General features: G+C 48.7%; 5 protein-coding genes across 7 annotated transcripts in view; 3 read left to right on the top strand and 2 right to left on the bottom strand.

Moving 5' to 3' along the window:
* EBF4 (early B cell factor 4) overlaps positions 1-10709 on the top strand; it is a 52696-nt gene extending 41987 nt beyond the window's left edge. The window contains exons 9-17 of one of the 2 annotated variants that reach the window (XR_002772921.1): positions 1-17; positions 108-234; positions 2295-2383; positions 2511-2576; positions 2678-2855; positions 2939-3127; positions 6407-6488; positions 9563-9638; positions 9882-10709. The exon at positions 1-17 is cut by the window's left edge and continues 117 nt beyond it. Coding sequence is in view for 1 of the 2 variants with exons in the window: in XM_003788067.1 (XP_003788115.1) it covers positions 1-17; positions 108-234; positions 2295-2383; positions 2511-2576; positions 2678-2855; positions 2939-3127; positions 6291-6488; positions 9563-9633 (935 nt within the window). In the remaining variant the exon portion in view is untranslated. Of the gene's footprint in view, positions 18-107; positions 235-2294; positions 2384-2510; positions 2577-2677; positions 2856-2938; positions 3128-6290; positions 6489-9562; positions 9639-9881 lie in introns of both variants that reach the window. The other variant, XM_003788067.1, reaches the window with a different exon arrangement.
* An 18868-nt stretch (positions 10710-29577) lies between these two features.
* Positions 29578-36270, bottom strand: CPXM1 (carboxypeptidase X, M14 family member 1). Its single transcript, XM_003788065.1, has 14 exons — positions 36030-36270; positions 34261-34422; positions 33964-34073; positions 33687-33826; positions 33491-33581; positions 32773-32923; positions 32585-32676; positions 32151-32274; positions 31871-32067; positions 31601-31780; positions 31223-31520; positions 30904-31043; positions 30040-30142; positions 29578-29956 (listed from the first exon to the last, which is right to left on the bottom strand). The coding sequence occupies exons 1-14, from the start codon at positions 36199-36201 to the stop codon at positions 29715-29717; spliced, it is 2202 nt and encodes a 733-aa protein (XP_003788113.1). The 5' UTR covers positions 36202-36270; the 3' UTR covers positions 29578-29714.
* A 9742-nt stretch (positions 36271-46012) lies between these two features.
* On the top strand, positions 46013-46609 carry CUNH20orf141 (chromosome unknown C20orf141 homolog). The gene is made up of 2 exons (XM_003788064.1): positions 46013-46278; positions 46372-46609. The coding sequence occupies exons 1-2, from the start codon at positions 46013-46015 to the stop codon at positions 46607-46609; spliced, it is 504 nt and encodes a 167-aa protein (XP_003788112.1).
* A 548-nt stretch (positions 46610-47157) lies between these two features.
* Positions 47158-47858, top strand: TMEM239 (transmembrane protein 239). Its single transcript, XM_003788063.2, has 2 exons — positions 47158-47243; positions 47376-47858. The coding sequence occupies exon 2, from the start codon at positions 47387-47389 to the stop codon at positions 47843-47845; it is 459 nt and encodes a 152-aa protein (XP_003788111.1). The 5' UTR covers positions 47158-47243; positions 47376-47386; the 3' UTR covers positions 47846-47858.
* A 16430-nt stretch (positions 47859-64288) lies between these two features.
* The window catches only part of PCED1A (PC-esterase domain containing 1A), a 5432-nt gene continuing 820 nt past the window's right edge, over positions 64289-68900 (bottom strand). For both annotated transcript variants that reach the window (XM_003788062.3, XM_023512176.1), the window contains exons 2-8: positions 68798-68900; positions 68208-68287; positions 67862-68100; positions 67633-67783; positions 67277-67523; positions 65028-65297; positions 64289-64682 (exon numbers count right to left, since the gene is read on the bottom strand). The exon at positions 68798-68900 is cut by the window's right edge. In XM_003788062.3, the coding sequence (XP_003788110.1) occupies positions 64435-64682; positions 65028-65297; positions 67277-67523; positions 67633-67783; positions 67862-68100; positions 68208-68287; positions 68798-68900 (1338 nt within the window). In that variant the 3' untranslated portion in view covers positions 64289-64434. The remainder of the gene's footprint in view (positions 64683-65027; positions 65298-67276; positions 67524-67632; positions 67784-67861; positions 68101-68207; positions 68288-68797) is intronic.

Below are 68900 nucleotides of genomic sequence, written 5' to 3'. Positions count from 1 at the left end.
TGCTTGTGTGGAGTGAGGTGGGCCAGCACCCCGCCAGTCTCCCTCGGGTTCTCGGGGCCCTCCCCTCGCCCGGATGGGACCTGCAGGCCTCCCCTCTCCCCTCGCAGTTAATCACGCCCCACGCCATCCGGGTGCAGACGCCCCCACGGCACATCCCCGGGGTGGTGGAAGTGACCCTCTCCTACAAGTCCAAGCAATTTTGCAAAGGAGCCCCCGGCCGCTTTGTCTACACAGGTAAGCAGTCACGTGGGGGAGGGGAGGTCTAAACTCCTCCTAGGAAGCCCCGCCCAACGCAGCAATTTGGGTTTTCGGAGTTAGCAGGTCTGCGGTGTGGCCACGCCCCCAGGCGGTCGTTCTGCACGCCAGACATGTGACTGGCCTTAGATTTCCCTCTCTGGCCTCTGTCTGCTCAGTCCCTTTCTGGGCTCCGAGTCCCCACCCTCCCCAACATTCCCTCTCTGCCTCGGACTTTCTGACCAAAGTGTCTCCCTTCCCCTGGTCTAGAACCTCTCCAAGGGAAAGTTTACATCAATGATGCTTCCAAATGGGCTGGCTCCTCCCCAGATCTTTCCTGATCTCTTGTTCCCCCAAGCCACCCCAGGCTTCCCTCCCAGGCACACGCACATACACACACACACACAGTGCACCAGGGAGAGCGATTAACACAACACAAGTGGAGAGGCAGCATGGAATCCCCCGTCCCGGCTCTACACGACCACTGGTGGGAGAGTCTTCACGTCTATCCTCCTGCCCCGGCCCCACTCACTTCTCCTCACCCACTCCCCACCCCTATCAGGCCCTTCTCTGGACACTCGATAGAGACCCTACTTATCCCCAGGGGCGCCCAGTCTAATGGGGAAAGGCTGAGCAGAGACTGTGGGGTGGGTGCAGTCGCAAGGTGGAGAGGTTGACTGTCAACCAAAACCTCGAGTAGGGAGTGTTGGCTGAACTGGGCTAAACTGAAACCGGAGGGAGGAATAGGGAGGTAGACACGGAGAAGGAAAGGCAGTCGCAGGAGAAGGACAAGTGCAAAGACCCAGAAGTGCTTTTTGCTTTGCGGCTGGGGTGGGGACGGGACTGGGGTGGGATGGGGTGGGGTAGAGTAACCAAGGGACATTCACTAAGTCAAAAAATTAGAGGGGTGGGCATGGTGGCTCACGCCTGTAATCCCTTTCTTTGGGAGGCTGAGGTGGGTGGATTGCCTGAGCTCCAAGTTCTAGGCTCAGAGTTTGAGACCAGCCTGAGACAGAGGGAGACCCCTGTCTCTTAATAAAAACAAACAAAAAAAAGGCGTTGTGGTGAGCGCTACTAGGGAGGCTGAGGTCAAAGGATCTCTTGAGCTCAAGAGTTTGAGGTTTCTGTGAGCTGTGACTCCACAGCACTCCACCCAGGGTCACAAAGTGAGAGTCTGTCTCAAAAAAGGAAAAAAAAAAAAAAGGCTTGGTGCCTGTAGCTCAATGACTAGGGCGCAAACTACATATACTGGTGCTAGTGGGTTCGAACCTAGCCCAGGCCTGCCAAACAACAATGGCAACTACAACTAAAAAATAGCCTGGCGTTGTGACAGGCGCCTGTAATCCCAGCTACTTGGGAGGCTGAAACAAGAGAATTGCGTAAGCCCAAAAGTTTGAGGTTGCTGTGACCTGTGATGCTACAGCACTCCAGAGGGCAACATAGTGAGACTCTGTCTCCAAAAAAAAAAAAAGAGAGAAGTGACGAAGGTAGGACTTTGAGATCGGTGATTTAGGTCGAGGGAGGAGGAGGACAGCTGGGGGATGAAGGAGGGCATAGGAAGCCGGGTGAGAAGACTGCTGGAGAGCGCCTAGAGAGCCCGGGTTGTGGGCCAGGCCCTTCCCTGCAGTGCATTCACACCTTCAACCGTCAGACGCTTCTAAGTCCACCTGGGATGTGTTTCTTTTTTATAATAAACTCCTGATATGACCCAACTGCAAACAGAAAACTCTCCCGCGAGTCTGGTCCCTAGGAATGTAGAAACTGGGATGTGCATAGTATTTCCCTTTTTTCTAATCACAAATGAGATCGTACAGAGCATGAGTTAATGCCAAGAGTCTGGCACAGAGCCTGGCTCAGTAAATATTTGTCGAACGAACTAAGGAGCTGAGGAAAATTCCCCAACCTCGCTGACCCGTGTGCCCGGACTTTTCCGGGGCACTTGGCTGGGCTTGGTGGAGAGGGTCTGCAGGGAGACTCCTGGACTTGCCGTTTGACTCCTTTTTGCGCCCTGTATCCCTCTCTGGGAGGGGACGTCCTCCAAACGCTTTCCCTTTCCCCAGCCCTGAACGAGCCCACCATTGACTACGGGTTCCAGAGACTACAGAAAGTCATTCCCAGACACCCTGGAGACCCCGAGAGGCTGCCCAAGGTACTCAGAGGGGTGGGGCGGGGACGAGGTGTCCTGTGGGCCAGGGAGTGAGGAGGGGCTTCCTAGGGCTCCTTGGCCACCCCCAGGGGCTGCCCCTCCGTCCCGCTGTCTCTTCCCCTGCCCCCAGGAAGTGCTGCTGAAGCGGGCGGCCGACTTGGCGGAGGCGCTGTACGGAGTGCCCAGCAGTAACCAGGTATGGCGCCTCGGCTCGCCTCCTAGCGCCGCCGGGCCAGGGGCTCTCCCCCACCCGGTGCCTGCGGCTGCCCCGGCCGTGCCCTGCTCTTGTCTTCGCAGGAGCTCCTCCTGAAACGCGCGGCGGACGTGGCCGAGGCTCTGTACAGCGCCCCCCGCGCGCCCGCGCCGCTCGGACCCCTGGCCCCGAGCCATCCGCACCCGGCCGTCGTGGGCATCAACGCCTTCAGCAGTCCGCTGGCCATCGCCGTCGGGGACGCCACACCAGGACCCGAGCCGGGTGCGTCCGCCGCCCCTCCCTGCAGGCCCCTAGACTGCCCCTTCCCTTCCAGCGCTGCTCCCCTGACGGCCGCTCTCTCTCAGGCTACGCGCGCAGCTGCAGCAGCGCGTCTCCCCGCGGGTTCGCGCCCAGCCCCGGCTCGCAGCAGAGCAGCTACGGCAGTGGCCTCGGAGCTGGCATTGGCGGCTACGGCGCGCCAGGCGTGGCCGGCCTTGGTGTGCCTGGGTCCCCTAGCTTCCTCAATGGTTCCACGGCCACCTCGCCTTTCGCCAGTGAGTGTCTCCCGCCAGCGAGGGGAGGGACTGGGACCCGGGGAGCAGAACAGGGCTCAGCCCTACCCCCTTAGCCCATCCTGGGGGTACAGCGCCAGTCCCATAGGGGTCTGCAGTGGATTAACCCTCGGGAGTAAGTCTGGCCCTCTGTGTGTGGCCTCTTCTTGACCCTGCACCTCGACCCTACCCCTCGGTGGCACATTCCGGGGTCCTGCGGCCAGAGTACTTCTAGTACTTTAGCTCTCCTTGTTGACGCCAGCTGTACACATTGCTCCTAGCTGTCCAGTCCTCCTGTAATGGGGTTGCTGGGGGGATGTCTGGTGGTAACCTGGTAGACCTTTCCACCTTATTCCGGGACTTCGGGAGGAGGCTGGCGCCCCCTGCCGGAAATCTGAGGAAACTCAGGGCTCCTGAGAAGCCGGCTTCCAGTGGGCCCCACTCCCTCACCAAGACTAAGAGGCCAGGTGGGTGGTGGGAGGGTGTGACTGCCTGCGACAATATCTCGCACAACAAGTGAATTCCATGTGGTTAGACAAAGCTAGATTCAGAGTTTGAGTGTCCAAATCAGAAGCTGCCTGACATTCAGCAAGTTACTTCTTCCAACTTCAGCTTCTCAGTAAGATAGGATCAATTCCACTCCCTGCCTAAGATTGTTCTAGATCTGAATGTGCCTCTATGCATAAAGAGCCAGAAAGAATTAGGAAAGAGTGCATGATTTCGCAGTCCTAGCTCTGAATGTGGGTTCCAACCTTTCATCTGGCGTTTTGGGGTAGAGCAGCTCAGAGCTAGGTGGGCAATGTCTGGGTGTCATGGGTGAGTGACACAGAACTGTTTTATGTGTGACCAGTTTACACTATCCTCAAATCTCTTCCAGCACAAAGCCTCAGATCAGCATGTTTATGACTCTTTTTAGCCTAGCATTTCTTAGACATTTATAAAACACCTATTGAGTGCAAAGCTCCGAGCTTGGTAGATAACTCCGCCTCCACTCACCTGCAAGAACTTTGACCTCAGTCAGAGAGAGGGTGTCCCTAAATTCCCTGGGGACTGGCTCGGCGCCTGTGGCTCAAGCGGCTAAGGCGCCAGCCACATACACCTAAGGTGGCAGGTTCGAATCCCCAGTCCGGGCCCACCAAACAACAATGACGGCTGCAACCAAAAAAAAAATGGCCGGGCATTGTGGCGGGCGCCTGTGGTCCCAGCTACTTGGGAGGCTGAGGCAGGAGACTCGCCTGAGCCTAGGAGTTGGAGGTTGCTATGAGCTGTGATGCCATAGCACTCTACCCAGGGGGACAGCTTGAGGCTCTGTCTCAAAAAAAAAAAAAAATTCCCCGGGGACTCTGCTGAGCTGGAGAAAGGGTGAAGGTTGCAGAGAAGGAACTGGCAGTGGCTTTGCCTGCAGTTCCCTCACCTCCCCTCTGCCCTGTGTTCACCATTACTGAAGTCTACACTATCTGGCCACCTGTCTAGCTTTCCTTGCCAGGAACCTGTGTCTTGGATGCTGTTCTTTGTGGCTACAGGCTTGAGCCTAGCACTCTCATCTTGGCCTGGGCTCAACTTCTGGGACAGAGGCCCCATAAGCCAGAGTCTACATAGGCCATGGCCCTCTGGTGTCCTTCTGAAGGCCTCTCTCTCTCCTGGCTGTTTACTCAGGCGAGTCTTCACCTGCTCCTCTTTCCCCCTCAGTTCTGAGATGGCACACTCACAACATCTCTTTGGGTGCTGCTTGCATTTGAAACTTTTCCCCTAGGCCAGCACTAGTGGGGACTGGAACATCAGCCCCTCTCCCCACCACACACATAGTGCAGTCATCAGTGGAGGAACACTGCCCCAGTGTGCAGAAGCCAGCCCACCTGGGGTCTCCCTATTCTGCAAGAATATCAAGATTTCCAGAGCTTCTTAAATCCTACTTCCAGAGTCAGCTGGGGACACCTTGGACTTCCCCCAGGGTCAGTCCTATGTAATGTGGCTATGAGCCCTGGCTCTGAGAGATATGGTAGTCTTCTGACATTAGTCTCAAGCCCTCCGTGGGGTGCCCCATCTAGCAGTAAGCATTTAAAGGAAACTTTTGGAAGAGGGACAGCTATTGACGTCATCATTGTATCAAAGAGGGGTGCTGTTATGTGAGAGCCAGTCATCTCAAGATGTCACTTTCTTCTATGAAGCCCCAGCCCAACCCTATTACCTGCTGCTTAGACAACACTCAAATCATAGCCTTGCTGGGCCTTCCAATAGTTAAGCAGGAACTGGGTTCAGATGAAGTAGAAAGGCAGGATCTAGAGATGCCTGGGCAGGAGCGGGGGCTGCAAGAAGAAGGGGCAGGTAAAGCCTGCGTACAGGAAAACTTGCTATTCCCAAGAGAGTATGCCACACCTCTGGGTGGCTGCAGAGTTAGAGAACAGGAAGATTTGAGGATGTAGATATCTGTACATTTCTTTAAAATTGACCAACCAGAAAAAGGAGATATAGGAATTCTCCAGGCCCAGGCTGGAGATGACAAGGAAGCTGGAAGGAAGCAGTGCCCGGGATGGAGGTGGGGGTGGCAGGGACCTGACTGAACATTGAGGATGTTGCTAAGGAGAGCACGTTTGTGAGGAAGGTAGGACGCTTGCATGAGCTGTGGTCCTGGACAGACAGGCCTTAATACTGAAGCCTGTTTAAGTCCCTGGAGTTCATCCCTGACTACTTGCCTCAGCTCTTCTGTGACCACTGCACTTTGACACTTTTGGCACCCCAGTACCCCAATCTTTGATACCTTGGCACCCCAGAGCCCTTAAACCCTTCTTAGCGTCTCACAGTCCTGGGGGGTTTCAACAGGAATCCTAACCTATTATAACTCTTACTCATCTCATCTTTGGGGGCACCTCCACTGTCTGGTTTCTTTGAATGTTCTGGTTTTGTTTGCATTTTTACCTAGTGTGGCCCTGGAGATGTCCAGCCCTAAGAAAAGGGTCTCCAAAACCCTCCAGAAACCCCCTAGGAAGCCAGGCGGGCCCAGGACCCTCACAATTCCCAGTGAGGTCTAAGCCTGGGGCAGCAGCCCATGTGGGGCCCACTGCCCATGCTGGGGCCCCAGCCAAGATGCTCACTCTGGTGCTGTCTCCCTGTTGTGTCTCCCATCACCTTCCCTACTGCCCCTGCCCCTCCCTGCCCCGCCCCGGAGTCATGCCCTCTAGTCCCCCGCTGGCGGCTGCCTCCTCCATGTCCCTTCCCGCCGCTGCCCCCACCACCAGCGTCTTCTCCTTCTCGCCTGTCAACATGATCTCTGCCGTCAAACAGAGGAGCGCCTTCGCCCCCGTGCTGCGCCCACCCAGCTCCCCGCCCCAGGCCTGCCCCAGAGCCCATGCGGAGGGGCTTCCAGGTGAGAAATCCACCCTGCCTTGCTGTGGCCCTGGGAAGGGCCTTGGCAAAGCAGCTGGGCTAGAGAGGCCTGCTCCTCCCCAACTCCCTAGTGACCAGCTCTTCCTGGAGGGAGGCAAGCAGGAAGTTCTGCCTAAGTCCAGGGAGGCCCATCTGGATCCCCCACTTCCCTGGGCCTCATAGCCTGGGGTGGTCACCACCCTGGATATTCTCAGATGACCACCTAGCAAAGGGGAAGAGACTCAAATCCCATTGGGGGAAGGGCTGGACACCACCCAATGTCCCCACACATCTAGTTAAGCCCAGAGCAAAGACCCAACTCTTAGAGCGAGAGGAAGCCAAGCCTATGGGGGCCACATGCCTGTGCCCTATGTCTCCCTGTGTCCACCAGAGGGTAGCACACACCACCATGAGAGACTGTGACACTCACTGAATAGAAGAGGACTGACAGATAAGCCTTAGCCCAGCCTCCCTGTCCCCATTTTACAGATCAGGAATTGAGACCAAGTCACCCCTCTGGCATCTCATTAATGAAATGGATGTTCTCTCACTTTATGGCAGGACCTTTAGCCAGCAGAATTTTTCATATCCAAGAGCTCATTAGAAGCTCACAAGCAGACAGTGGGAGCACTAATTGTGGGGAAGCAGGAGGCCACAGGATGTGGGCAGGTCAGGTCTCAACTGACGTGTGGTTGGGGCAGGGCTGAAAAAGGGTGTCTTTCCCAAGAAGCTGACAGGTGTTTCTGTGCCTGGCTAGGGTGATGTCTCTATAGGAACCCCTAGGACTCAATACAGAGTTTAGCACCTAGCTCAGTGCCTGACACTTAGTAGGTCAGGACACTTAATAACAGAATTATTGTGTGAATAAATGGGTCAGAAGGGCACCCTTCAAACCCAGTGGCAGAGGCTGCAGTGCAGCTGACTGGGTGCCGGGCTGAAAGACACTGGTTAGAGCCAGGTTAGAGCATGTCTTACAGGGCATTGTCCAGGATAGTAATGGGTCATTGGGAAAGAATCAGTGTTCAAATTAGGTAAGTGGTCTGGAGAATTTATCAGAGCCTTTAATGTACTAGAGTGCACTGTCAATTTTCTAGGCAACAGAAAATGCAAATTTATTTAGCACAAAATATATTTTGCAGTGTGTATTAAGATTTGCTTCTGGGGAATGCCCTCGAGGTGGCGTAAGAGACACTCTCATAGTGTCCTCAGCCTGCTGTGGAGGTGGGAGGTGGCAGGCCTTGACGCTAGCCTTAGCGCTCCAGAGTCCCTAAACACTTCTTAGCATCTCACAATCCTAGGGGTTTTCAACAGGAATCCTAACCTAACTGGGCACTGGGTTGAAAGAGGCTGGTTAGAGCCAGGTGCCCAGTGCCCAGTGCTGTGGGGGCTGGTCTGGCTGAGGTGCCTGTCACAAGAGCAAGGCCAGTGATTTGAGCCCCAGAGTCATCTCTAGATCCAAGGCAGGACAGGTGGGATGGCCTCCATGCTGAGGCAGGGAACGGGCTGTGAACAGTGCCTTGTAGGGCCTCTGTGCTCCAGAGTCCCTATATGAGAGAGTCCCTGGACAATGGAAGAAGAGTAGGGAAGCACTGGGGCTGGGGGGACAAATAAGGGTGACAAATGTACACAGTAGCCAGACAGCCTGGGAGAATTGCCCCTACTGGGTGTAGACAGAGGAATCTGACACAGTCCAGTGATTCCTTAGCACTATGCTTGTGCCCTGCTCTGAAGATAGAAGTGGCCCTGTCCCACTGGGATCTGCTGCTCTGGATAGCACCAGCATGCCCATGATGAGGGTTCAAGTAAACAAATTTTGTGCCAGGGAAGGTGGGCAGATAAGAGGCTGGTCGGTGAACCATCCTGAGGGTGGGCCATCATCGGAGAGCTTGCCCAAACAGGGATTGAAGAATAAGTAGAGCTTTGTAGTGGGGAAGAAAAGCTCTAGATAGGGACCTTGGGATGAAGGTGTGTGGGTAGGGACGGGAGGAATGTTAGAGCCCATATTCAAAATGCTCAAAACAGCTCATACAAATATACATCAAAGGTTTATTTGAGTTGTTATTAGGGAGCTAACAGGATGACAGCCGCGTAAAGGAGAATGTGACAGGCTGAAATAATATCACTCAATGTAAACTACATCTAAGGGCAGTAAATCTGCAGCCTCCCTTTGGGGATTATCTTTTCTACCAATTGGAAGTCGTCTGTCATGTATCAACCTCCAAGTTAACATCCAATTTAACAAAGCCTGGGCCCTAACCAACAAGTCAAACAAGTCACGTCCCCCGAATATCATGACTCCTAATATAGTGGACTTATTAGATAATGTTCTAGGGCAGTATTTTTCAAACTTTTTTTATCTCACAGCACACTTGAACCTATAGTTAAACTTCCACAGCACACTTAAATTATGTTGATAAAAAAAAAAAGAATATACTTAACTGTGCTTTGAATGTCTTTTGAAAATTATTTAATTAATGATATTTAAAATTTTTCAAGGCATATCAGTTGAAAATTACTGCTCTAGGGTGACTTTGAAAGGATTCAGGGTCCTTTTTTGCCTGATTTCCAAATTTTGGGTAGTTTTTCTTAAGTGTATCTGGAGCTTGGAGTGTGAAGGGGATGGGGAGCACGGGGGCCACTGGTTTCCCCTGCCAGCAAAGGGAACTGTGGGAGGGGGTCAGGCAGGGGCAGGAGTGGTGAAGTGATGAATTTTGTAGATGTGGGTGGCAGGCTGCTACAGCTATTACAAATCAGTGCTCCTGGTGACTGGCCGCCTTCCTTCCCTGCCCGGATTCTTGGCCATCTGCTTCCTCAACCTGAGACAGGCCCTCCAAAAGCCACAGGCCCAGGGAAGAGGAACCCAAAGTCATCTCTCTGAGGAAAGCTAGGGAATAAAGGCTTGGGCTGTACTTACCCCTTATTAGAGTGCTCCCCCCAGGCCAGGGCTAGAGGTGACTGACTGCCTTCAGGCAGTGCTAGATGCCCTGCCTGCTGTCCCCAGACCAGAGAGGGACAGGCAGGTAAGGTCCCCAGGCAACACATGGCTTATGGCTCCCTTCTCCTTAACTACCACAGACCAGCCTTTTGAGGATTCTGACAAGTTCCACTCTCCAGCCCGGGGGCTCCAGGGCCTGGCATACTCCTAATTACGGTAGGTGTCTGGCTGGGTCTTGCCTCTTCCTCCTGGCCCTAAAAGGAGCCCTCTCTCTAGAAGGCCTCAGTAGGGATAAGGAACTGGGGTCTGGGTCTCCCTCCCCAGAGCCTGTCTAGACAGCTGTCAGAGGCACATAGCTCACCCTCATGGCCTCAGCTGACCAGGTAGAGAAAAGTGGATTCCTGCCCTCTTGCAGCCAGCCTTCCTCCAGGACCTTCTTTCCCTCTCTCTCCCTACCAGGTCTGTGGGTATTGTCCCCACAGAGCCTGGACTGGAGGTGCCTCTGGGATTCACAACCACGCCCTGGATGGCAGCACAGACAGATGCAGGGCCAGGGCTACGGGCAGACCTCAATCCCCAGGCTGCATGGGGAGAGGCCTTCATCCTCCTGCTCAAGCCTCCTGGACCAACTCCACAGGCTCCTCTTGCCTCCCTTCCTTTGGGCTGCTTGGAAGCCCCAGCACTGTGCAAATGCTCTTGGTAGGGGGCGTCCCAGGGAGGTGCTGGGATGCCGTGCCTCACTTGCTGGGTCTTAGTCCCTCTGAAAGAGATGGATCTTGTGCAGACCGGGGATGTCCAGTGAGGGGAGCATGGGATGGGGACCGTGGGAAAGAAGACAGCTCAGGGAGAAGTGACCTGGAAAGGTCCTGTTTGCATCTGACCCATCTCAGCTGGCCCAGCATCCCATCTTCTCTCCAGCAGAAAGGGCGGTGCCGGAAGTCTCAGGAGCCCTACCCAGGCTCCCATTGAGCCCCCAACAGCCAACTGGACCCTGTGGCTGTCCCCGCTTCCTTTGAGAACTGCACACTCATGCTTGCAACATCATGCCTCTCTGTGGGGGCTTTGGGCATGGGAGGCAGAACAGGGGATACCAGGTTCCCAGAATTTGGGGTCTATCCCTAACAGATGTCTCATGGACTCTGGCCCCAGACACGTACTAACTCTGGCTGGTCCCATGGAATGGCCCAACTGCTTCCCAGGTGGCCTCACACTCTGCTCTGCTAAGTTTGGAGAAAACAATAAACCAGATGCAGGTGGCTACCTGGCCTCTCTTGCCTCCTTGATGTGGGTTTGCTTTATTCAGCGGTTCAGCAGCTATCCTGGGGCCCTTGGAAACCAGGCCCTTGGACAGCCTTCTTGTACCTTGGGCTTTTTTAACAGCCCCATAGTCCAACTAAGTAAGTGTTCCCTGCTCTATGGCTGCTCGTGGGTACATGGAGGAGAGGAGCAGACTAGCAGGCCTGAGGACCCAAAACGTGGGCTCTGGGTCAGGGGCACAGGCCACGGAGGATGCAGATTCCCAGCTGTCAGGTCAGGGCCAAAGTGGGGATTGTCAGGACATTGCTGGGAGCCAGGGCAGAGCAAACCAAATGCCACCAGATACATAGAAGCTCAAAGTGAGGATCAGTCCATAACAGAGGCTGCAGGGCTGCCTGTCTGAGCCACATCCCAACCCCACCCATCACCCATAGGCTCAGGCTCCTACTTTCCCACAGGCCTGAGATTGAGAGGAGGAGTGGTAAAGAAGCAAGACCCCTAGGCCCCTTCTCTCATCTACCCACCCTGCTAGGATGAATCCCATTGTTCCCCTGAGACATGTCTCCTAGACAAAGGTCTAGCTGTCTGACCCTGAAACCACCATTCAGACCCACTATACAGTGAGCCCCATGTGCAGCCCCAAGCCTCAGCCTTTCCTCTTTCTCCCCCTTGCCTCTGGATACCCTGCCCTTCCCAGCCCATGCACCCATGCCCTGAAGCCTTTAGACAAGCACACTGGCCAAGGTACAGGGCCTGATCCTGTCTTTCAGAGGCCTCCACTTCTTTCCCTGGTGTCTTTGGCCAGTCCCTGGGATTTATATCACCTGGGGCTTACAGGTCATCCTGCCTTACTCTTAGGTACACCTGGCCTCCCCTTAGTTCCTGCTTGCAGTTCATGTTATAGAGCACCAAGCCTGCCTGTTGTGCTCTGAGGAGCTGTACTGCCCAGGCCTTCCCAAGCCAAGTCCCTGCAGAGCTATAATCTGCACTGGACATGGGCAGTCACTGGGCAGTGGTTACACTCTAGCTCCTTGGCTGGGTCAAGTGCCATGGTCAATATAAGTGAGACATGCCATCTGATCCCAACGATCCCACACCTCTGCTCAACAACTGCCCTCTCCCTCTTCTATAGCAGACATTCCTAATAAATTAGTGTTTGCTAAATACTGATTGTATCTAAATTGTGTCTCCCCAAATTCATATGTTGAAACCCTAACATCCCATGTGACTGTGTTGGAGATAAGGCCTTGAAAGAGGTGATTAAGTTTGAATGAGGTGATCCAGTAGAAGCTGATCTACTAGAACTGGTGTATAACAACAGTAAAAGCCAGATATGATGGTACCCGCCTGTAGTCCCAGCTACTTGGGAGGGCAAAGCAAGAGGATCACTTGAGCCCTGGAGTTTGAGACTAGCCTGGGCAACATAGCGAGACTCCGTGTCTAAAAATAAATAAATAGATAAGTGAAAGTTTCAAAAAGAAGAGAGACACCAGATCTCTTTCCTCACTGTGTAAGAAGAACATAGCAAGAAGGCAGCTGTCTGCAAGCCAGGAAGAGAGCCCTCACCAGGAAGCAAATCAACTGGCACCTTGACCTAGGACTTCCAGCCTCCAGGACTGTGAAAAAATAAATTTCTGTGATTTAAGCTACCCAGTCTATGGGATTTTGTTATGGTAGCCCAAGATGACTAGTACAATATTCTTTCCTACATGTCTTAGTTTTAAGTCACTCAGAAGTAGAACCCGAGATAGGTTGGTTTCTTGCCAGAGGGACAGTGCCAAACACATCTCAGAGTTTTCCCACCCAGGGGGCAAAGGATGTAGGACATTGATCCTCCAGTCTTCATCTATCACTGGCTGAGGGCTGCTTCCAACCCTCTGGTACTTCTGGCCTGTCCCTCCTACCTGCAAAAAGACAAAACCCCCCAACTTGACTTTTGTTATAGAATATTGTAAGCAAATACTGAAATGTTAAATCCAAGGGGATATGGATAGGGCACCAACAGCTTCTGTTATGCTACAGAACCACCAGGATTACAGATTTTCAAGCCACTAGTCAGAGTTGTCATTTGAGAAAAACTATTAACCAAGTCTGGTAAATTTCACAACAGGCCTTTTTGTAGCCAGTATATCAGTGAGGAGTGAGTGTCACAGGTCAATACGAGACCTGCCTGCTGGTAAACTTGGGTCTGTAGCACCTCTAACAAAGCAAGTGGGGTATGTTCTGGGTTTCCTAGAAAGAACTCCTCTCTAGACTTCTTGCATTATTTAGCCAAAAGAGGTTCCAATCTCAATAACTCCAGCAATCCTGAGTTGAGGGTAACATTTAGCCAAGTGGCAGGTGCTTGGTCTTGATCTTACATAAATCTGTAGTGGAGGCCCACTGCCCTATAAATGCTATCAGATAACTAGGTCAGAGTTGAGTTACAGTCCTGAGGCCTTGTACGCAAGACAGAATTGATTGTTTTGGGCACTGATCCTGCGGGTGCTGTGCATCTTAACCTTAGTAATGGAAATCCTAATCTTGGCTCTAATGCCTATGTGAATGTGGTTAGGGTGGCATCATTCACCTGCAATGGAAGCTGGTTTAGTTTGGGTTCCCCCAGGAGACCTTGAGACAGGAGTTGATTTCAAATGGTTTATTTAGGAGGCAATCCCAGGCATTGGCTGGAATCAGGAAAGGGAGGCAGGAGGGGAAAGGAAGCCCAAAACGGATCTCCTGGTGTTTTGTTTTGTTTTCTTTTGTTTTGTTGAGATAGTCTTAGTCACCCTTAGTAGAGTGCTATGGCGTCATAGTTCACAGCAACCTCAAACTCTTGGGTTCAAGTAATCCTCTTGCCTCAGACTCCTGGGTAGCTGGGACTACAGATTCCTGCCACAAAGCCCAGCTGCTTTTTCCATTTGTAGTAGAGACAGGGGGGTCTTGCTTTTGCTCAGGCTGGTCTCAAACTCCTCAGCTCAAACAATCTACCCACCGTGGCCTCCCAGAGTGCTAGGATAACAGACATGAGCCACAATGCCCAGCCCAGAGCACTATTGAGCAAGTTATAACTGTAGATTTTCTGGGGCTTAATTCCAGCCATGAAACCTGGGAGAGTATGAAACACATGCCCCAGAGATTTCCCACCTGAAGCGTGAGGGAACTGGGGTATTTAAACCCAGCTCCCGTCATTGAGTGGTCAAGGGCTTCTGAGTAGCATACAAGGGCAGCACCAGCTTCCTGGCGTCTCCTGTCTGCTGTACTGGGTGGTACAACAGTCCCAGTAGCTAGAGAAAGTGCTCAGGCAGAGAGAGATTCAGGTGCTGGCAGCTGGAGTCAGACAGGTGTGCACTGGAGAAGTAAAGATTTGCCCTGGAGGTGGTCCCTGGCAGTCATTTAGAGAAGTTGGTTTTTCCTACTTGAAGTAAGTTTATAGTGGATATGAATTTCCTTTATCTGCAGGTCCCACACCTCCTGGGACTATGTGACAGACTCTGCCTAGGCTGTTTCTAGTTCAAGTACAAGATGCCAGCTGACCAAGCGACCCTTCTCAGAAGTAGTCCACCCAGGATATTTTTCCATAGAGCTAATGACGGTGGGGTGGACTTCTGGCTGCTCACCCTTCAGCCTGAGAGCATATCCAGGAAATCCTCTGATTTCCTCTTATAAGTATTTCCCAGCAGAACCAGGCTGCTGCATTCTGCATTTGACCCTGGGGATTGGGTGGCCTCAGGTGACATTCAGCTCAGACAGAACCCACTTTGGACAGGTCCCAGTGGCAGCAGGTTGGACTAGCCTTCCGGCTGACTATTCTGTAAATTATCCTTCTTCTTCTTACCCCCTACCCATATTGGTAGAACCCTTAACTTCTTCCAAAAAAGAAAAATCTCCCAGAAAAATGGAAACTCTCATGTAGTGGGAAAAGAATGTTTGTTCAAGACACAGTCTCATTTTGTCACCCTGGCTAAAGTACCATGGAATCATAATTCACAGCAACCTCAATCTCTTGGGCTCAAGCGACCCTTTTGCCTCAGCATCCTGAGTAGCTGAGACTACAGGTATAACACCCAGCTTTTCTATTTTTAGTAAAATGGGGACTTGCTCTTGCTCAGGCTAGAATGTTTCTTTAAAAATGGTATTAGAGCCCAGCATGGTGGCACACATCTGCAGTTCCAACTACTCAGGAGAATGAGGCAGGGGCATCACTTAAGCCTAGGAATTTGAGACCAGCTTGAACGACATAGAAAAACTCCATTTCTAAATGGTGTTGGATCAATTGGATATTCATTCAGAAAAAAAAACCAAACTTGGGCTTGCCGCCAATAGATCGCACAGCTAAGGCTCCAACCACATACACTAGAGCTGGCAGGTTCAAATCCAGCCAGGGCCTGCCAAACAACAATGACAACTACAACCAAAAAATAGCTGGGCATTGTGGCAGGTGCCTGTAGTCCCAGATATTTGGGAGGCAGAGGCAAAACAATCACCTAAACCCAGGAGTTGGAGGTTGCTGTGAGCTGTGATGCCACAGCACTCTACCCAGAGTGACAGCTTGAGGCTCTGTCTCAAAGAAACAAACAAACAAAAAAAAAAAAAAACTTGACCGCTACCTCACACCATGCACAAAAATCAATTCCAGGTGGATTATGTGGATTGAAATGTGAAACCTTAAATAATAAAACTTTATGCCCTTGAAGATAGTATAGAAGAAGTCTTTTGAGGCAAGCATTGGACATAAGGTGGTTGAAACAGACCCCAAAGTCTCTTTTTTCTCCTTTAGGATAACTTCTCCAAATAGGAAAAATTTCACAGTTTATAGTGTGTTTCTCTCCAAAAAAGACAAGTTCTTTACGGTTTGTGATTTTCTGAGGCTCCCAACTGCTTAGCCTAGGATGGCCACCTTCCCCACCCCATCCACACCTTTGCACTTATACTCTGGAGCTCCTCTGCTACCCCTTCTGTGGCAGTAACAGCTCCCACTCGGTGATGACAGAGAGTGAGCCACCTTATTGGAACCACCAGCCTTGAAGTCTCATCATGTTCACCAGAAGGTCCCGCTGGGTGCGAGGCACTGCCCACAAATGTACACCTCAGATCCTCTCATCACGTCTTCCATGTTTCCCGGAAGCCTAGCTTCTCAAGAAGTCGGACAGGTGAGGACCTTCTCCCCTTCTCTTCATTTTCATTCTGAGAAATTGTTTTCAGGCACAGACCCATGCATCATTATGAGATTCTTGATGGCTGGAACTTCGTAATTGAACGTAGTCTAAGTTATCAATCTTTTCTTTACGGTTAGTGCTTCTTGGATCCTTTTTTAAAATCTTCCCCCTGCCTTCAAGTCAAGAAAATATTTTTGAAGCTTTCTTGTTTTTAACTTTTATATTTAGATCCACCCTCTAGCTAGAATTGACTTTTTGTGTATGGTATGAGCTAGGGGTCAAGTTTAATTTTTTTTTCACTTGGATAACCATTTGTCCCAGCACCATTGAAATCACCATCTTTCCCCCCTACTTCACTGCACTAGAAACTTTGTCATAATGTTGCAGGAAAATGGGGGATTAAAAGAAGCAATATAGAGGAAGGAAACTTTAATTGCCAGGGAGAACTCAGGCCTGAAATGCTGAGTTCCAGGGAACAGTTTTTTTTCCAAACTCTTTTATACCTTTTTTTTCCTTCAGTTCAATGTCAGCTACATAGTTATGCCTACAGATGTTAGAAACCAGGGTATTGTTCTTAGCTACAGAGTCTTTTTTTCTTTTGCTTTTCAAGGTTTTTTAGCTCAGTGTAAAGTTTGTTCTTATCTTTAGAGGAGGAGTTCTTCTGCAGCTGCCTGCTCCTTTCTCTGGATCACTAAAAAGCAAAAGGTTTATTTCTCCTTCCTCCATAAGTCAAATTGTTTATACATGTATGGGGATTCTTTATTCTTTTTTTTTTTTTTTTTTTTTTTGAGATAGAGTCTCACTCAGTTATTCTGGGTTGAGTGCCAGGCATCGTTGTAGTTCACAGCAACCTCAAACTCTTGGGCTCAAGTGATCCTCTTATCTTGGCCTCCCAAGAGTAGCTAGGACTTACAGGCACCTGCCACAACACCCCACTACTTTTTTTCTTTTTTTATCTTTTTTAAATTTTTTTATTTTTTGAGACAGAGTCTCACTATGTCACCCTTGGTTGGGTGCTGTCACAGCTCAGAGCAACCTCAAACTCTTGGGCTTAAGCAATTCTCTTGCCTCAGCCTCCCAAGTAGCTGGGACTACAGGCTCCCACAACAACGCCCAGCTTAGTTTTTGTTCCAGTTGTCATTGTTGTATTAGCTGGCCCGGGCCAGGTTTGAACCACCAGCCTCAGTTTATTTGGCTGGCGCCCTAACCGCTGTGCTAGGGCCACCAATCCTTTTTTCTATTTTTAGTAGAGAGGGGATCTTGCTCCTGCTCAGTCTGGTCTCAAACTCCTGAGCTCTAATGAACCACCCACCTTGGTCTCCCAGAGTGCTAGAATCACAGGTGTGAGCCACTGAGCTCGGCCAGGGATTCTTTATTCTGATCTATTGGTCTCTCCATCTACCTATGCCAATACCACACTATCTTTATTACTTTTTTTGTTTTTTTTTTTGAGACAGAACCTCAAGCTGTCCCCCTGGCTAGAGTACCGTGGCATCACAGCTCACAGCAACCTCCAACTCTTGGACTCAAACCAGTCTCCTGCCTCAGGCGCCCGCCACAAGGCCTGGCTATTTTTTTGTTTGTAGCCGTCGTTGTTTGGTGGGCCCAGGCTGCATTCGAACCTGCCACCTTAGGTGTATGTGACTGGCGTCTTAGCCATTTGAGCCACAGGCACCAAGCCTTTATTACTTTTGATTTATAGTAAGTTTCGATCCCTAGCACAGCAAGTCATCCAACTTAGTCTTCATGATTATCTTAGTTAACACTTGGTCCTTTGCATTTCTTTTTCTTTTTTTTTTTTTTTTTTTTTGAGACAAAGTGAACTGTGGGGTCACAGTTCACAGCAACCTCCAACTCCTGGGCTCAAGCGAGTCTCCTGCCTCTGCCTCCCAAGTAGCTGGGACCACAGGCGCCCGCCACAACGCCTGGCTATTTTTTGGTTGCAGCCATCATTGTTGTTTGGTGGGCCCAGGCTGGATTCAAACCTGCCACCTTAGGTGTATGTGGCTGGCGCCTTAGCCACTTGAGCCACAGATGCCGAGCCGGTCCTTTGCATTTCTATACAAATTTTATAATCAGTTTATTGATTTCTATTTTTTAAAAACCTGTTGTATTTGCAGTCAACTTATAAATCAATGAATAAAGAACTGATATCTTTAAAATATTGAGTATTTTAATCTACAAATGTTATATATTCCTCAATTTATTTAAGATCTTTTAAAATTTCGTTTTTTGTTTTGTTTTGTTTTTGAGATAGAGTCTCACTATGTCACCCTCAATAGAGTGCCATGTTGTCAAACTCACAGCAACGTTAAACTCTTGGGTTCAGTGATTCTCTTGCCTCAGCCTCCCAAGTAGCTAGGACGACAGGTGCCCGCCACACGCCCGACTATTTTTTTGTTGCAATTGTCATTATTGTTTAGCAGACCCAGGCCGGGTTCAAACCCACCAGCCTCGATGTATGTGGCCGGCACCCTAACCACTCAGCTACAGGCCTCTGTGTAAAAGTATTACAATTATTTCATTTATTCCTAAGTATTTGATTATTTTATGCTATTATAAATGATATAATTTTCTTAATTTTATTTTCTATTTGTTGCAAATATATAGAGACATAGTGGAATTTTGTTTTTTTCGTTTTGGAGACAAGAGTCTCACTATGTCGGTAGAGTGCCGTGGAGTCACAGCCCAAAGCAACCTCAAACTCTTGGGCTTAAGCCATTCTCTTGCCTCAGCCTCCTAAGTAGCTGGGACTACAGGCACCCGGCACAACGCCCGGCTATTTCTTGGTTGTAGTTTCCTTGTTTAGCAGGCCTGGGCCGGGCTCAAACCTGCCAGCCTCTGTATATGTGGCTGGCATCCTAACCACTGAGCTACAGCACCAAACCAACACAATGGATTTTTGTTTAATAACCTATATCCAGCAATCTTGCTTACCTCACTTATCCATAGATTATCCTGGACTTTTTTAGGTACATAATTATATCATCTTTGAATAGGATGTTTCTCCATTTCCGGTCTTTTTTTTTTTTTTTTAATTTTCATTTATTTTTCTTGCCTACGTGTAGTGGCTGGAACTTCCAGTGCAATGTTGAAGAGAAGGTGTAACAGTGGACATTTTTGTTCAGTTTCTGCTCCTGGAAGGAAAACTTTTAACATTGTTTTTTTTTTTGCAGTTTTTGGCCGGGGCTGGGTTTGAAACTGCCACCTCCAGCATATAGGGCTGGTGCACTACTCCTTTGAGCCACAGGTGCTGCCCAAAACTTTCTTTTTTTTTTTTAATTTTTGCAGGTTTTGGTCTGGGCTGGGTTTGAACCCACCACCTCCAGCATATGGGGCTGGTGCCCTACTCCTTTGAGTCATAGGCACCACTCTGCCCAAAACGTTTAACCATTAAGCATTTGTTTTGTTTATAGATATCCTTCTATTTCTAAAATTCTTTTATTTTTTTTTTTTTAAATAGGGTCTCACTCTGTCAGTCAGGCTAAAGTACAGTGGTGTCCTCACACTCCTGGGCTCAAGTGATCCTCGCACCTTGGCCTCCCAAAGTGCTGGGATTACAGGCATGAGCCACCATACCTGGCCCCATTCTTAATTTCCTAAAACTTTTTAAAAGTTATAAACAGATACCAATTTTATTAAATACTTTTCTGAATACATTAAGATAATCAAATGGCTTTCTCTATTGTTTTTAATGTGCTAAATTATATTAGTTATATGTCTCATTTTAAATCTTTGCATTAACTGATCTAATTATATGTTTAATGGTAAACTGCCATATATCTATTACCCAGGGTGTACTAATTGGTAGCACATAGCTCTCCCCAGCACCCTGCGCTTTGCTTGCACTGGCCCTCACCCTTTCCTACTTCTTGAGAAGCTAGGCTTCCAGGAAACAAAAAGATCTACAGAGCACCTCAGCTCTTCACCCTGCCAAGCTAGCTTCTGCTACCTTGTGGGAGCAGGGGAGGAAAAAGCACAACAAAAACAAATACAGATTAATCTCTCTAAGTCATTCCACCTTGGTTCTAACCATCTTTGACCATTCTCTTCTAACCATTCTGACTCTACCCCAGTTGGACTCTTTAGCTCTGGGTCCCTTCTGTTGGAGATCCAAAAAAGACCCTGGTCGTCTTGCCTAGGAGCCCCTGCCTCTAGTCACTTCCCAAAGACAAAGGTGCCCAAACCTCCGTCTCCTTGCCTGAACCTTGGTGGGGGAGCACAGAGATTCTGGATTTGAAGTTGCAAAGACTGCCAAGGAAAGTGGGTCGGAGCGTTCCGAGTGTGCAGAGTCCATTGGAGACAGAATGGAAGAAACACAGAAGAGGCTTCCCCAGGGCAGTAACAGAAACAAGACCGTTTTGCACTCTTTTTTTTTTTTGACTATTTTATTCCTTGAGAGAGAAAGAGCCAAGTGTTTAAAAAGGGGAAGGAAAAACGCTGTCAAGTAGCAGGTTTGTTGTTCCTTGGGGCCAGAATCCTAGCATCTTGGTTCTCTGGAGCCTTTCCTGCCCCCTCCCCTGCTAGCCTGGCAGTGAAAGCTGTCCTTGATGTACCCTGGGCTGCTTGGTGGGGGAGGAGGCTCAGGCTAAACTGCCAGGGCCTTGGGCAGGCACCCCGTGAGTAGGCTCCTGAAGGCCTGGCTCGGGTCAGTGTGGGGCAGAAAAGCCCTCTGGCTTGGCTCCCTGCCCCTCTGCTTGTCTTCAGCTTCCACCCAGCTGGGAGCCTGCCCCCTTCACACACCACCCACTCACCCAGAACTGAGTTCACCTTTAGATGGGTGGGGGAGGATCCAGCCACTTTCAGGCTGGTGTGGGCTCAAGTCCAGACAGCTTTGGCTTCTGTGGAGAAAGCTGGTTTGTCTGGGCTGTTCCCCAACCCTTCCTGGAGTGAGGCCTAGCACTTCACTTTGCCAAGACACACTGTGGCTGTTGGTGGAATGCTCTGGTGGGGGAGGCTGCTCAGCAGGCCTGGCAGTGGTGCCCACACAGGTCCCAGAGCATGGGGTTCCCAGAGTCAGGTCAGGCCAGGAGCAGGTACCAGGAAGCTGTCAGGCATCTCTCTGCCCCTTGTTGAGTGAAGCAAGGACATCCCCTCTTTTGGTCTCACCTGAAACCAAAAAGCCTATCATGAGTCAAGGTTGGAAACCTACTTCCCCTGGGAAGCAGCTCAGCTGCAGAAGGCGCTGGGGCAGCAGCGGTGCAGGAGGTGTGGGGGCCGCGTGTATGCACATGTGTGTATGCATGTGCATGCATGTGTGTATGGAGAAGGAGCTGCTTGGGCAGGAGAAAGAGCTCCAGCAAGGCCTCTTCACTCAGTGCGACCCAGTATGACGGGACTACGTTGCCATTAAAACCGCGATTTATTTAGCACTTGCAATAAACCCATTATCTTAGGTGGGATTCCCTGGACGCAGAGCCTGAAATGGCATTTGGGTGCACACGAAAGTGCCCTGGAAAAAGAGGGAGAGGGCAGAGGAAAGAGCTAAGCCAGAATGTGATCGCTGCAGAGGCTGCTCTGCTTCTCCCTTTGTGTTTCCTTCGGGCAATACAGACAGGACAGACTGACTGGGGGAAGATCACAGAAATGAGAAAAAAGAGGGGAAGGGAGGTCCAAGGAGACATGGTGCAGGGCCCAGAAAGCTCAGACCGCAGCCCACTCTGGGAGGGTGAGCTCTGAGAAAGAGGCACACGGCAGGAAAGGAGGTGGGGGGGCATGAGGAAAAAATAAAGGGCATGTGGAGAGCACGTTATGTGCCCCCAAACAAACAAATACAACAACCAAAAAAAGGAGTAGAAACTTCCAGGAATGTAGTTTTCCTTACTTCTGCTAAATACAGTTTAAAACTATGGGCGGGGTGCAGTGGCTTACACCTGTAATCCCAGCACTTTGGGAGGCTGAGTAGAGAGAATTGCTTAAGACCAAGAATTCCAGACCAGCCTGAGCACCATGGTAAGACTCTGTCTCTCCAAAAAATAATTAGAAAAACTATCCAAGCATCATAGCGCATTCCTGTAGTACGAGCTATGGGGGAGACTGAGGCAGGAAGATTGCTTGAGCCCAAGAGTTGGAGGTTGCAGTGAGCTATGATGACACCACTGCACTCTAGCCCAGGCAACAGAGCAAGAGCCTGTCTCAAAAATAAAATAAAATTGGCCAGGTGCAGTGGCTCATGCCTGTAATCCTGGCACTCTGGGAGGCCAAGGCAGGAGGATCCCTTGAGATAGGTAGTTGGATACCACCCAAGAACAAGACCCCATCTCTGGCACTCTACCAAGGGTGACAAAGTGAGACTCTGTCTCAAAAAATAATAATAATAATAATTGCTCTTGGCTTGGCGCCTGTGGCTGAAGCGGCTAAGGCGCCAGCCACATACACCTAAGGTGGTGGGTTCGAATCCCCAGCCCGGGCCTGTCAAACAACAATGACGGCTGCAACCAAAAAATGGCCAGGCGTTGTGGCAGGTGCCTGTGGTCCCAGCTACTTGGGAGGCTGAGGCAGGAGACTCTCTTGAGCGCAGGAGTTGGAGGTTGCTGTGAGTGTGATGCCACGGCACTCTACCCAGGGGGATAGCTTGAGGCTCTGTCTCATAAAAAAAAAAATAAAAAATAATTGCTCTTTGCATTGTGGTGCGCTCTTGTAGTCTCAGCTACTCAGGAGCTATGTGCACACCACCGCACTCCAACCTGGGAGACATAGCAAAATGTTGTCTCAGAAAAAAAAAAAAAAAAGAATAAAACCAACTGAATTCTATACCCATTGAACAATAACTCATTCCTTGCCCAAGTCCACGACAACCACCATTCTGTGCTCTGGTTTCTCCATGAATTTGACTACTCTAGGTACCTCTCATATACGTATTCATTTAGCATAATGTCTTCAAGCTTCATTCATGTTGTAGCATCTTCAGAATGTCCTTCCCTTTTATTTTATTTATTTATTTACAGACAGAGTCTCACTATGTCGTCCTCAGTAGGGTGCCGTGACATCACAGCTCACAGCAACCTCCAACTCTTGGGCTTAAGCGATTCTCTTGCCTTAGCCTCCCAAGTAGCTGGGACTACCAGTGCCTGCCACAACAACACCCGGCTATTTTTGTTGTTGTTGTTGTAGTTCTCATTGTTGTTTCACAGGCCCCGGCCAGTTTCGAACCCACCAGCCCTGGTGTATGTGGCCAGTGCCCCAGCTGCTGAGCTACAAGCTCCGAGCCTGATTTGCATTCCCTTGATGACTAATTGTATTGAACATCTTTCCTGTGCTTATTGGCCATTTGTAGACCTTCTTCAGAAAAAATGTCTATTCAGATCCTTTGCCCCCTTTTTAATTGTATGATTTGACTTGATTGTATTGTTTTGAGTTATAATGCAAATTTGTAATTATTACTTTATGCAGTTGTCTTTTAAATTACATGGGAGAAAAAGTTGTAAATAAAACACATTTAGACTTTTATACTTGCTTCTGTGGTTCTCTTGACTGGTGCCAGCAAGCTAGCTATTGATTGATCCTCCTGCCTCAGTTTCCCGAGTAGCTAGGACTAGTTGTGTGCCACAAAACTGCCCAGCTTTTTTTTTTTTTTTTTAATTTTGAAGAGATAGGGTTTCATTGTGTTGCCAGGGCTGGTCTTGAACTCTTAGCCTCAAGCAATCTTCCCTCCTCAGCTTCCAAAAGTGCTGAGAATAGAGGCATGAGCCAACATACCTGGCCTGAGCGCTCTTTATTTTTTTATGTGGATTTGAGTTACTATCCAGTGTCCTTTCATTTCAGTGTGAAGAATTCACTTTAATATTATTGTAAAACAAATCTGTCCGTGAAAAAGTCTCTTGGCTTTTGTTGTTGTTGTTGTTCTAAGAATATCTTGATTTTTTTCTTATTTTTTGATGGATGTTTGGCTGGATATAGAATTCTTTTTTTAAAGCAGAGTCTCACTTTGTTACCATTGGTAGATTGCTGTGACGTCATAGCTCACAGCAACCTCCATCTCTTAGGCTTTAGAGATCCTCTTGCCTCAGCCTCTCAGTAGCTGGGACTACTGATACCTGCCACAACACCTGGGTATTTTTTTAAAGACAGGGTCTCGCTCTTGCTCAGGTTGATCTCAAACTCCGGAGCTCAAGCAATCCACCTGCCTTAGCCTCCCAGAGTGCTAGGATTACAGGCATGAGCCCCAATGCCCCAGCCTAGATATAGAATTCTTGATTGTTGATCTTTTTCTTTGGTCACTTTGAATATGTCAGCCTATTCCTTTCTGGCCCCTAACCGTTTCTGATAAGAAGTAGGCTGTGGAGTGGCACCTGTGGCTCAAAGGAGTAAGGCGCTGGCCCCATATGCCAGAGGTGGCAGGTTCAAACTCAGCCCTGGCCTCCCCAAAAAAGAAGTAGTCTGTGAATCTGCTTTGTTTTTGTTTTTAAGTAAATTTATTTCAGGTTAATGTGAGGGTACAAACAACCAGGTCAAAATATTTGATTTTGATTTTGTTAGGTAGATTCCCTCTTGTGGTTACGTCCCACACACGAAAGGTGTGCCAAACACCCCCATCCCATGCCCATTCAGTGAGAGCATCCCAATCCCCTTTCCCTCCCTCGTACCCTTCCCCCCAACTTGAATTGAAATGAATTATTAAGCTGTTAATCTTACTGAGGCTCCCTTATACATTATGTGTTGCTGCACTCTTGCTGCTTTCAAACTTCTCTCTTTGTCCTTAACTTTTGGCAGTTTGATTGTGTCAAGGGAATTCTATAATATCTGTCAGGTAGTGAATGCAAGAATCTATCTATGCATGTGGCCAGGCGCAATGGCTCATGCCTATATTCCTAGCACTCTGGGAGAAAAAGGCGGATGGATCACCTGAGCTCAGGAATTCAAGACCAGCCTGAGCAAGAGTAAGACCCTGTCTCTATTACAAATAGAAAAAATCAGCTGAGCATCATGGTGAGTACCCATAGTCCTAGCTATTTGGGTGCAGAGGCAAGAGGATCCCTTGAGCCCAAGAATTTGAAGTTATTATGAGCTTATGATGATGCCGTAGCACTCTATTTAGGGTGACTCAGGGAGATTCTGTCCCCCCCTCCAAAAGAAGGAAGAAGCGATGGATAGACTCATAAAAATGTACATTAAAAAGATGAATTTTATCATATGCAAACTTCTTTTTTTTCTTTTTTAAGACAGAGTCTCACTATGTTGCCCTCAGTAGAGCGCTATGGCATCACAGCTCACAGCAGCCTCCAACTTTTGGATTTAAGCGATTCTCTTGCCTCAGCCTCCCAAGTAGCTGGGACTACAGGTGTCCACCACAACACCTGGCTATTTTTTGTTGCTGTTTGGCCGGGTTTGAACCCCTCGCCACCCTTGGTATATGGGGCTGGCGCCCTACCCACTTAGCCACAGGCACCACTCCCCATGAAACGAATATTTTTAAAATGCATAAAATATTCACACAAATTTTAACATACATATTTAAGTGAACATTTATATACTCTCACCCAGGTAAAGGGAAAAAAATATTTTCAGCACTCTCAGAAGCCCCATGTTCTTCTCCCTCCATGTTTCCTCATTCCTCCTTTCCTAGAATCAGTCACAAACCTGAATTTTATCATAATTTTGTCCTTGTTCTTCTTCATCTCTTTTTCAGTCATGTATCCCTGAATAATATAATTTAGTTTTCTAGTTTTAGATAATTTTGGTTGTTGCACTCAAATTTTTTTGTTTGTTTTTTAGACAGAGTCTCACTATGTCACTCTCGGTAGAGTTCTGTGGCATCACAGCCCACAGCAGCCTCATACTCTTGGGCTTAAGCAATTCTCTTGCCTCAGCCTCCCAAGTAGCTGGGACTACAGGCACCCACCACAATGCCCAGCTATTCTTTTGTTGCACTTGTCATTGTTGTTTAGCTGGACCGGACTGGGTTCAAACCCACCAAGCGTGGGTATCTTTGGCTGGTACCATAACCACTGTGCTATGGGCACTAAGCTGTCTCACTCAAAATTGTTTTGTGAGAGTCGTTCACATTCTGTGTAGTGGCTGTTTATTTATTTCCATTCCTGTATAAAATTCCATTATATATAAATGTACCATATTTTATTCTCCATTCCATATTGGATGGATATTTGGATTTTTTCCAGTTTGGATCTATTACAAACAAAGCTGTTATAAGCATTCATGTACATGTATCTTTTGCACGTGTGCAAAAACTTCTCTATAGTATATACTGTATACGGAAGAATAGGGCATGTGTGCCTTCAGTTTTACTAGATTAGGCTGCAGTGTTCTCCATCTTCTCACGTATGGCAAGTAGAATGCAAAGGGAAACACCTCTAAGGACACATAGTGCAGACACAGGTAAGGGTTTATGGGAGGGAACTTCCAGGCAAAGAGTTGGGAAAACATGATATGATGCCCCAAACTCCCTTTATCCAAAAGGAGGTTTGCTTAGGTCAGGCAGGATTAAACTCACAAGAGCTCAAGTGGTCTTATTCTCACGCTACTTTACACATTTGTGAAGAAGGTAGAAAGAATCTGGGAGCACATAGAAAACTGTAACAGAGGGAGTTTCTGGCCATGGAAATATGTTGCTGGAAATGGGAAAAAAAATCAGAGTTTAAACATTGTGTGGGGAGCTCATATGCCATTTCACTCATGCTGAACTATCTATTTTGTGAAATGCATGCTCACATCTTTTAGCCATTATTCTGTGGGTACTTGTAAATTGTCTTTTATCAGTTCTGAATAATTCTCAGCATCCCTTCAAAAATTTCTCTTTCCCATTCTTCCTCTCTTCAATTCTCATTTTTTTTCTTCCACATCTTTTAATATCTCTTCAATAAATTATCTTTCCATATTTTCTTCTATCTCTCTATGCTTTCTGGATATTTCTTCTGACCTAACTTCCAGTTCATTAATTCTCTCTTTAACTGTCTAATTCACCATTGTACATGTCCATGTAGTTTTAATTTAGGTTATTGTCTTTTTACTTATAAAAATTCTTTTAGGTTGTTTTCACAATATTTCACATTTATGTTTTTTGAATTGAGGACACATTTGTATGACTTTTAGTTTGATACAATGTGAACATAGTTATTTTATAATTTGCATCTGGTGTTTCTAATATATTGAATCTTCATAGGTCTGGATCTCCTATTTGTTGTTTCTTTGCTTCCTTGGAGATTTTTTACTATGTAATATTTATTGTACTTGAAAAATTATTTGTGTCATACTAGAGTCACTAATGGAAAACTCTTGGTTTGTTTTAAATGGTATCCCCTAAAGTGGTATAATACTCATGGACATCTTACAGTGTTTCATATAATACATGCAAATTGCACATGAACTTTATGGCCACCCTGTAGAGTCTGGCTCATTTAACATTCATTTCAACCTTTCTTTGGTTTGACATCCTGTACTGTAGAGGATGGAAGCTAAAAGCTAAATATTCCAGACTCTTGTCTGTCTGGGATTCCACATGTAACCTAGGTCCTGCCAAACAGATACACTGGCTCTAGACTTATAGTTAAGAAAGGGCAAAAGGAGGTGGCAACCACATTGAGGGAGATCAGATTTTATGGCAGTCATGACAGTGAATATGTATGGTTCCTCTGGTGCAAATATGGAATTTTCTGGCATCTCTAATCCCTAGTATATTAGCTGCCAAGTAGAAAGCAATGGTGAGAGTGGCAACTCCTCGAGGATATTCCCATGATGTGGTTGGGCATTCCCCTGATCTTTGTTGACATTGACTAAAACATTTAGCCTGGTTTCTATCTCTCCTGGAGATTGTGTAAGCTTCCTGAGGACTTTTAATCAATTCCTTTCTTTGTCTTCTCCTTGTTCTTCTTCTTCCTCCTCCTCCTTCTCCTTTTTTCTTCTTCTGCACTTTTTTTTTGTTGTTGTTTGTTTGTTTTAAGATATAGTCTCACTCTGTCGCCCTGGGTAGAGTGGCATGGCATCATCATAGCTCACAGCAACCTCAGTCTCCTAGGCTCAAGCAACCCTTTTGCCTCAGCCTCCCAAGTAGCTGGGACTACAGGCACCCACCACAATGTCTAGCTATTTTCTCTATTTGTAGTAGAGACAGATTTTGCTCCCGCTCAAGCTGATCTCCAACTACTAAATTCAAGCAATCTGCTTGCCTTAGCCTCCCAGAGCTAGAATTACAGGCATGAGCCACCTCACCCAGCCTCAATTCCTTTCTTCTTAAACTATCTAGATTCTATCATCTACAACCAAGAACTCTGTTATATCCAGTGAAACAAAAATAGAACCCAAGAGGCCAGGCATGGTGGCTCATGCCGGTAATCTTTGCACTTTCGGAGGCTGAAGCAGGTGGATTTCTTGAGCTTAGGAGTCTGAGACCAGCCTGAGCAAGAGCAAGGTCCTGTCTCTACTGAAAATAGAAAAACTAGCCAGGCATAGTGGCAGGTGCCTGTAGTCCCAGCTACTGGGGAGGCTGAGGCAAGAGGATGTTTGAGTCCAAGAGTTTGAGGTTGCTGTGAACTATGACACCATGGCACTCTACCCAGGACAATAGAGACTTTCTTGAGTGATTACTATACAAGAGGAGTTGGATGTAGGGAGAAAAGGTACAGGGAAATGTGGCATTAACTCTCATGAGGGTTAACTGAGATTACAGACCTGAGAGAGAAACAGTGCAAGATCCAAATACTATACAGAACCTACATAATGGAAGTTGTATGATGTTACCATACCAGATTTTGCCTATTGGTATAAGCCTCATTCCTGCTTATGGAAACTCTACTCTGAACTGTAGGGGAGCTGGAAGCCTACATTTGGTAGACTTCCTTGCCAGCTCGGTTACAGTTATATTTTGCCAGGAGACTTTATAGGCTAGAGATTAGAAAGTCAGAGAAAGGCAGAAATTATTTTCTTTCTGGGTCTAGCCATGGCAGGTAACCATAGGTGATCATGGGCAGCTACAGGTAGTCACAGGTATTGTGGGCTCCAGCACCAACATCAGCAAATACAGGTTTATAAATGCCAGACTAAGAGTGTTATCCTGATTGTTGGGTAAGATTCCCTCCTCCCTTTTTCTCATCTACTTCTTCAACACCTTCATATCCAATTTTCAGCATCAAATTTCTTTCCACTTCAGATAGCTAGAATAGGTTGTTTACCTGGCAAGACACTGACACACAACTCCCCCTTCAGTCTAAAAGAAACTAATCAAAACCTACCAATTACCAGCACTCCCTGAGAATAGCTAATGAAGCAAATTCATATGCTCTTAGCTGGTCTGTCATTGGTTCTCTCCATCTTGGAGCAGTCCCTGTTCCCACTCCACACCTGGCCCACCTCCCATAGGAACTCCTAGAACCATCGCCTCTTATCAAATCCTTGACTGTGTGGTCTCTGCTGACCTGAAATGTCTATTCTGCATGTGTGTAACTCATTTGTGCTCTCACAGCACTTGGCCTCCAAGTGCATTGAGTTGTCCCTGCTCTTGACTGGGAGCCTCAGGAGGCTGGGCATGGGCACTGTTGATCCTTGATTCTTTGCATGCTGGGCCCTGGGCAGGTGCTTGCAGACGTCTGACAGCACTGTAATGGCACTCGTGGCAGATGCTGACAGGCAGAAATGAGCTGGTCTGTCAATCCCTCAGTTCAAGAGCCCAGGTGGGCTCCTCTTTTCACACGGTGTCTCCAGAAGTCAATGGGTAAGAGTGTTCAAGTGTGTACAGAATAGCAACTGAAACATGGGCTGAAGCCCACCCTAAGGGGAGGACACAGAGACACAGAGACAACAGGCAGACCAGCTAAGGTAGGTGTCAGGTAGCTTTAATGAGCCTGAGGGCCTCTTCCTCCACTTTGCCCCTCCCTCCCTAGGTTTCCCCTTCAGTTCTGAACAGGTCCAGCCTGTCCAAGGCTCTGAGGCTCTTCAATCAAAGGTATTAATTCCTCTGTCCCCTCAGCCGCTCCAGCCGCCTCCGAAGGTCTGGGGGTATCTTCGCTCCGGCTGCCAGCAGCTCTCTTAGTCTCTCTTTAGGAGTCTTGGTAAGCAAGAAATTGCAGGGGACAGGGCCCTCTTCAAAGGTGACCCGGCATCTCCGTGTCACTGAATGGTAGCCCTCAGCACTAGCGGTCACCATATAGTCCCCTGGGGTCAGCAGGCGCCAGTAATCCCCGTCCCATGCTGAGGGAAGTAAAAGGCAAAATCAGGGTCCAGGGGTCTTTGGCTTCCACCTAACTCAAGCCCCCTGGCCCCACCACACACACCAGTTGTGACATCGTGGTTAATCCCATCCACGGCAATGACAGCATCAGCAATCCCAAGCTCTGTATCCTTGTCCCGTACAACTCCTGCAATGCCCATGCGCACCTGTGTGGGGAAAGGTTATCAACACCCTTTCTTTTCTGTGTGAGCACATGACTTTAAGTTAATTTGCTAGCTCTGTTCCACGGCACACCAGATAAAGATGGTAGGTCTACTTTGTTCCTGGGTGACAATACTTATGGTTAAAAATATCCCTGGATCGATAAATTACATCTGGACTGAGAGATGTGGGAAGGCATATCTTTGGACTTCCCCAAGTTTGATGACAGTTGTTATTGGGCTTGTCTTTGGTAGAAGCTTTGGAAGCTATCCTTATGGAACCTTTACAAGGGATATGAAGCTTCTGCCATACTTGAATCTTTTCTGAGAACAGCTCTCCTTAGAATAGCTCTGGGACACTGCTGTGAACCACACAGGGGTGGGGAATATGTAGACTCAAGGCCACACATCAGGCCCTCCTGATCCTGAGGATTTGTTCTGTAAAATTTTGTTTTAGTCAAGAGGTCACACTCATGGATCTGGAATGCTATATGTGGTCCTAAGGCCACAGGTTCCCTATCCCCCGAGCCTGCAATGGAGGCTATTCCTGCTGGCTCTAACATTGTCTAATGCCACACTCTGGCAAATATGCTTCCTGTCCTATATTCTTCCAAGACAACTCGATGCCAAGTGTAGCCCATGGCATCTTGTGTGTCTGAATGTTCAGCTGGACCTTTGAAAACCCCTGGAATGAGCTAGAGGCTAAGTGAACAGACTGGTCAAGAGTGATTCAGGCAATCTGGGGGCCCAGGGGATTTCAATCCTACCTGTTCTAGGTAGGTCAGGAGGGCATCTTTATTGTTCTCCCACTCCTGGGGCAGCTCATTCTGATGAGGGAATTTGTCACAGGACAGCTCCACAGTGACCTCAAAGCAGTTGGTGTGTAGGTAGCTAAAATCATTCATGCCTAGGGATACCAAAGACATTGGAGCCTCAGGGGGCAAGATGGAGTCCCACCTCCCTGGTGTCATCTGTGGGAAGACACTTTAGGGTGGGAACTGATACCAGCACTGCACGTTAACAGCAAGTGATCTTATCGGGGCAGGGGCTATGGGAACAGGCCTAACTCCACCCTCAGGCACATACTCCCAGGAACTGTGTGCCAGTCAGCCCCGTTGATGACGTTGCCGTGCAAAGAGAAGTCCTGGTTGTGGCAGGGTCGGCGGTCTGTGTCCTGCATGGCCCGATTTGTGCCAGCATAGACGGTGCTGAGCCAGCGAAACACAGCATCATCTGGTGTGGGCGTGAGTTCTCGGGCAGCCCACGGGGTCCGTGTCATGTCGAATGGGTAGGATACCACGAGCTCACCCCCATGGAGGTTGGCACTCAGTACAAAAGGGATTCGCTTCATCCACTGGATCACTGCCCGAGTTTCAGGAGCCACCTGGACAGGGGCAGGTCAGGAGGGGCGGTAGATAGAGACAAGGGCCCCCCGGGTGGCAACACTGTCCCCAAAATACTCACGGTGGCATTAGGTAGGATGTAGTAAGTGGGCAGGGGCAGGTGATGGTTGGGAACAGTATGGGGCACCAGCCCGTCATCCTCTGCCTCCCACAGTTGTGTGTTGAGGTCAGCAAAATTGTGGTTAAGGTCAATCCCCTGGTGGTTCCAGCGGCCCTCCGCCCAGCCCACGAGCTCTGAGCCCTGCCAGAGACGGGGATTGTTCAAGCTAAGCAGGCTCCAAACATCAGCGCGGAAGGACAGGACAGGGGGCCCCCATGCCAGGCAGCCTACCCGGCGGTAGGCAGTCTCATAGCCATCAGGGTTCATGGAGGGCAGCAGGTGGATGCGCATCTCGGTGAGCAGCCGGGTTACCCGTGGGTCCCCTCGCAGGTACTCATGGCACAAGAACTGCATCAGGAGCAGAAGCAACTCCCGCCCCAGGGCCTCGTTCCCGTGCATGCCAGCTACGTAGCGCACCTCAGGCTCTCCTGGGAACACGCAGGGGCTCAGAGCCAGCTCCCACCCACAGCCCTGCCCTGTGTCTACCTCTCCCCAGCCCCTCTGCCAGTACCCAGCTCATGCTCCCCAGGCCGATCCGACATTTCCATCACATACAGCTTCAGGCCCTTGTGACTCTTCCCAATGCTGTAGATGCGAGTGATGTTGGGGCACTGCTCGTTCACCTGCTTCATCAGCTGAGGGGTGGGGTGTAACATGCCATGAGGCACTGGAGGATCACACCCAGGGCCAGACCACATGTGGCCACAGAAGGATTTACAAAAGTCAGAGGCGGGCCACACAGATGGGACATCATGACATGGTGCAGGGGCAGACCAGAAGAAGGGGCAGGACAGGGAAGGAGCCATGATAGGGAAACTGAGGCAGAGATTAGCAGTCACAGTGGGAGGGTGTGCATGAGGGCAGTCACAGAAGGTGCTGCCCCAGCAAAAAAGGAACCTGAGATGGGCGGGCCCTCCTTCCCAAGTCACAGAGGTTGTATCTGACCTTCCTCATGGCCTTGTAATCATGATGCTGAAAGTCCAGAGGGTCAGAAGATCCCAGCACAGGTGGCTCAGAGAATAATAGATTGTTAGGATCTGGCAAAGGGTGAGTGGATGGTAAAAGGTGAGGCCACAGTAGAGGATATACCCTGCATCCAGGCCCTGCCCCCCAGCCCTCACTTGCTCACCCACCTGAGACTGGGCAGGCCAGGATCTCAGCCCGGAGACAAGGTGCGCCTCCCTCAAGCCAGGTCTGGGGCAGTAGGCGGATGAAGCGGGCCACCTGGGGCTCTGGCAGGAGGTTTAGCACTGGGGTTTCTGGGTCTGAATTGGCAGGAAATACCTGGGGGCATGGAGTCTATTGTGGGGGGTGCTTAAACCCCAGCAGCCTAACCTAGGATCCAGGAAAGAAGCTCAGGCCTCCAAGCTCAGTATGTAACCCACGCTGGTGGGCTTGGCTGGGACCTGCACACTGCATCCAATAAAGACCCCCTGCCCATGGCTCCGGCCAATGGGCAGCCCTAAGCAGCCATGCTTTCCATCTTGGTCACAGCATGTTAGACTCATACAGCCATGTGGCTCTGGGGCAACCAATCCTAAAGTTGGCCAGGACCCCATTCTGTACCCTGTCTTAAAAAGGGATCCATGAGATGGGGAAGAGCCATGAGGAGGACCATGGTCAAAAGGAGTGTGCCAAGAAGAAAGTGCAGCATGAAGCAGCATCTACCCATGGTGGCATTATCTGGGGGAGGATGTGGGTATGTCTCAAAGCAACCTGGCTCCCAAGGCTGCCAAAGTGGGCATCTGTCCCTTGTCCTCAGAGGAGTCTCAGCCTAGCCAACCATCCTAGCAGTGGGCTGCATGCCCAGCTCCCAGCACAAAGGGCCCCAGACACCGTGGGATCACTCACCGCATCCATCCCACTGCTGTGGTTCTTACTCCCCCACCAGGTCCAACTGTCATTGCTGAACTGGACTTTGTATGATGTGACCCAGTCATACCTGGCAGGTCAGGCAGGGAGAGATCATCAGTGCCCCCCCAGACTCCCATCCCAGTCCTCCTGTGTCCCACCCACAACTTCCTAGCCTGGGGCTAGCCTGTCTCACCTCCAGACCGAGTTCCTGCCCTGTGTGACAACACCTGAGAAGCGGGTGGGGTGCCCAGCATCCACCTGAAGCCACGGCTCAGTGTCCTGCTCCTCAGCACACCAGCCTCCATCATATAGATCACCATCCTCCAGGCCTGACTGTGGACAAAAGACATGGTGATCAGGCCCAGATGGACAGAGTAGGGTGAGTCAGGATAGGGAGGGGGCAGGGAAGAAGCTCCCGGCAGTTGCCTTGTCTAGCTCTGAGACCTGGGCACTGAGGAAAGGTTGCTGACCTGGATGTTGAGCCGACCTCGGTGTGGTCCAAGACCAAAGGACTGGCTGCTGGATGCCTCTAGCTGGTGATCTGAAACTCGAAGGGACTCCAGGCCCAAAGGGGGACAGCCTGGGGCCAGAACAGAGTGGTGAGACAGAACCAGAGGGAGAGTAGTCAGGCAGACGGGAAGCTGAGCCTAAGCTTGCTCATGGGCTAGGCAGGCAGGGAGCATGCCCAGGCTCACAAGGCCAAGAGCTGCACTGGTAAGTGCTCCAGGGGGTTACAAGCCTGGGCAGGGCCCCTGGACAGGAAGTACCTGGCTCCTGTTTCTCAGTGAGGTTGAGGGTCTCTGCTGGGCTGGTGGTCACCACTGGCCTAGCAGTCACCAGAGGACTAGGACGAGTCAGCTTCTTTCGCTTCTTCATAATAATCTTTTTCTTCTTGATGACTCGAATCCGGACATGCTGTTCTGATGTTCCTGAGGTCCAGGGAAGTACAGCCCCGGGGGAGGGAAGAATGGCATGAAACCCCAGAAAGGTCTGCCAGGCCAAAAAGGCATGTGAGCCCACACCAGGCCATACTGCAAGTACCTCACAGCCTTAGCATGCATAAAAAGGCCTGCAGTCTAACCCCAACCTCTAACCCCAACCTACCTCTTCAGCCACTTTTCTGGTTCCTTCTCCTTCCCAACATGACCACAAGTTTGGCCAGCCTCACCTCTTACTCTCAAACCCAGTGAAGGGCTACCCTCAGCCACTAGGAACTGCATGCTTGCTCCAAAGGGCTGAGTTTCATTCTTTACCTACAGACTTTAAACTAGCTGTTCCCTCCGCTATAATACCATCCACCACCTCAGAACTTTTTTTTTTTTTTTTTTTTTGAGACAGTCTCAAGCTACGCCCTGGGTCGAGTGCCATAGCGTCACAGTTCATAGCAACTTCCAACTCTTGGGCTTAAGCAATTCTCTTGCCTCAGCCTCCCAAGTAGCTGGGACTACAGGCACTGGCTACTTTTGTTGTTGTTGTTGTTGCAGTTGTCATTGTTGTTTTAGTTGGCCCAGGCTGGGTTGGAACCTGCCAGCCTTGGTGTATGTGGTCAGGGGCTGCCCACCTCAGAACGTTTTTTGCCTCTCAAATTGTTTTGCATCTCATCCCTGATTCCCTTCAAGGAGAATTTCTTCCTCCTTAGATCTCATCCCCCAAAGACCCTGTACTGCCTCTACTGTTGTGTCTGTCCTCTGGGCTGAGATGTCCTGTCCTCAAATCCACGTTTCCCTGGGGGCTGAGGTTTTCTAGGGCTGGCCTGCCTGTGGGTCTGTCCTTCAGCACAGGGCTTGCACAGAGCTGGTGTGCTAGTTCCCTACTCAAGCTGCACAGCGGCCTCAGAACAGGCTGCGAGCCTTATGTCCCATGCCCCTGTGCCTTTGCACACTCTGCTTCATTCTTGCCTGTTTCTCTTGAGATGTTTCTGACTCACAGATACTCACCCTTCCGGACTCACTTCTTGCCTCCTCTAGAAGCCCCCGAGCGCCATCCACCCGCTTGCCAGATGGGTGTCAGCTCCCAAGTGTAAGAAACTGGGAGATTAGGCCCTGTCCACCACCCACCACCACCCCACCCCTGGTGGGAGCCAGCGCCAGCCTCAGTGAGAGCACTGTCCCTCCGCCCCTGTTGTCCTTTCTCCCAGTCCCTTGCCCTCAAACTCTCCTACACAGTCCTGTTCTGCCTCTTTCAATCTCAGTGTTTCTGCACCTCCTTTTCCCCTCCTGCTGGCACTGGCCTCAATTTCCTTATCTGGGAAAGGGCAAGTTTTGGCGTTGGAAGAGGCAGCATCCTACAGCGCCTGCCCCGGGACTGCTGACTAGTCTGGCCGGATCGGGGCTGCTGAGTCAGCAGCCATCGGGCGGGCAGAGAGAGAGTGTGTGTACGTGTGTATGCATGTGTGTGTGTGTTTGTGTATGTGTAACGGCGCGTGCGTGTGTGTGGGCGCGCGTGCATGTGTGGTGAGCGCGCATGTTGGGGAGGGGTCGCCCCAGGGTCAGGAGAGCGGGGCAACCCTTGCCGAGAAGCGGTGGGGGAAGCTCACCGTTCGCCCTCTCCGCGGGCAGCTGAGCCGGACTGCTACGCTGGGCGGGGGTCGAGCCCGGAGCCTCGGTGGTGGAGGGCGGCGCAAGGCCCGGCAGCGAGGCGCCGGGCGCCCCCAGACCCAAACCGACGGCAGGCGCGAAGGCGGCCAGGGTGAACAGAAGACCCCACATGGTGAGGGTCGGGAGGCAGGAGGGGACGCGCGGGGCCGGCGGCTGCGGGTGGGTTCGTCTCTTCCTGCCGGGCGCTGTGCAGCCCCCCGCCCCTTCCTGCCCGCCCGCGCCGTCGCCACACGCCCCTCGCAGCCTCCGGCCCGCCCACAGCCCTCTCGCTGGCCCGAACTTCGGAGGAGAGGGGAGGGCCGGGGCAGAGCAAACAGGGCGGACCCTCGAGGGGCCGCCCGAGGTCTCCGGACCCTCCCCACTCCCAGCAAAACTGCCGGGTCCTCTCCGGCCTTCCCGAGCTAACCATCCTCCCTCGTGCGCAGCCCTTTACAGTCTGCAAAGCCACACAATTAGCTTAGTCCCGCGAGGCACCCGTCGCACAGCGGGCACCCACTTTGTACCATGCATGATGCCAAACACTTTATACGTGGCCTCGCAATCAAACCTCATTTTACAGACTAGTCAACTGAGGCTCAGAGCGACTAACCGACGGCCAGGGTGGCAAAGCTGAGAACCTTGGAAGGAAACTACAATCCTGGAGGGAAATCCATCCAGAGCCAGAGCCTGGGCGGTGGGACAGGAGTGGGAGAGAGTGAAGGGAAACTGAGGCGGGGCATAGGGCGCCAGCGGAGGTTGGGGGAAGGGCTGATCCTCCAAGAATCTTTCAGAAAGACTACCCAAGGGGCCCAACCAGAGATGACGCTTCCCACCCCCACCCCCACCACCCGGCCCCGCCTCCCCCCTCTCCTCTCCCTTCCCTCCCCTGCTCCTTTGCTCCGGCCTGCCACGTTCCGGGGTTACATAACATGAGGAGAGAAACTGGAGCGGGCTGGGACCAGGGATGGAGGGGCTGAGGCTTGACTTGGGCCCTGCCCTCCCCCTCCAGCTCTTTGCACCCCCTCCCCTATTCCCCTGGGAAGCCAGCAGCCCTAGATCTCTATTTGTGGGACTCTTCCAGAGCCAGAGATGCCAGAGCACTGGACCCTTCCCATCCTCCCTCCAATGCCCCCTTTGACTCCTCCACCCCTGGGTCTCCTCCAGAAAAGGAAGAAAACGTGTCCAACTGTGTGCACTTGGCCTTGCAAGGAGCCCTCCAGGATGATGCTGCCATCTCCACAAGAAGCGATGCCCAGAGGTAGCTGGGAATCCTCTGGAGTGCACAGTCCTGATCAAATATTTTTTGCTGGGCCACTATCTGTAAAAACAATTTAAATCACCCAAAAGCAACGAGTCAGCACCATTCTGGCGGCCCAACCTTACAGGAATCCTGGAAAGAAATACTGCACCGCTCTCTGGAACCAAGGCTCACCATGGGGAGGGATAGCCCCATCGGCACCAGTCCTAGAGCTCCTTAAGACATCTGGTCCACCCCACTCGCGCCAGGTACGCGCGCCCAAGGCGAGTAACCAGACAGGGCCCAGCAACCCAATCCTGCCTGGGAGCGCTTAGACGGCTCCATGAGCTTGCCAGGTGCCTGGGACCGGGCACGGGGTGATGGGGGAGGGTAGCAAATTCAAGGGAGATGCTACAGAATAGGTACTTCCTGGGCACAGGGTTGAGGCAGGTGGGCAACACTGCAGGCTTATTTTCCCAAGGTAGGAGGTTGCGGTCCCAACAGGTCTTAAGGGCTGCTTCAGCCACCTGCCAGAGTGGAGTCTGGCCACTTCCCAATCTCTGGCCCCCACGCGCCCATCCAAGTTTGGCAGCAGGGTGTCAAGGGGAGAAAAGTGGTACAGGGGCACAAGGAACAGGACATCTCAGCCTCCTGAGGCTCCCATCTACTCTAAGCCTTTATTCTCTTAAAAGCCAAGTGTCAAGTTCCTCCTAGCTCAAGTCCCTAGTGGGCTCAACTGCAAGACCCTTCAAGACCAAATTCTTCCTAGCCACACCTTTCCCCGCCCCTCCACTGTCCCTGGCTCCCATCCCTACAGGCGCACTGCTCCTCCAGGGCCCCAGCCCCTCCTGGCCTTCCTGCCTTTGCACTTGTGAACCAAGTTTGCATTCTCATCATTCAGATTTCATTTCAATGTCACTGCTTCCAAAGGCTTACCCTGACCACTCTGACTAGCTCTATCACCCTGTACACTGTCTTCTTTTATCATCTTTTATGGTCAAGGCACTCAACAATATCCGAAATTATCTTGTTTTATTTGTTATTCATTCACTGTTCAGTGCCTCCCTCACAACCAGCAGGAGGTAAGTGCCCCTCTGGAAGAGGCTTTGCACCCAAATGTTCACAGCTGCACCTCAAGGCCTACAACGGCACCTGGTCCCTAGTCAGCACTCTTGTTAAAGTACGTGTGTAATATATTCAAGGCTATATGCTGCAACCCTTTAATACAGTTCCTCATGTTGTGGTGACCCCCAACCATAAAATTATTTTCGTTGCTATTTCATAACTGTTATTTTGCTACTGTTATGAATCATAATGTAAACATCTGATATGCAGAATGGTCTTAGGTGACCCCTGTGAAACGGTCGTTCGACCCCCAAAGGGGTCGCGACCCACAGGTTGAGACTTCTGCTATAGGGGACCAAGCATGGCTGAAGAGGAGCTGACCCTGCCCAACATATCAGGTTTGCAGGAGAGGAGTTGGCAGCCCATGAAGTGAAGACCCCACTCTCTAACAGAATAGAGTAGGTCAGCTGTTTTCCCATCAACCCCTGGGAGCCAGATCTGCAGGTTGCTCAGATCTCTGGTGTCCCCAGTGCCCCTTTCTTTCCCTTCCCACCATTCTGCAGCCCTATTGCAACCCTTAGAATCCCTTCTTAACCTTCTATTCTTCCTGAGTGCCTCAGCACTTTCTCAGGCTCCTCTGCAATCCTGACCCAGCTGGCATCTCTGGTTCTTGCTACTGAGTAACTAGGACCACAAAGGCCCAAAGCTCCAAAGCAGGATCTGGAGGTGGGGGCTCCAGGGGCACAGTGACAGGTTTGCATTCAGGTACCTGCACAGCCAAAACTCTACAGCCAGGAGCTAGGTAGATCTTTCATGGTCTGGGATGGGTGTGTGTTGCAACTCACAACTGAATAAGACTTGGTGGTGGCATCTGCCCCAAAGGGATTTTAATTTAAGGAATGGGCTAGGAATCTCTTGCCAGCTTCTTGGTGTGATCAGGTAGAGGATAGATGACTTTGGTGGCATACAGACTTCATTTTACATGTCCCTTCTATCATTTGTTTTGTATGGGAACCATATAAACTGGGTACAGTAGCTCACACCTGCAGTCCTACCTACTTAGGAGGCTGAGGCAGGAGGATCCGTTGACCCAGGAGTTTGAGACCAACCTGGGTAATGATCTAGTGAGACCTCATCTTTGGGAAAAAAAAAAAAAGGAGCCATATCTTTCTCCTAAATTGGCTGGGTGGTGAAGTGAGGTAACATGTGGTCCCAGAGAGTCCCTAGATTAATCAGATGAATTAAGGGTATTAAAGGTGGGGGGAAAGGCTTAATGCATTCCTGTTTCTCACATGTACATAAGTGGAATAAAAAAATATCAAGGAAAAGAAAGGAGGCTGTTGTGTCCAGCTGCACAAATAGTGGCATCTACTGCCTGACTGTGCCTCTTACCTCCTGTCCCTGGTGCTAAGGCAGAACTCATTCCTGGCCAGGTGCTCTCCCTGCTGATGTAGGTGAGCATTGGTGGGAACTCAATTGATGGCACTAGGTAGGATCTCTCCCAGCTTTCTTTCTTTTGCACTCCTCAAAGTGTGCTTGGTGTACCCTGGAAACTTTAACGTTAAAGATGCGGAATCTCTTCTGGACCTATTGAATCAGAATCTGCATTTTAACCTAATCCTGGGAGGATTCAACCCCAGGAGAGTCATATGCACTATAAAGGCTGAGAAGCGCGATAGTTAGGTTTAGAGCACCTCCATCTAAAAAGCAGGCAATTCACAACTTTCTGAGTTAGATGATGTTTAATGCTGTCACTGGTCATTTTATCTTAAGCCACAGAAGTATATCCACATAGAATTAGGAAATAGATTTTTCAGTTATCCTGGGAGGGTATGTTCTTGATCTTCACAGCATGAACCTATATTATATAGGGTCACTTTTTGCAGCTAAATCATTTTTTATCAAAATACTACACAATATAGTTTAAAAGGTAGATCACATTTAGGCTTATAGTAGAAGACCCTACACTATGCCTTTCCATCCCCGACTCAACCACTTCTTCTTCTTTTTTTTTTTTTTTTTTTTTTTTTGAGACAGAACCCCATTCGTTTGCTCTGGGGTACAGTCCCATGGCATCACAGCTCAACCTCAACTCTGGCTCAAGAGATCCTCTTGCCTCAGCCTCCTAAGTAACCAGGACTACAGACACTCACCACAAAGCCTGGTTAGTTATTTGTTGTTTGTTTGTTTTTCTATTTTTAGTAGAGATGGGATCTTGCTCTTGTTCAAGCTGGTCTCAAACTGCTGAGTTCAGATGATCCACCTGCCTTACCCTCCTAGAGTCTGGGATTACAGGTGTGAGCCATCAAGCCCAGTCCCAAGTCAACCACTTTTAATTCTTTTTGTTATAATTTTTCTCCTGTATTTATATCCATGCTTTTATCACTATTTCTTAATTATTCTATGTTTAGATGTTATGTATGGATTTCCTGCTGTGGAATTAAGGATTTCGCTTTCCTACCACCCTCCCTCCTCAACACACACACTTCCAGGTAACACAAACTTTCCCTCCTTCCATCCTCCCAAAGAGCTATTTCATCATTTGGATTCAATATTTAGTGCTTTTTTTTTTTTTTTTAGATAGAGTCTCACTTTGTCTTCCTTGGTAGAGTGCCATGGTGTCATAGCTCACAACAACAGCAACTTCAAACTCTTGGACTCAAGCAATTCTCTTGCCTCAGCCTCCCAACTAGCTGGTACTACAGGTGCCTGCCACAATACCCAGCTATTTATTTTTATTTTTAATTTTTTGCAGTTTTTGGCTGGGGCTGTGTTTGAAACCACCACCTCTGGTATATGGGGCTGGTGCCCTAGTCCTGGAGCCACAAGCGCTGCCCAACCTGGCTATTTTTAGAGACGGGGTCTCACTCTTGCTCAGGCTGGTCTCAAACCCATGAGCTCCGGGCAATCCACCTACCTCAGCCTCCCAGAGTGCTAGGATTACAGTCATGAGCCACCACGCCCAGACAATATTTAATACTTTTATTACGATGAGGTAAACATTATTATTCAACTTTTTGTGCTCCCTGGAGTTAGTAATCACTATGTTTTATCATTTGTTTGATTTTCTGGGCACCAATTGCTAATTTAATCCCAAAGGTTCCAGTAGAACCTAATATTTACTCTGAACATGTCTAAACACAGGAAATACATCTTCCAGGAGCTTCCTTAAAAAGGGGTATATGCAAGGTCAAAGTTTTGGGACCTTGGATGACTGAAAATGCCATTATTCCACCCTCACACTTAATACTCACTTAGGCAGATAATCATTCCTCAGTTGGAAACCATTTCCTCTTTGGGGGGCATTGCTTTATTTTCTTCTAGTTACCAGTGTTAGAGTTGAAAAGCCTGATAGCATTCTGACTTCTGGTTCTATATATGTGATCTTTTTCATTTGGAGAAGCTCTTAAGTAGGTCTTTTTATCCCTGGTAACTTGAATTTCATCATATGTCTTGATGTCAGTCCTTTTTCTTTTCATTTTAGACACTGTCTTGCTCTGTTGCCCAGGCAGTACAATAATAGCTCACTGCAGCCTTGAACTCCTGGGCTCAAGCAATCCTCCTTCCTTAACCTCTCGAGTAGCTAGGACAACAGGTACATAGAACCACACTCAGCTAATGTTTTAAATTTTTTGTAGAGGTCTCGCTATGTTGCTTAGGCTCGTCTCAAACTTCTGGCCTTAAGCAATCCTCCCACTCTTCCCTCAGCCTCTCCAAAGCACTGGAATTACAGGCATGAGCAACTGCACCCAGCCTGTTTTTCATTGATTGAACTGTGAATTTGCTGGGACCTAAAGAATCATGTCCTTCATTTCTTGATTTTAAGAAATTCCCCCTTGTTTCTCTCCATTCTAATTTTCTAGATTTCTATCATTCAAATATTGATCCTCTAATTTCATTGTCTTTTTTCTTCATGGGCTTCAGTTATTATTTAACTTTCTGGCTCGGCGCCTGTGGTTCAAGTGGCTAAGGCGCCAGCCATATACACCTAAGGTGGCGGGTTCAAATCCAGCCCGGGCCCACCAAAACAACAATGAAGGCTGCAACCAAAAAAAAAGCCAGGTGTTGTGGTGGGTGCCTGTGGTCCCAGCTACTTCAGAGGCTGAGGCAGGAGACTCGCTTGAGCCCAGGAGTTGGAGGTTGCTGTGAGCTGTGATGCCACAGCACTCTACCCAGGGGGACAGCTTGAGGCTCTGTCAAAAAAAAAAACTTTCTGGAAGATTTCCTTAACAGCTCATCAGAAGTTGACTCTATCATTTGATAAATTCCATTAGTAAAATTTACCTCCAGTAACTGATCACAGCATAGCTGCAGTTCCATACTGTGGGTAACTAAGTGGCCATCCAGAAATCAAAGGCACGCCAACCTCCTTTTCTCAAATGACGTGTTCATTATGTTTCACTGAGTTGTGATTGGGTCAATGAATCTGACTTCAGACACCAATTCTCTTCAGGCTCCCCAAGACCACTCTCAGGTTCAATGATTCACAAGAGGGACTCACAGAACTCAACAAAGTACTTATATTTGGGGTTGCAGTTTATTATAAAGAATACAGATTAAAACCAGCAATGGGAAGAGGTACATAATGCAGGATCCAGCAGACCCTAGGCACAAGCTTCCAGTTATCCTTGGGAAGTGGAGCTGTGTGGATAGTCCTTAATTCTCTCAGCATCACATAAGACAACATGCACAGAACATTGCTAATGAGGGAGCACACTGGTTTTTATTGGGGGTCACTCTCATTGGTTGATTGCCCGTGTGGCTGACCTTAGTTCAGCCCCTCTAGACGTCAACGTCCAAACTCCCAGATAAAAATCACATCACGGTCTGATATAGCCCGAGGTCCCCAGGTAAACAAAGACATTTGTATCAGCCAGAATATTCCAGAAACTTAGAGCTTACTTCCCAGGAGGGAGCTCAGCAAAAGCTGAACCATTCTTTCAGATGTTCAGGGTTTAGACAACTCGGACTCGCTGAGTTACTCCTTTCTGCAGTATATGCTGTCAGTGCCCCTTTACTGCCCCTTCACTGAAGTCCCCTTCACTGAATGGTGCCCCCATTTCTGCTGTTTAAGTTCTCACTGCTCCTAGGTCACAGCTGTCTCCTCTCTTCAGATGAATGTCCTCAGCTGATAGGAGCTGCCTCACCCAGAAGGTTACACTTTTCAGCCACCACCTTCTCCCCAATTCCCAAACCCCATGGGGAAGCCATAGCCAATGACTGACACGACGGTACATGTTGGGACCAACTCTATGGTACAGTTCAAGTTCAGGGCCAGGCTAAGGCTAGACTCCAGCCAAGGCCATATCTTAGCTTAGCTCTTCCCTGCCTTGTCCTGTTTCCCTTCCCTTACTGTCCTAAAAGTTTTCCTCTTGAGAGCACTCCCTCAATAAACCATGTGTACTGGGATCTGCATCTCAGGCTCTGCTTTCAGGATGACCCAGGATCTGGCACAGTGCCTGGCACATAGGAAACAATACATTGATTGCTGAATAAATAATACACTCTGAGGAAGTTACAGACAGCTCTCCTGTATGCAGAACACCTGGTGGATAGTGAACCCTTAATTACCCCTTAATTACCCCCCTTATCCCACTTCTGCAATATGAAGTAGCCTCATCTTGATGGGATCATCAGGACTTGACCCTCAGGTCTGCATATTCAGGAATGCGATCTTGTGGATGCATCCAGAATCAATCAGGCTCAGGGGACTAGCAATCTTAAACCTTAATGCTAATTTCCTAATTTGCAAAAACAATTGGAACTTAAACAAACAAACAAACAAAAAATGCTGGGATCTCCTGTTATACTGTCACCTTGTGGACAAATCTACACTTTAAAGCCCAGTTGTTGAATAAGCAAGAAGAGCCAGAGCAAGGGCAATCTAATCAGTGGGTAATCCCAAGGGCTGGTGACATAGGCTTTACGGACTGACAAGCCCATCACCCTCAGAGATGCCAAGGCCATCAGGCCTGAGCTTTTGCTGGAGGCAGATATGCAGCCTGATTCTTGTTCTAGCCCCTCCTCTGCTAGGGGATGTATGGCCACTGTCTTCCCCCTCAGTTTTCTTTAAAAATACGATGTGAGGACAAGGACTAAGTTCTCTTAATTATGACACATTACCATGCTTTGCCTCTCAAGTCACTTGGCTGGAACTTCTGTAGCCACCACCCATTTACAGGTTGCCAATGGGATAGACTTCTTTTCCAGGTGACCAATCCCTTCATTAAATGTTCACTTTCCCTAATTTCTTTTTTTTTTTTTTTCTGCAGTTTTTGGCTGGGGCTGGGTTTGAACCCGCCACCTCTGGCATATGGAGCCTGCGCCCTACTCCTTTGAGCCACAGGCGCTGCCCCATCCCTAATTTCAATTTTTTTTTTTTTTTTTTTTTGCAACAGAGCCTCAAGCTGTCGCCCTGAGTACAGTGCTGTGGCTTCACAGCTCACAGCAATCTCCAACTCCTGGGCTCAAGTGATTCTCCTGCCTCTGCCTCCCAAGTACCTGGAACTAAGACACCCACCACAACGCCTGGCTATTTTTTTTTTTTTTTTGGTTGCAGCCATCATTGTTGTTTGGCGGGCCCAGGCTGGATTCAAACCCTCCAGCTCAGGTGTATGTGGCTTGCCCCTTAACCCCTTAAGCCACAGGCGCTGAGCCCCTAATTTCATTTTTAGAGAGTAACTTTTTTTTTTTTTTTGGAGACAGGGTCTCCCACTGTTGCCCAGGCTGGAGTACAGTGTTGTGAGATGTGATCATAGCTCACAAGCAACGTAAAACTCCTGGGCTCAAGCGATCCTCTCACCTCAGCTCCCAAGTAGCTGGCATTACAGGAGCATGCCACAATGCCTGGCTCCTCAGAGAGTAACCTAAACCTCCAATATAGGGGTCACCAGGTCTTAGCCCTCTTAGATTCACATCTTCTACCCCATTTTTGAAACCCCAGTATCTGTAACCCCTCCCACCCACTATAGTGCTTAGAACACCTAAATGTCCCCTGCTTAGTAGTCATGTGGGAACCTGCCTCAGGTGCCTCCCTGGCAGACCTCTCTGCACTCCAGAACTGAAGGCCTGAAAAATCCCCCATAAGGGCCCACAGGCATCACCCCACTCTCATGGAAGAAAGCCGGGGACAGTGATATTGAATGACTTGCCCCTGGACACACATCTCTGGGAACTCACAACAAGCAGAAAGTCCTTCTCCTTGGACAGATGCCCAAGTAGTAATGGGGATAGAATGCCTTCCTGACGACACAGATCCCCATGGGAGGGCCCTAGGGCAGAGAAGTAGCAGAGGCAAGAGGGTGAGTCTTAGTTCTCAGAAATCCCTGACTTCCTGGCTAAGCCCCACCTAGGCCACCAGCTGCTTATGAGGCCAGACCTGCAGCAGCCCCCTCCCACCCCAGAGCCTTGCCTGGCTACGGGTCACAATGCCCCGGCTGCCCAGTCCCAGAATGGCTCACCTAAATGAGAGGAGGTGAGGAGGGTTTGGTGGGTGGGTATGCAAGGAGGGGGCATTCCCAAGAAGCCCAATTCCCTTCTCTCTCAGATCACCCTCCAGTGTCTGCCAGGGCCCCACCCCTCCCGCAGTCCCACCCCAGACTTCTTCCAGCACTGTTCTTCATGCCACCTCCACCTCCCTCCATGACCCGGCTCTACTTGCCCAGGCCCAAAGCCTTTGCAGATTCAATGCCAGTTCCTCCCAGGGGCCTGGGTGCTGGGGAGGGATTGGGTAGTCCAGAGCATCCATGTGTATCTCCCTGTAACTCTAGCCAGGCCCAGCTCCTGGACAGTGTCCTGGGGATGGGGGCACTAGGGTTGACGATTCGGGCAATCTTTTCCACGGCTGGCCCAGCTCTACTGCTACTACTGCTACTGGTCAGCTTCCTTGCCTTTGACCTGCTCCATAGGTAAGTGGACAGCAGCCTGGCAGGTGGGCATGGTAGGTGAGTGGGCAAGTGATCCACTTCCCTAAGCCCAATTGCCACTCTCTCTCTCCACAGGCCTGCAGGTCCTAACCTGCCACAGCACAGGCTTCTCACAAGGGGTCAGAGTCAGGGAGCCGGTGAAGGTCCAGGACAGCAGGAGGCTCTCCTCCAACCAGCGGGGACAGTCACTGGACAGCTCAGCCTTCAGGATGCACTGCTACTACTACTCATGGGACTGGGGCTGCTCCTTGGAGCCCGTGGCATGCCCGCAGCCCTGTTGGGTCTGGCTTTCTGCCTCCACCCATGGGCCTGAGTGCCCTTCCAAAAACATTGTGTGCCCTAAAAATATACTGGCCATCCTCTTCCTCAGGCCTTCTTTCCTCCATCATGGCTGGGTAGGTGGGAGGTTACCCCTTTATTCCCAGCCTAAACCTCAGGTGACCTCTGGCCTCCTAATATGGGGAGTGGATACCTGGGACTGAGGCTCAGGGCAGCAAGAGAAGGCAGCTAAGAGACAGGGGTCCCAGGGCAGGATGTAGTAGCCATCTCAGAGCCTGTGAATTGGGGGCAGCCACTCTGGCCTCTTCTGTGGTTCTAGAGAATGAAGCGCAGAGAAAAAGACTTGCAAGGAAGTGGGGTGGGCATAGGTATCAGTCAATAGGCAAGGGACAGCGATGCAGGAAGGGCCCCCACAGAAAGCATGAGAAGCTCTATCTGCAGGGCTCACCAGCCTCCCCTGCCAGGCTGGAGGGCCCATGTAGAAGGACTCAGGTGAGCCTCACACCCTGCAGTGGCTCCTCTCTTGGCAGGACCCCACCCCAGCCCGGGTCACAAAGGGACTCCTCTTTGGAGGGTGGGGGTAGGTGAGAGTGAGGGCTTGGAGCTGGTTGCCAGGTCCTCCTTGGGCACTGCAGGACGCAACATGACTTAGGTGACTCTGCCCAGAGGTAAGTCCCAGGCCCCAGCTCCCAGCTCCAACCTACCCATGCTGGCACCCTCCTGACCCCTGCACCCCCACCTTCCCTGGGCTCCCAGACAACTCCGGGGCTGCTCCTGCAGCTAGCCTGGCTTCTCTCCAGGTGCACCAGCCATGATGCAGCAGCCGCGAGTGGAGACAGATACCATCGGGGCCGGCGAGGGGCCACAGCCAGCAGTGCCCTGGTCGGCCTGGGTCATGCGGCAGGTCTGGGCACGCTGGTGGGCATGCCATGTGCCCCCACGCTGGGCCCAGTGGTGGAACACATCGGGCTGGCGGCAGCCATTGCAGCGTGTGCTGTGGTGTCTGGAGGGGATACTCTACCTGCTGCTGGCACTCGTACTGTGCCATGCCCTCTTCACCACCGGCTCCCACCTGCTGAGCTCCTTGTGGCCTGTTGTGGCTGCAGCATGGCGCCACCTGCTGCCGGCTGTCCTGCTGCTGGTGCTCAGTGCCCTGCCCGCCCTCCTCTTCACCGCCTCCTTCCTGCTGCTTTTCTCCACACTGCTGAGCCTCGTGGGCCTCCTCACCTCCATGATGCACCCAGGCTATGCTCAGGACTTGGACCAATAGAAGGGCAACCCCATCCGGCTGCCTGTGTCTGTTGAGCCCTGGCATAGGGCTTGAGGCCCAGGGGAGAGGGAGGGCAGTGGGATCAGGGTCTCCTTCCTCAGCAGGCATCAGACCCACAGTCCCTAGCACCAGGGCATGTGTGGTGTTGCAGGTAGCCTGGCCTGGCCTCTGGGCATTTCCTCAATCGATGCTGGAGATGCCTAGTGTGAGGCACCAGAGGCTTTGAGAAGGGGGACAGGATAGATTGCTTAGCTAGGGGCAGAGCTTGGCCAAGCCACTGACAGTCTCCTTGTGGATGTGGTGACACCACTGAGGTCTACTTGGCAACTGGGAGCATCTTTTTCTATAGCTGCTCAGCTGTCTCAGCTTTCTCAGCTTTAGACTTGCTGAGAACTTCTACGAGGGACCCCTGGACTTTCCATTCCTCCCACCAATTCCTTCTTTCTACTTCCAGGAAAACCCCAGGCTCTAGAAAAGTCCCCACTGACAGAAACCTAGCAGAGAGAAGGCCGGCCAGAGTCCATGAGACCTCAACTCACCTCCTAAACCTCTTAGCCTAGGCATGTCCCACCCTAGAGTTTCTCAATCCACATCCTCAACTCTGAGAAATGGGCTGACCAGGATAGTGAGTACCCAGAAAGTACCTACTCACTCTTTAAGAACCTCAAGGTCTGCCATGGAAAAGTGAACAAGTCCCATTTCACCCACCCTCACAGTGTACAGCCTGAACCAATTAATCCTTTTGAACTTCAGCATTATTAAGTAGGTCCCAACCCTGTCATGGAGTTGTTGTGGAGTCAAAGGCAATATTTGTGAAGCACTTTTTTAAAAACCAAAACACTGTAAGATGTTGTTTTGAGCTCTAAGGAAACTCTGTAGGCTCAAAAGATTTTTTGAACCTGAAGGAAAAGGCATAAAGCCTCCTTGGGCTTTCAGAAAAATGTTCTGTCTCGGATAGAATTTTGGCCCTGAAGTGGGAAACAGAAGTTGGATGGGTGTGGACAAGATGTAAAAGGCTGTGTCATGAAATCTCAAAATGTGCAGATGTTGAACTCTTCTGATTGTGAAATGCTTGGGCCTGGGACTTGGTGCCAGGAAATGCTAGCACAGCTGTGTGAATGGGAAAAGCATAGCCCCAGGGTTTTCAAACCTGACCCAGCAAGCAGCTTACAGCACCAGAAGGGCCTTGGAAGGTGGTGTCCCTTTATTCTCCTATTTGCACACCTGCTGACCCCTTCAAACAAAACATTGAGTAATCAGTTATTACCAAGTAAGGTACATGACAGACACCTTTACCCACAGCTAAGACCTACCCATCTGATCCCTACCCAATCCCAGGCCATCCTCAACTTCCACCCAGTTCTGATCTCTATTTTATATCTAACCTTAAAATCCTTGTTCCTGAAGCGCCGGTGGCCCTATCTCCGACCACCTATTCAGGCCCTGGGAACCAACCACTAGAACTCTGGCTCATTTTTGCCCAAGTTCACTTACTATAAAGTTTCCAAACTGTCTGCCACTGGTTAGATGGCTTCAACATCAGTGCCTGAAACCCAAGGACCAGACCTTCCTGTTTCTTTGTTGTTCTCCCTACAATATAGCCTCAAAGCAAGGGCAAGGTAGGACATGGAGGTGACATAGCCTGGGGGTTAGCATAGGCTTTGGTGTATGAGCTGTGGCTGGGCTTGAATCCTAGCATTGTCATTTATAGCTCCATGGCTTTAGTGGAAACTACTGAACCTCCTAAATTTCACTTTCCTCATGGACAAAAAGGCAAGAACACCTGTCTTTATGGCTTCTGTGGGGCTGCTGGCATGCAGGCAAAGAACTTAGACCAGCAAATAGTACCACAAATTATAGCTATTCCTTGACTATTCCATTTTAGGGGTTAAAATCCAGGCTCAGGACAGCCTGGTCAGGGTCAGGGCCAAGCCATCTGAGTGCTAGTGTACCCTAACAAGCTACTCAAGAGAAACCAAAGGGGGCTGAAGGAACATAAACAGGCTAACTGAAGATCCCATCACTTCTCAAGAGCTCCTGTCAGAGATAAAGCCCAGGCCTAGGGAGATCATGAGTCAGATCAGTCTAGACGTGTGATAAGGTGAGATTTCAGGGTCCTCCATGGTGAGGGTGGGCTCAGGACGCCTGGCCTGGACCCATCACTAACTTGTCCATGCATTGCTGGCCAGAGATATGCTCTGGAGCCTGGTCTGTTCTACTTAAGGGAGAGAGGGGCCTTGGGCCAAAACCTGATGCACTGGTAGACAAGATGCAGACAAGAGCAAGGAGGACGCCTTCCTCCCTTCCCCCATATATACCTTTCACCCTCCCACCCTGCTAGTGTGGGTTAAGGCAGGGCAGCCAGACTAGACAACAGCAGGTGGGCAATACTCATCAAATTAGATCCACACATACTACACGACCCAGCGACCCAAACTGAATTCTCAAAGAGTTCCACACTGGCCTTGCTCCTGGAAATGTGGTCCTAGGACCAGCAGGATAGGCATCAGCTCAGAGCTCCTTAGAAACTGAATCGTAACAGGATTCCCAGGTGATACATGTGCACACCAATGTGCTGCATAAGGTGATGTGCTGGAGAATAGTTATGGCAGTTATTGATGGGGGCAGGGTAGGTAAAGGAAGAGTAAACCAAGGCAGATGAGCAGCATGGAGAGGAAATGGCAGTTAGAAGGGGCAGAAGCAACAGGGATCCATCTTAAAATCTTAACACTGAGTAAAAACCTGATGGAAAAATATTACAATTCCAGTTACACAAAGTTAAAATGCACATCAGCAAAGCAAGACACTTCGGGGGTGGGCAAGAACTCATAGAAGCAAAAGATTAACAGAATGGAATGACAACTCTGGGGCAGGCAAATGGGAGTAGGGTTAGAGATAGAAGGGAATGAAGTGAGGGGCCTTGCAGGCAGGAAAAATGTTATCGCCAAGGAAATTCCTCAAATTCCTTTAAATGTAGAGACTTAAAAATGCAAGCCTGGGGAGAATTAACATGAGGTATTTCTAAGCCTTCGCGGCCCATCCCCCTCTGTGACCCGGGAGTCCGGGTGGATAGATCTGCCTGCCCTCCCCCGCAGCCTGCTCTGATGAGGTCGCAGTGGGACTGAGGATCCAAAAACCCGTTTGGCTTGGCCCGAAAGATAACCAGGTCAGGCAGGGCCTAAGGTACCAGAGCCGAGGAGGTGTCAGTGGACAGGGGCCTTGCGTCTACTCAGAACGGAGATCCGCGGCGGCAGGCGCCAATGCTGGGGGCGCCCAGTGGGATTTTCCTTCGCCCCAGGAACGCAGAGCAAGGAGGAGCGGCCCAGACGCCGGAGGGCCCGAGACGGTGGCGTCAGGGGGCGCGCACCGCGGCGGGGTCCTCGGAAAGAGGAAGCCGTGCGGCGCCCTGGGAACTTGCAAGGACCGCCTGCGGGAAGCAGGGAGGGAACGCTCTCGCTCAGGCTCGTGGGCGCAGAGAAGTGAGAGGCTACGTTGGGGCCGAGCGAGGCTTATCGGAGCTAGCGGTCAGCGGCCACAGGAAAGGAGGAAGGAGACGGGGTCTCCAGGAGGGGTAGGCGGCCGGCGCAGAGCCTGCCGAATGCCCGAGAGCCGGCGCGGAGGAGGGGCACTGAGGCAACGGTGCCCCGCCCGCAGGCTGGAGGGTACTCTGAGGTGGAGGACGTAGCTGGGGGATCCCTGCGCCCGGGGCTCCAGTAGCTGGCCGGAAGGAGCAGCGCACTCAGAACACTGCTCTTTTCCCCTAGCCCGGGTGGGCGGGACACGGCCAAGGGCAAGGGCAAAGGCTGGAGAGCTTTGTATTGGGAGTGTTGACCCTGGGACAGAAGCAGACTGACAAGAGTCTGAGGCTGGGAGGGAAGTCACGAGCCCAGCCCCAGACCCGAGGGTAGTGGGAATAAAACAGGCGGTCCCGGAGTACTGCGTCCCCCTGAATCCCAGCACGCGGATCCAACGACCTACGGCGCAAGGCGCGCCCCCTGGCGGAGGCCTCTGGCTCTGGCAAGGAAGAGTGGGGGTAATGGGAGTAGGATGCGGCTCCCCACCTTCCCTCCACCCCACTGAAGCGGGGAGATGGGGAGGAAGGAAAGTGGGGAACAGTATCCTACAGGCTTGGACACCAGCACACGGGACGAGTAGGCATCTATCATCACAGCGACAACTTTATTGACTCCGTAATCCTAGCTCCAAATCTCTGATCTGGATCCCCTAGCCAGAGATCCAGGGGTATGGAGGGGAGAGCTCCTGAGAATCCTGGGGAAGGAACAGCCCAACACAGCTTGTTCAACTGCGACTGCGACTGCGGCCCAGCCCTAGTCTATTACACCATTCCGCCCGGGTTGTAAAGATCTGTCTTCTGTGAGGTTGTCAGGGTCTGGATGCAACCAACTTTGGACAAGTTATTTTTTTATGCAGAGCAAAAAAAAAATCTTGGAACTAATGCTTGCTTCCTTTACACTGATTTCCATACCTTTCAAATATTTTCTTTCCATCTCAAAAAATGAAAGAAACTCAATTTAACATGTTGTTTCTACCTTATTTTCCAGCTCATGTCTTCAAATGTCTAACCCCAAATATCAATTTTAAAAACTGACATGTGGTTACAGCGCCAACTACATACACTGAGGCTGGCAGGTTGGAAACCGGCCGGGCCAGCTGAACAATGACAGCTGCAACAAAAATTAGCCGGCGTTGTGGCAGGTTTCTGTAGTCTCAGCTACTTGGGAGGCTGAGGCAAGAGAATCACTTAAGCCCATGAGTTTTAGGTTGCTGTGAGCTTTGACGCCAAGTCACTCTACTGAGGGCAGCATGGTGAGACTCTGTCTCAAAAAAAAAAATACATTGACATGTGATATTTTACATCAGCAAAATATTTGTAACGTATCCTAAAGTTATGAAACTCTCTAAAAGAAACCACATCAACTTAGATGGCAGATGTTATCAGGATAGGGTCTCTTCCTGGGTGTTCTTCAGCAAGCTGGATTCAGAATTTCGGTTCACAGGCACCTTTGACTTGATCCTAATTTAAAAGAAATTGCTGGTCAGGAGTGGTGGCTCATGCCTGTAATCCTAGCACTTTGGGAGGCCAAGTTGGAAGGAATTGTTTGAGGTTAAGAGTTCAAAACCTGCCTGAACAAGAGCCAGACTCCATCTCTACAAAAAATAGAAAAATTACCAGAGCATGGTGGTGTGGATCTGTATGGAGAGGCTGGGACAGGAGGATTGCTTGAGCCCAGGAGTTAGAGGTTGCAGTGAGCTATGATGATGCCACTGAATTAGTCTAGCCCATGCAACAGAGTGTGACACTATCTCAATTTTTTTTTGAGACAGTCTCACTTTGTCACCCTCAGTAGAGTGTCGTGGGGTCATAGCTCACTACAGCCTCAAACTCTTGGCCTCAGCTTCCCCAGTAGCTGGGACTACAGGTGTGCCATAATGCTCAGCTTTTTTTTTTTTTTTTACAATTTTTATTTAATTTTTTTTAAATTTATTTTTGCAGTTTTTGGCTGGGGCTGGGTTTGAACCCACCACCTCCGGTATATGGGGCTGGCACCCTACCCCTTTGAGCCACAGGTGCTGCCCATATTCATTTTTTTTTCTTTTGCAGTTTTTGGCCAGGGCTGTGTTTGAACCTGCCACCTCCGACATATGGGACCAGCGCCCTACTCCTTTTAGCCACAGGTGTTGCATTGCTCAGCTATTTTTTTAAAGACGGGGTCTCACTCTTGCTCAGGCTGGTCTCAAACTCATGAACTCAAGCAATCTACCTACGGTGGCCTCCCAGAGTGCTAGGATTATGGCGTGAGCCACCGCACCAGGCCAAAAAATTGCTTTTTAAGTTTCTACCATTGAGCATTATGTTTACTGTATATTTTGGTTGTTAACTTTAATCCAGTTAAGAAATTCCTTTCCTTGCTTAGTTTCCTAACAGTTTTGATCATGAATGAATGCTGAATAATAAAATTGCTTTTTAATTCTTTTTTATTCTGTTTATTTAGTGAATTACATTTTGTTTCTTCTATTAAACATTTATGTTTCCATATTAAATCATGCATTCCTTGGGGGGGGGAATCCTGATTCTGCTTTAATTGACGTAGAATTCACATACACATTTTACATGAATAAAAAATGTACAAATCTTGAATGTATGGCTCACTGAATTTTTACCTATGTGGGTATCTACATAATCACCACCCAGCTCAAGATACATAACTTTCCCATCATCCCAGAAAGTTCCATCATACTCCTCAAGCAATATATCCCCCATAAGGTAGTCACATTTCTGACAGCTATCACCATAGGTTGGCCTATTGAAATCATACAGAACAAAATGCACTGTTGTATCTGGTTATTTTAAAGTATGTGTCTGTGAGCTTTAACCATATTGCTGCGTCTATCAGTTTTTTTTTAATTAGTGTGGGGTGTCCCACAATATAGAAAGACAGCAATTTATCCATCTCCCATTGATGGACATTTGGATTGTTTTCTAGGTTTTGACTATCATGAATAAAACATCTACGAATATTTTTGTTCAAGTTTTTTGACAGACAGATGTACTCCTTTCTATGGGAGTGGAACTTTTGGGTCATAGAGCATGTAAATGTTCAATTTTAATAAATGCTGCTCCAAATCCAAATCTCCAAAGTGACTGTAACAATTTACAATCAGTTTCCACTGCTTTTTTCAGCCTGTCCTCCTAATTTGTTTGGAGTTTCTTCTCTCTGCTGGTTTTATCAGATATGGTATTTGCATTTTCTGTTCCTCATTTTCACTTTTGTTTGGGTGATTTCTGAGAGGAGGAGGAAATACTATCTTTATCACTTTCAAATTGTGCAACTTCTTTCCTTTTAAAAACCAGGAATACGGCTCGGGGCCTGTGGCTCAAGTGGCCAGGGCGCCAGCCACATAAACCTAAAGTGGCGGGTTCGAATCCCTGGCCCCGGGCCCACCAAACAACAATGATGGCTGCAACCAGAAAATGGCCAGGCGTTGTGGCGGGCGCCTGTGGTCCCAGCTACTTGGGAGGCGGAGGCAGGAGACTCGCTTGATCCCAGGAGTTGGAGGTTGCTGTGAGCTGTGATGCCATGGCACTCTACCCAGGGGGATAGCTTGAGCCTCCGTCTCAAAAAAAAAAAAAAAAAACCAGGAATACAAGATTGGTTTAATATTCAAAAAACTACTAATGTAATTTACCACATTATCAAGTTAAAAAATGTGATCATTTCAATAAATGCAGAAAAAGCTTTTTAACAAAACCCGACATCCTTGGGCAGAGCCTGTGGCTCAAGGAGTAGGGTACCAGCCCCATATACTAGGGGTGGTGGGTTCAAGCCCGGCCGTGGCCAAAACTGCAAAAAACAAACAAACAAAATAACCCCTGACATCCATTCCTGATTAAAAAAAAAAAAAAAAGTCCCAGCAAACTAGGAATAGAAGGAAATATTCTCAACTTGATAAAATGCATCCATGAAAAACTGCACACCAACATTGTGCTTAATGGTGGAAAAACCACATACTTTATTCCTAAGATCAGAAACCAGTATGTCCACTCTCACTGCTTCTATACAATGTTATGTAAAACATCCTAATCACTGCAGGAACACAAGAAATATAAATAAACGGTGTATAGATCAGAAATCAATATGTATAACTTTATTGGCAGATAACAGGATTGTCTATGCAGAAAATCCAATGGAATTTATTTAAGAAGCTACTGGAATAAGTAAATTTAACAAGGTAGTTAACATGTGTACATGGTCATGATTATAAGGTCAACATATAAAAATTAATTTTACTTTTGTGTACTAGCAATGAGCAACAAGAAACTGAAAATTTTTAAAAGTAGCATTTCCAATAATAAGAACACGAGCACTTAGGGGTAAATCTGACAAAAGATGTGAAACACCTGTACAGTGATAACTACAAAATATTGCTGAGAAAAATTTAAGAAGACCCAGGTGAGTAAAGAGATATACCTTGTGCATGGGGTCAGACATATTATTAAGATGTCAATTTTCAGGCCAGGCACGGTGACTCATGCCTATAATCCTAGCACTCTGGGAGACCTAGGAGGAGTTCCAGACCAGCCTGAGCAAGAGCAAGACCCTGTCTCTAAAAAATAGCTGAGTGTTGTGGTGGATGCCTATAGTCCCAGCTACTTGGAAAGCTGAGGCAAGAGAATCACTTGAGCCCAAGAGTTTGAGGTTGCTGTTAGCAATGACCCCATGACATTGTATCTAGGTGACAAAGTAAGACTTTGTCTCAAGGAAAAAAAAAAAGATGGGGCGGCGCCTGTGGCTCAAAGTAGTAGGGCACTGGCCCCATATGCCAGAGGTGGTGGGTTCAAACCCAGCCCCGGCCAAAAACTACGAAAAAAAAAAGATGTCAATTTTCCCCCAGTTTGATCCATATATTCAATACAATCACAATGGAAATCCCATCATTTTTATAGAAGTCAACAATCTGATTCCAAAATTCATATGGAAATGTAATGGACCTAGACATAGAAGAGATAAAATAACTTTGAGAAAGAACAAAGTTGGAAAACTAACATTGCACAATTCTGAGACTTATAAAGTTACTGACAAGAAAATGTTGGCCAGGCATGGTGGCTCATGCCTGTAATCCCAGCACTCTGGGAGGCAGAGGGTGGATGGCTTGAGCCCATGAGTTCAAGACCAGCCTGAGCAAGAGTGAGACCCTGTCTCTAAAAAATAGCTGGTGCCTGTAGTCCCAGCTACTTGGGAGACTGAAGCAAGAGTATTGCTGAGCTCCAGAGTCTGAGGTTGCTGTAAGCTATGACTCCAACGGCACTCTACCAGGGGCAAGAAAGTGAGACTCTGTCTCAAAAAAAAAAAAAAAAAAAAAGAGAGAGTGCGCTATTGGTTTAGACAAACAGATTAATGGAACAGAAGTGCAGAAATAGATCCATACATATATAGACAACTGAGTTTCAATGAAGGTGAAAAGGTAATTTAGTGGAGAAAGTAGAGTCTTCAATAAATGGTGCTGAACCATGGTATATTCATATAAAAAATGAATCTCAGTTTACACCTGACATCATTAACAAAAATTAACTGAACATAGATCATAGACTTAAATGTACATAGTAAAACTTAAAGCTATAAACCTTCTAGATAAAAACAGAGGAAAATAGACTCTGTGACTTTGGGTTAAGCAAAGATTTCTTACATATGACATCAAAAGCACAATTCATGGCTCGGCACCTGTGGCTCAAGTGGCTAAGGCGCCAGCCATGTACACCCAAGATGGAGGGTTCGAATTCAGCCCGGCCCGCCAAACAATGACAGCTGCAACCAAAAAATAGCTGGGCGTTGTGGCGGATGCCTGTGGTCCTAGCTACTTGGGAGGCTGAGGCAGGAGACTCGCCTGAGCCCAGGAGTTGGAGGTTGCTGTAAGTTGAGATGCCACAGCACTCTACCCAGGGGAACAGCTTGAGGCTCCAGTCTCAAAAAAATTAAAAAAAAAAGCACAATTCATAAAAGAAAAATTTTATAAACTACACTTCATCAAAATTAAAAACTTACATTCACTTACAAAAAACTTTTTTTTAGTTCATTTATTCAAACAAAAGAATTGTTGAATCTGTGTTTATCTCAAATGTTCTATTCATTCTGGTTTTATGTATTATATTAGAATTCAGCAGTCACTTTGGTTTTTTTTTTGTTTGTTTTGTTTTTTTGTAGCTATATATACCTTTATTTACAAAATATTTGTTGGGAAATTCTACAAAGAGATGGCAAACACAAAAAATATTTTTTTTTTTTTTTTTGAGACAGAGCCTCAAGCTGTCCCCCTGGGCAGAGTGCCGTGGCATTACAGCTCACAGCAACCTCCAACTCCCGGGCTCAAGCGAGTCTCCTGCCTCCGCCTCCCAAGTAGCTGGGACCACAGGCGCCCGCCACAACGCCCGGCTATTTTTTGGTTGCAGCTGCCATTGTTGTTTGGCGGGTCCGGGCTGGGGATTCGAACCGGCCACCTTAGGTGTACGTGGCTGGCGCCTTAGCCGGTTGAGCTATAGGCGCCGAGCCACAAAAAATATTTTGTAAGCTTTCATAATGAATATTTTACTTTTACTCTTAAGCAATTTGTATCTACATTTAAGGTAAATTTCAGGTGGGCAATGTACAGTTGGTTTTTTAATCTAATCTGATGATTTCTAATGTTTAATGCTATTATTTAGACCATTTATATTTAATGTGATTCTTTTTTTTTTTTAACATTGGGACAAATATATCAATTTTAGGAGGAAACAAAAGCACTGTCTACAAATCAATTATGAGATAAGTGTAGTCATTACCACCACTCCTAGTAAAGTTGAAGATCCTAGCTAATACAGTTATAATAACTTAAACATTCTTTCTTTTTTTCTTGAGGCAGAGTCTCATTCTGTCATCCTAGGTAGAGCGCTGAGGTGTCACCCCATCATAGCTCACAGAAACCTCAAACTCTTAGACTCAAGTGATCCTCCTGCCTTAGCCTCCTGAGTAGCTGGGACTATAGGCACCCACTACAATGCCGAGCTAGTTTTTCCATTTTTAGTAGAGACAAGGGTCTGGCTCTTGCTTAGGCTGGTCTCAAATTCCTGAGCTCAAGGGATCTTCCAGCCTTGGCCGCCCATAGTGCTAGAAGCCAAAAACTTACATTCTTGAAAAGACACTATTAAGAAAAAGAGGTTTCCAGCCTCACACAAACATGGTGAACATTTCTAAAACCCACTAGACTTTCTGTAAGAAGTATGGCAAGCAACAGCTCCACGAAGTAACACAGGAAAGGACTCTCGGTATGCCTGGGGAAAGTAGCATTATGACAGAAAGCAGAGTGGCTATGGAGGGCAGACTAAGCTGATTTTCCGGAAAAAAATGCTAAAACCACAAAGATGGTGCTGAGGCTTGAGTGTGTAGAGCCCAACTACAGATCTAAGAGAATGCTAGCTACTAAGAGATGCAAGCATTTTGAACTGGGAGAAGATAAGAGAAAGGGCCAAGTGATACGGTTCTAAACATCTTTTGTTTTATCATGAAGACAATAAAATCTTGAGATTATGTTCAAAAAGAAAAAGAAAAAGACAGGAATGAACTATTTATACATATAACAACATGGATTGATTTTTTTTTTGAGACACAGTCTCAGTTTGTCACCCTCAGTAGAGTGTTGTGGTGTCATAGCTCACAGCTTGGGCTCAAGTGATCCTCTTGCCTCAGCTTCCCAAGTAGCTGGGACTACAGGTGTCCATCACAATGCCTGACTGTTTTTAGTTATGGGGTCTCGCTTTGCCTCAGGCTGGTCTCAAACTCCTCAACTCAAGCAATCTAATTTATGGACTTTCTGCTCCATTAATCTGTTTGTCTATACCAATAGCACACTATTTTTTTTTTTTTTTTGAGACAGAGTCTCACTTTCTTGCCTCCCAGAATGCTAGGATTACAGACATGAGCCACCTCGCCCAGCCCTGGATTAATTTTTAATTGTCCCATTAATCTCATTCATTAGGGTGAGTGAAAGAAGCCAGATGAAAAAGAGTACCTATTGAGTGATTTCATCTATATAAAATTGTATAAAATTCAAATTGGTCTACAAATTTCATTATCATCATTGTGATGTTTTCACAGATGTACCTATATCAACATGTACACTTTAAACTGTGCAGTTTATTATTTGTCAATCCTACTTCAATAAAGCAGGTTTTGTTTTTAAAAAGAAATAGGCTCATGGGTGGTGCCTGTGGCTCAAAGGAGTAAGGGGCCGGCCCCATATACTGGAGGTGGTGGGTTCAAACCCAGCCCCGGCCAAAAACTGCAAAAAAAAAAAAAATAATAAAAAATAAAGAAAGAAAGAAATAGGCTCACTTCCTTGTGATCAGAATTTTTTTTTTTTTGAGACAGAGTCTCACTCTGTCACCCTCATGAGAGTGCTGTGGCATCATAGCTCACAGCAATCTCAAACTCCTGGGTTGAGCAATCCTCTTGCCTCAGCCTCCTGAGTAGTTGGAACTACAAGTGCATGCCATGAGGCCAGCTAGAGACAGGGTCTTGCTTTTTTTTTTTTTTTTTTGAGACAGAGTCTCACTATATCACCCTAGGTAGAGTGCTATGGCATCATAGCTCACAGCAACCTCCAACTCCTGGGCTTAAGTGATTCTCTCGCCTCAGCCTCCCAAGTAGCTGAGACTACAGGCATCTGCCACAACGCCCAGCTATTTTTTTTGTTGTTGTTGCAGTTGTCATTGTTGGTTAGCTGGCCCAGGCCAGGTTCGAACCCACCACCTTCAGTGTAAGTGGCTGCTGCTGTAACCACTGTGCTACAGGTGCTGAGCCCAGGGTCTTGCTCTTGCTCAGGCTATCCTGCTCTATCTTGATCTACTTGCCTTGGCATCCCAGAGTGCTAGGATCACAGGCGTTTGAGCCACCACAACTTCCCTCAATCAGAATTTATCTTTCACCAATGTATATGTTTAGATGTACACAAACACTAAACTGACAGACAAAGAACTGGGTAATGTAACCGAAAGCAAGTTATCTACTTTTGTTGGGAAAATTCCAGTTTAGATAAAATGGGTTTTTTTTTAATCCACTAGTTTTAGTTTTCCTAAAATAATTTTTTACTCTGGAAAATTAAGGTTGACACTACAACTGAAGTGCTCAGGAATCTTTACTCCTTACAAGAGCATCTTGGCACAACAAAGGAATAGATACTGGATCTATTCTCTAAAAACCAAGATTCCATGAATGGGAGGGATTCAATGTAAGACTGTATTATTTAATAATTTCTCAATGGTCAGATATTTTTGAGACATTGAAGTTTGAGTTCTTTCCTGTTTAACTAGAAAATAGTGGGCAAAAATAGGATTTTCATTATCTTCACATCTCAAAACAAAGGCAAGGAAATCATTTAAAAGGAAGTGATGACTTGTATAATGCTATTTTTAAGTTTCTTATTTTACAGTCATGACTGAATAAAATCTATAACACCAAGAGCCAAATCTTTAAAAGTGTTTTGTACTATATGCTTACTGTACAAAAAGACAACAAAGTGAAAATAATTTTTTTTGAAAAAGGGTCTCACTCTGTTACCCAGGCTGGAGGGCAGTGTTATCATCATAGGTCACTGTAACCTCTAACTCCTGGGCTCAAGTGACCCTCCTGCCTCAATCTCCTGAGCAGCCAAGACTATAAGCATGCATCACCATGCCAGACTAATTTTTTCTTTTTTTTTTGGTAGAGATGGGATCTAACTGTATTGATCAGGCTGGTTTCAAACTCCTAGGCTCAAGTGATCCTCTCAACTTGGCCTTCCAAAGTAGGCATGAGGCACTGGACGAGGCATATCTCCTTTATTCTATTCCTATAAATTTCAAGATTAAGCTATTTCAGCAAATTTTAAAGAGATGTAAGAAATTTTTAAGGACAGATGTGTTGGGATATTGAAGTAAAGTTTATGAAAACTCACTGTGGGCAACATGTGGCCCAGAGCAAAACAGGGAGGAAATTAGAAGTATAAAGGTAGAATGAAGGGAATACTGAGTATACTGAACAGTGTCAGGTTGCTTGCAGAGTTCCAGAATTGGGATAGAGTTTGAAGTGAATGGAAAAAACACTGGAAGAGCTCAGTAGGGAACATGCTGGGATTCTTGGAGAATAGAATGGCAAGCAACAGAGAAGGTCCAGCAAAGCTGGGTGGCTCATACTACCTTTTCCTGGAAATCAGTCCAGGAGTATGATTTTCTCCAGCAACACCAAAAAGCCCCAGAATCAAAAGTACAAAGGCATCTGGACAGAGAAAAGGTCTTTCAGAAGGGAAGGCAGAGTGACAAGGACTGGCGCACTGGAAACTGCAGAAAAGGATGGGTTTTTATTAATGAAAAAAGCCAATTTTTGCAAAGAAAATTATCTAAAATCTTCTCTCCCAAACAGAAAACTTTCATTTTTTGTGTCCCTTTCCACTTTTTGTTTATACCAGAGAAAGCTAAACATGTTTGTTCTAGACACTGTGTTGATGCCTTTACACACTGTCTCATTTGAGGAGGGGTAAGGGATAAGCACCCCACCTAACCCTACCTAAACCCTGGTGTTTTGGGCACCAGGGACCAGTTTCATAGAAGACAAGTTTTTCCACAAACCAGGGATGGAGGTAGAGTGGGGGTAGGAATAAGATTCTCAATCTAGAAGCTCACAATCTAGATTCCTTACAAGTGCAGTTTACAGTAGGGTTCAGGGCTCCTGTGAGAATCTAATGTCACAGCTGATGTGACAGGAGGTGGGGCTTAGGCAGTGATGCAAATGCTAGGGAGCAGCTGAAAATACAGATGAAGCTTACCTAATTTGCCTGCCCACTATTCACCCCTGACTGCTTTTTTTTTTTTTTTTTGAGACAAAGCCTCAAGCTCTCCCCCTGGGTAGAGTGCTCTGGCATCACAGCTCACAGCAACCTCCACCTCCTGAGCTCAAGCGAGTCTCCTGCCTCAGCCTCCCAAGTAGCTGGAACCACAGGCGCCCACTACAACACCCGGCTATTTTCTGGTTGCAGCCATCATTGTTGTTTGGCGGGCCCGGGCTGGATTCAAACACGCCACCTTAGGTGTATGTGGCTGGCACCGAGACACCGCTGGCTGCTCTTAACAGGCCCAGGGGTTGGGGACTGCAGCTCTAAAGCATTTCATTAATTCAGTTTACTCAGCATCAGTGTGGGTTAATTTAATAGCTTTTCATTTGCATTTAGTCTAGATTGCTTGCAAGGATCAACACTTTTCTGATCTTCTATTTTCAGGTCCTTTAGTGTGAGATGTTATCTCTCGTGCTAAGGTAGTTTCTTTTTTTTTTTTTAATTAATTAATTAATTAATTTTGCAGTTTTGGGCCAGGGTTGGGTTTGAACCCACCACCTCTGGTATATGGGGCCAGCGCCCTACTCCTTTGAGCCACAGGCACCACCCATGTTAAGGTAGTTTCATTAACAAGTATAGAAAGGTAATGCCAGAGTTCTACTTCAAGATTATTTAAGTAGAATTCACATTATCTTATTTTTTTTGCCCTGTATCACTCACCAGCTCACTGCCATGCTCTATCCCAGGGATGTCCATCGTGTGGCCCATGAGCTGCATGCTGATTTTGTGAAGGCTTTTTTTGCTTATCTGTGGTGTTTGATACCATGAAAAATATGCACAGACCTCTTTTTTTTGCTAATCGGCTTTGATTGGTGTTTGCATATTTACTGTGTGACTCAAGACAACTCTTTATTCTTCCAACATGTGGCAAAAAAAGTAGACTGGACACCCCTGCCCTATCCCTTACCCCTATCCCTTACCCCACCTATTTTAGTCCACATTCCACTTATGCTGCTGTTTGTAGGGTCACAAACCTAGGGTCAGGATCACTTGTTGAAGCTGAGATCCCACACCTTCTTTGCTTATAACTTCTGTAGTAGGAAGTTTAGAACAGCCTCTCTACCACCATCCCATCCCTGGAACCCACTCTATAGATTTTTCTCTCTGCTCTTTTTCTATCTCACCACCCCCAGCCCCATCAAAGAAGTTGGTCTGTGTTCACTTTACTCCCATTGCAATTATCACCTATTTAATAGGTTTCTTTCTTTCTTTTTTGCAGTTTTTGGCAGGGGCTGGATTTGAACCCGCCATCTCCGGTATATGGGGCTCGTGCCCTACTCCTTTGAGTCACAGGCACTGCCCAAGTAATAGGTCTCTAACTGGTCCTCCACTTGGGTTTGTGAGCTTCTGGTTTAATTCCAACTACCTGAGTATCTACTATAAGCCAAGAATTATGCAAGAATTCATATCAGTAGGGGAAGGTGAATATTTAACGTAAGCATGAATTTATGACATTGGGAGGTAAAGGTAAGAACTAGCCAGATTCAAAATTCTGTATCAAACACTGATGAATTCAACTCACCGCTTGATTTTTCTCAGTCCCCAAGAGATGATGAAAACAGGGGACCCCTCCAGGATCTTTAAGTACACACATTCTGGTAAGGGTGAAAGTGCATGTGAGACAGAAGAGTGCAGTCAATAATTTCTAAATAGTGTAGGGTCAAAGGCCCATGCTGGAGACAACAAGAGGCAACCTCTCCAACTCTTCTTTTTTTTTTTTTTTTAGACAGTCTCACTATGTCACCCTTGGGAGAGTCCTGTGGCATCAGAGCTCACAGCAACCTCCAATTCTTAGGCTTAAGCGATTCTCTTCCCTCAGCCTCTCAAGTAGCTAGGACTACAGGTACCTGCCACAATGCCCAGCTACTTTTTTATTGTAGTTATTGTTTGGCAGGCCTGGGCCAGGTTCAAACCTCCAGCTCCAGTGTATGTGGCTGGAGCCTTAGCTGCTGAGCTACAGGAACTGAGCCCCTCTCCAATTCTTTTAAGATCACGGTTTAGGAGACGCACTCCCTCACACAGGAATGTCATTCTGTTCTTCCATGCTTTTATTGGTGACAGCAATGGACAAGAACCATACTAGGCATAGCAGATACCCGTGCCCAGCACCTGGGGTGCCAGGCAGGCCCTACACAGCCAATGGCATATCTAGCCCCAGCCCAAGATCCATCCTACCCAGGCCATGTTCCTGAATGGGCAGGAGGCCGTCTGTCCAGTTTGTACGTGTGGATCAGTCTGTCTGAGTGCTTGAGCCGCTGCCTGCAGGGCCCCCCCATCCTTGGCACATGGTAGGGGCTGCTGGGAACACAACGTGACATGCCCCGGTGGACCACCAAGCCCCGGTGCTGACCATGGGACTTAGGGCCAGGGACTGGAGGTGGCAGGGGGCCAGGCACAAAGTTCACTCCAGGGCCACATCCTACAAAAGAACCACCAGTCATTATCAGAGCCAGCTTCTGACCAGGGAGAGCAAAGCTCTGCTCTTAGGCAGCTTTAGTCTTCCAAGTAAGCTTCTCTGAGATTAAGTTTCCCCATCTGCAAACAGTGATGCCACTTCCCCTTTCTTCAGGCTGGGAAATTATGATAGTCAATGAACTGATTGACTCTATAGATGCTATTCCAAACTTAAGGACTGCTGCGACCAAACCCAATCCTGGGGGGCAGGGGTGGGAGGAAAAGGAGCTGCCCCCAACTCCTATTAGCTCACCTGGGCACAGGATGCTGGGCTGGGGAAGGTGCAAAGGGAGGCTGCAGAGGTACCTACCTAAATGGGGTGGCACTGAGAAGTCTTCCATTGGATTCTGATTGAAGAATTCCTGGGGTGGGAAGGGCTGGCCTGGGAAAAAGGGGGCATCCTGGGGCAAGGGTGTGAAGAGAGGAGGTGGAGAGGGCTGAGGAAGAGGGTAGGAAAAAGACATGGGAGGGGGCAAAGGAGAGGGTGGGGGCAAGGCCAGCTGCTCCCCAAAGTCGGGGGACTGCCTATGGCTTCCCTGGAACAGATGATCCATGTCTGGCCAGTCCTCCATCCATGGGTCTAGGAGAGGGATGGATTTTTTAGGCAGGCCTATGGAGTAAGGTTGCCCTGAGCTTTGGTTCTCTACACTTCCAAGGCTCTACTCCCTCTGGTTGGAGACCAGGGAAACCAGGTGGAGCACTGTGCCTTCTATCCAGTCTTTCTCACTCTGTCTTATATAGGCTAAGCCCAAGCCCTTATATGTTCCTTCTTTCTGCCTCTGGAAACCTACCCTTGTTCTGAATTCATGCTCCCCTCCAGAGCCTTCTCCCTTTGTATGTCCAGTTCCTGTATCTTTAGCTTCTTGCTCTCCCCACAGACCCAACGTAAAGCCATAAGTAAGCCAAACATAAAGATCCTATTACTCCCTTCTCCAACTAGCTGTGTTTTCTTTCTAAAGAAAGACCTGGGGAGTCCCAGGTCTGGGGGAGTCAAGCTGTCCTGAGCTGTTCCACAACAAACATTTTGCTCAATTTCCATTCCCTCCTCAACTGCTGACTGCTTCTTTTAAACCCTACTCCACTTGCTCAATGCTTTTCCTATTAAATGTAACCACTTGCTAACAAATTACAAAACTGCTTTCTTCCCAAGTGTCACAGGACACCACTAATGACTTCTGTCCTCTCTGAAAGTGCCTCTGCCCTCATCCCCTTTTGTTTCTACCATTTGCCCCTCTTTCCTGTTCACATCTAAAGTGTGAGCATTGCTCTGCTTTCTCCTTCAAAGTTCATGTTCATGCCCTTGGCTTTCAACTCTCTGCTGGGAACTTGTGACTCCAAATCTACTCCATATTTTCCCAGTACCTCAAATAAATCTGTCCTAACCAAATTCACCAACTCATTCTCCCACATCAAATCAGCTCCTGCTTTTGACATCCCTAACTTCTGGAGCTCCAAATTGGATTTTGGAGGCCTGAGCCCCCACAAATTAGCCTTAGAACATTTAGAAAGTCCCTTTCGTGGCTGGAAATCAATTCTCTCACCTAACAATCAAGGAAATCAGACCATTATGTAATCAAAGTCCTATTCACCTCTTTGATGCTCCAACTCCTGGCCTCCCTGTGCCCCTCACACCCTCTTATGTTGTGACAAACAGCCATCTAACATGACTTGTGTTACCAATTCCACAAACACTATTCTGTCAGTACTACGTACAGAGCAATTGCGCTAGACAATGGGGCTGAAAGGGGGGAACTGTCCGACAGTCCTGGGCAAGAAACTTGCTCTTTGGGGACATAATGCAGAAGACACACAGCCATAGAGACAACCAGCCATGAGGCCCATTTTGTGGGCATGTGGGAACTGGGAGGCTGACAAGGAAATCGATGTTCTGCAGCAGAGTGAGTTACAGCTGAAATGTGATGGGAACAGTGTCTCAAAAGAAGCAGGAAGGATAGAGCCCTCAGAAGGCTCCACCAATGACCCAGACATGGGGCCAGATGAAAGTTGCACCAAGCCACAGCCAGTCACACTGGGAGGCTGAGGCTGACCTAAGACACCTATGGCATGTTGTCCACGAAGTCCACCCCCATGAGGCTGACCTTCCTGATGCTGTATTTCTGCTCAACAACATTCCAGCTGACTGTGTACTCCACCCCCAACCAACAGACTTACTTGCTTTTGCCATCTTTCCCTTAATCGCCCTTCCTCCATTTGTCTTTTTGTCCCCCACACCTCTGCCTAGCTTGAAGTGTCTCCATTTCTTTTCTGTTCATCTGTTGAGATCTTTTAACAAGCTGCCTTATATGACCAATGCTTATATAACCTTGTTCACGTACAGTAGATGATCACATGACTAAACTGTAGAACACTGGAACTCAGACAAGAACATTGCTCCTAGGATCTAACCTTTCTCAGGGGACAAGGGAGAAGCATTCAGGAGCCACAGGTTCTTCCAGGGACCGTTACTTCCCTTGAGTAGCTTTGTCCTGTTCCATTTCTGAACCTTGTGTTCTGAGGGCCCTCTCCTCTCTACCCTCCCCTCCTTGTGATAGGGCTCACCAGGGGCACAGTTACGCTTGGGCAGCTCCACGCCCCAGGCATCAGCCACATGGGTCAGAAGCAGCTGTGAGAGGTGGCGATGTGCATGTTGGTCCCAGTGGACACCATCCCGATGACGATGCTGTACTGCATGCCGGAAATGAAAGTGGAGGTCTAGGACATCAAAACAGTGGTCCCCAGCCAGTGTAGCACTGTAGAAGTTCCCTTCAACCACATCCCGCCGCAGAGTGCCTGCCAGAGGCTGAAGCTGAGTGAGAAAGTGAAGAGCCACAGAATTAAGCAGGATCGGGAAGGAGGGTCCCCTATCTACTAGCCAACTGTCCCATCTCTTGTTCTGAGGAGCCTCAGTCACTTGCCTCTGGCAGGAGGAAACCCCCAGTGACACGCTCCCCCAGGGGCATTGCCATGTTCCACACCCTCAGGCAGGAGTCTGGCAACACCTGGTCCATACGCAAAAATACCCGCTCCAGGTTCTCTCGATAGCTCTCCATTGAGCAGCGGCCATACCTGTTGGGTACCACACAGGGTGGGCAAAAGCACAGGGGTTGACTACCCCCAACCAGTCCTTTCCTTTCCCGTCCCAACCTGGAGAGATCCCAGAGGCAGGAGTTGATGATCACCAGGTCCGGGGCAGGCCCATATGTCAGCTCCTCCAAGACATTCTCGAGGTACTCAGAGTAAACGCGGGTGAGGAAGTAGAAGCGCACAAGGTGATGGCCAGAACCCGAGCAGAACTGGCGAACCTCACGGTACTGTGTCCCGTTGTGCAGCTCACCCAGCTGGCCCCCAGCCACCAGCTGGTCCTGTTCAAAGCTCAGCTCTCCCTACCCGGCCCCCACCCCGCCAGTCAGATCCATGCCAGGGAGGAGGACCCTGCCAGGCCAGGGTCTGTGCCCGCCCACCAATGGCATGGCTGCCAAGCTTCCCTCACCTTGGCTTTCAGTTGGGCAGCTGTGAGGAGAGAGTCTTTCTGTAGCAGAAGCACCAGGTCCTTGTATACAGCCCGCTGGACTGTGGGGAGATGGAAATCCCAAAGGTGCAGCGGACTTCAACCCACCCCAGATACTCCCAAGTCCAGGCCTCCCATCTTCCCAGGGCTGGGCTCCCCAATACTAGCTCTGTGGAGTGTTGACAGAGAAGGAGAAGAAAAGATGAGGTTAAAAATTCCTGCCACTGTCTGTTCTTTCTGTGGGTCTCCCTGCTCACAGCATATGGTGACCCAAGATCATCTGGCAGGAGTGAAGTCGGCCAAGTCACCAGGAGTCATACAACATAATCTATGGCCCTTGTGAGGGAAATTATGGAGGACTGTTTAGGAGAGAAAGGCTGAACAAGAATGAGCTGACAAGTCCACAGGTTACATTAGTACCCCTGTGGCAGATGTGGGGGGAAATAAAAATAAGATAAAGTCTGCTGGACTAAGACAGGCAGACAGGAGGTCTGAATGGAGACACAAGGTCCAGACATAGATCAGGATGCAGGTGTGGGATTGGGAAGCGTCATCGTAGAGGCGGCACTCACTGGAGTCCCCCAAGATGACCACGAATTTGTTGTGTAGCAGCTGCTGGACTTCCGAGGCCTGGAAGTGGACCATGGCGCTTCGCAGCGGGTGGCGCGGCTCGTC

The sequence above is a fragment of the Otolemur garnettii genome, unplaced genomic scaffold (genome assembly GCF_000181295.1).
Source record: "Otolemur garnettii isolate 467f Iridium unplaced genomic scaffold, OtoGar3 scaffold00025, whole genome shotgun sequence".
Lineage (NCBI taxonomy): Eukaryota > Metazoa > Chordata > Mammalia > Primates > Galagidae > Otolemur > Otolemur garnettii.
Note: the sequence above shows the minus strand (reverse complement) of the source record. Positions and strands in the feature narration are given on the sequence as shown.

Bases quoted from the DNA above. Each gene is read 5' to 3' on its own strand.
- TMEM239 (XM_003788063.2), top strand. From the start codon at position 47,387: ATGATGCAGCAGCCGCGAGTGGAGACAGATACCATCGGGGCCGGCGAG.
- CUNH20orf141 (XM_003788064.1), top strand. From the start codon at position 46,013: ATGACCCGGCTCTACTTGCCCAGGCCCAAAGCCTTTGCAGATTCAATG. The intron at 46,279-46,371 runs GTAAGTGGACAG...CTCTCTCCACAG, and splicing joins GCCTTTGACCTGCTCCATAG to GCCTGCAGGTCCTAACCTGC.
- CPXM1 (XM_003788065.1), bottom strand. From the start codon at position 36,201: ATGTGGGGTCTTCTGTTCACCCTGGCCGCCTTCGCGCCTGCCGTCGGT. The intron at 34,074-34,260 runs GTACTTCCTGTC...TTCTGGCCCCAG, and splicing joins CACTGAGAAACAGGAGCCAG to GCTGTCCCCCTTTGGGCCTG. The intron at 30,143-30,903 runs GTAGGATTGAAA...TTCCCCACACAG, and splicing joins TCCTGACCTACCTAGAACAG to GTGCGCATGGGCATTGCAGG.